Here is a 62271-nt window from a genome sequence, read left to right as displayed (position 1 = left end):
ATGAAGGCATAACAGCGGCCCGTATCCGGAAGTCATGCATGGCGATGAAAGGCGCAGCAGGTCCCTCTGGCCTTGATTCAGCTGCCTGGCGACGCATGGTCTCCATGTTCAAGCCTCCGTCCAATGCTTTATGCTCGGCTCTGGCTCGTGCTGCCAAGTGTTTATGTACTGAGGTTCTTGAGTCAAAACATCTCCGGGTGTTTTTGGCCGCTCGTCTTATCCCTCTGGATAAGCAGCCAGGTGTGAGGCCAATCGCCATTGGCGAGGTGTTTCGGCGCATAATCGGGAAAGCGATCATGTCCGTCATTGAGAGTGATGTGACAGCTGTCACTGCTCCTCTCCAACTCTGTGTGGGAGTTCCTTCTGCGTGCGAGGTGGGAATTCAGGCTTTGTCCAGTACGTACGGCCGGGAGAGCACTGACGCCGTTCTACTTGTTGATGCCTCAAACGCATTCAACGCAGTGAACAGGGCTGTGGCATTGCACAATATTCCCCGGATATGTCCTGCTGCCGGACGTGTGTTCATCAACACGTACCAAAGCGACATCACACTTCTCCTGGACGGTGGTGAAGTGATCCAGTCGAGAGAGGGTACTTGTCAAGGCGACCCATTAGCGATGTCCTTTTATGCTTTGGCCCTGATTCCCCTTGTTCGGCATCTGCAGGAGGTCTGCCCCTCTGCGGGACAAGTGTGGTACGCCGATGATGACGCTGCTGCAGACAAGGTGCCGGCGTTGCTGTCGTACTGGCAGACGATATCCGATGTCGGTCCAAAGTATGGGTATTATCCTAACCCGAAGAAGACCATTCTCCTGGCAAAGCCCAATCTAGCTCTTCGTGCCGAGGAGGCATTTGCCGGGACCGGTGTTTCGGTTCACACAGACGGTGTTCGATATCTTGGAGGAGCTGTCGGCACTCAAGACTTTTGTGACAATTTTGTTCGTGAGCGTGTGGTGAATTGGGCTGGCCTCATTCAGCGCTTGTCCACGGTTGCCATGACGCAGCCCCAGGCTGCTTATCACCTGTTCATCTCATCCCTGCAGTCAAGTTGGACCTTCCTCCAGAGAGTCATTGCTGCCGACCCCCAATTGTTTGGGCCCCTGGAGACAGTCATTGTCCAGAGTCTTCTCCCTGCTTTGACGGGTCACACTCTGATGCTGAGGGTGATCTATTTGAAGGAGAGAACAAGTGTGCTGGAGAAACATTGCGAAGTCCTTAGGCCTGATGTAGTACCAGCTCTTGTTGAAGTCTCACTTGTTCCGATATGAACATTTTCTCAGCCCTGAATCAGAGCAACTGTACCTAGACTGGACTCAGCCCAGAGACATGGTATTGTAGACCTTAGGCCATGGTAGGCCATGGTCGTAGTGGTCATACCTCATGTGACGCCCCTGCATTCCTTCACTTGCTATTCGCTCCTTATCTACGTAAACTCAGGAGCTCTCAATGGGCGAAACAGGTGTCTGGAGGGTGTGGCACATCTATGCAAGAGAATTGCCTCGATATGGTGTGTTGAAATGGGCAAAGATTGCAGTGTGGAGAGATGGACAGTTCGAGCTCTACATCATTTGCTATATTTGCGATGTGATATAGTTTTTTTAAAATTAATCATGGCATTATTGCAACTATTGTCGCCAAATCACCTGTTCACATCTTCAGATATTTACTGTGCCAATGATGAAGTAAAACAAAAAAGCGAACTGGCCAACAAACAAAGACAAAGTGAAAGAAATGACTTACGGAACGGCTCCCGAAATTCACAGAAGTAGGAAAATTTCGAGTTTGCGCCATACCACTTTTCGTCAGATGCCCTCCTATTGGCACCTGTGGGCAAGCTCTTCACCCAGAGAGGTGGACGGGTAGTTCGGCTGATTTTTGCAACATGCGTCACCGTGCAATTGGAGTATAGCGTGCTGAGGCTTAAAATATCAGAATCGGTGGCAGAAACCGGCGCCAGGTGCTGACAATCCTGTACTGCTGCTTCGTACGTGGTATAAATGGGTTGTGCCCGGCTAGCAATCCATGAACAAGTGCTCGGACAATACGTTTCCAAAATGCCTGAAAAAGAAAAAGTAGAAATCCAATACTCCGAGGTTGAGCCGATATTTCTTATTTAAGGAGAAAAGGACCTATAAGTTACTAGTTATGACTAACAGTCCACCAAAGTAACGAGATATTATTATAATTATGGGCCACAACCAGCTAAAACATGTCTCATAGGCTAATTTTTCAAATTTTGTTTTCCTCCAGATAACAGTTTTGGACCTCTTGACGGTGGTGCAGGGCACGAAAGTAGTCTAAAAGTAGCCCAAACACCTATTTCAAAATAAACTTTGAAATAGAAAATGACAGTTTTCGTACATTCTGACACACAGACAAACTTCGTTGCTTTTGTGGAGAAGCACAATACAGAGGAACTAGATATGATGACACAGACTTGAGCATTAGCGACATCAGTTCCGAGTCATGGACCAAGTTCTTCCTGGAAAGCATCACGATGCCCTGGGCGGAGTTGCAGTTGCATACTCTTTCGATTCTGGCAGTGACACTGATTCAGCTTCGCTGTCGACATCAACATCACTGAGATCCCAAAGATTGTCATCGTCGCTCTGCAGACCCGCCGTCACGGAAATGCTGATACCCGACCAAACCTGCGCTGTACACAGCGATCGTCTGGCCCTGCAAGCCGCTCTAGTGTCACTAGATACGAACATTGTCAGTCTTTTCTCGCCAACTACTTGAACTACACCGCCAAACTAGTGTTTGAACAAATTTTGAGAAGATGATCGCCACCGGGCCATGCATGAGGCGCAGCGTGAACGAGCTCGACAAACATGTTTTCATTCCGCCATTTCTCAACTTTTTTTTTTACGAAACCCCAAAGACATGGTTTAGTTGATCGCGGCCCATATAGTAAGATAATGCAACAAGGCACTGTTCCAAAAAAAATTGCTTTATTTTGGTGCGGGAGGGCCCGGGAATTTGTCCGAGAATACACGACTGATGTTAGGAGAAGTCTATTATAAAACAAAAAAAGGATAAAAAGGGTCAGAACCAAAACCGGGAACATGTGTCAATGATTTTTCCTGATGATCTGAAATATAGTTCCCTTTGGGCTTTCCTACTTCATTGATTTTGCTGCCAAGGCTGTGCGAGGGCTACGGATATCCCTGCGGGCTGATATTTCCAGCCATGCCAGGCATGGTTTTTGAATGTGTGTTCAGCAGATTGGTATCAATGTAGGACATGTTTGTGAAGGGTTAAGGTGGTTCACATTCAAATCTAAAGTAAATCACAGAGAAACTAGTTATATTGCAGCCACAGTAATGTCAAAAACAGTAGTTTACAAAAAAATGAGGTCATCCTATTTCACCCACTTACGGCCAAAGACGTATATTTTTCAATTCCAAATAAGGAGTGCAACATACAAATGCCTCACCGATGCATTGTGAGCCATTTTCTCTATATCCAGTATTGCATGGACACGAGTAACTGCCGTCGCTGTTTAAACAGTTCGAATTCTGGGGGCAAACAAATCCTGGTGTGATACATTCATTGACATCTGAGACAAACCAAGTTGGCAAGAAAGTGTGAGTGTGAGCAAACAAATTTCAAACACAGTAGCCATTTCCCTCTAAATCAATTCACTGTTTAGGGTGCAATGGCCAACAAGTATGAATTATGATGATAATATACAGTTGACATTCAGCCCAGTATAGGCATCACCCATCAGGTTAACGCCTCTGACGGTAAAAGAGAAAAAGAATCGAAACGTATTATTATGGCATGGTTGGAAGGGCAATAATGAATTTTCAATGCCCGAGAGGTGAGCCCGAAGGCCGTGGGCATACAGAGTCAGTGGCGGTTCTGGGAACATTAGGCGTACAGATGATCGTGGCTCGTTGCTGAGCAGACTGAATGGGATATTTTGCCGAAATTGAACTGGTGATTGAAAATCGTGTAACATTGATGGGAGGCCATTGAAATAATGGAGAGATTTATACAGAGGGGGCAGTTGGAAAATAGCAAGTCTGAGCGATCCGCAAACTGTGGCCTGTATTAATTAAAAGAGTCGATTTCTCAACGTACCTATCATTCTTCATTCTTATACAGTACAATAACTCACCAGAACATGAAGGTTGGGCCAGATTGCCATATGCTGTGCAGCTTGATGTCTTTGTGCCAATCAGATTGTAGCCCTTGTTGCAGGTAAAGGTCACAGAGTCTGGATATTGGATCTTCCCAATTTGGCTTGAGGCCCCGTTCTTCAATGGTTGCACTGAACACGTCACAGCTGGAAAACAGGTAAAGAAATGATATACCTTCATCAAAAACTTGCACCCTAGCGTTTGGTGTCTCTCACTTAATTAAAATTTTAACCTAACAGTAAATTCTGCTGGTCCTGTACAAACCCTCTAAAAATTTTCCTTAGCAACATTTTTCGTCGACAACTCACTCTATTTACCGGTAGTTGCAATTCACTTCTTGGCGCATGCGCTGGATGAATTTTTTTATATTCGTGATGTCGAAAATGATTGACGTTTCGGGCCACTGAGGCCAGTCACCCATCGTCAGAACAATTAACAAGGGGCGAACCTGGCCTTTTATAACGAAAGCAAGCGAGAGCGTATGTATGTCCATGCACAAAACAAACGAAACACACAATAGCCGTATGAATTTGCATGTACAAGAGAAAAGGGGAAGTGCGCTGAAAGAGTGGGTATGTAGCAACTTGGGGAGCTCCCTCTGAACCTCAGCATTGTGAAAGCGGATCATGCCAAGTGCTGGTGGGTTGTGTTGCTTGGCTCTTGGAAGGCTGGATGGGTCAATGTCATTGTCTCCAAGACTGCATTTCTGTGAGAAGAAATTCCCAAAACATTCCAACTTGTCCTTCGCGGTGCGGTGCTCTCTGCTGTTCTCATCAATGAGTGTGGGAATATCAGACTGGTGTCCAAAACCACCTGCACGCTTAATGGTACTCCACCATTCCTTGTCTTTGAGACCGCCAGTTGTAAGCTTAGTGCGAAGTGTAATCTGTTCGCCAGCTTGTGCTCTTGCCATTGTGCGAATATTCTGTGTCACGGCATCGGAATACATACGTTGTGACTATTGTTAGCCTGGATAACGCTACCACGCCTTCCAAGCTTGTTGCTTTGCGGCGACAACAGCATTGCATTCAGGTGTCCACCAAGTCGGATTCAATGGGCGTGTGATAAGTTGCTCACATTGTACCCCATCGTAACCCCACCCCCCCCTGCAATGTGTTGGTTTCCTTACTTGCTAGACTGATTTTTTTATGATTCTGGACTGATTTGAATCACATTATCTTCCTTATTGGCCATGGGCCATTGTGGAAATAAAGAATAATTAATGCTGGATGAGCTGATGCCGAGCAGTCACCTCTTCCATGCACTACAAGAAGTACTCGCCGGCTGAAGTTGTCTCCATGTGTACAAGCCACCTGGCATTGAGCACATTGAAGTCCCCTGCGAGGATGGTGTGAGCAGCGCTGTGTCGCACAAGGTCGATTGTGGTGTCCAGGTACTCTATGAGGGAGACGTCTAAGTCGCTACTGGTCCCAGGGCGGTAGACAGCTCCAATAACCGTTTTCAGGTTCTGTGTGTTCAAAACAGTAAGCCAGATTTTTTTTCTTTTATTTTCCATCGGAAGCCTCAACAGTGATGAACACAACTCTTAAGAGGGCCGATAACAGAGTAGAGGGGTGTGGGGTGAGAAAAAATAATAATAATAATAAGAGATATTTAAACTAAACTAAACTGATACTTGGAACAATAAAGCAGCAGTAAGCAGTAAGCAGTAAACACAGGCATACAATACAAGCGATGCAGATCAATGAGGCCGTTTGCTGAAAAGAAGATCAAAATACTTCTGAAAAGACGCTGCGTCTTTAAGCATGGTCATAATGGGATAATGCAAGAATTAAAGAGATGTTTTTTAAAACGAATTTAAACTAGGAACGCAGTAAACACAGTTATACAATACATGCGGTGCTGATCAATGAGGGAGTTTGCTGAAAAGAAGATCAAAATACTTCTGAAAAGACGCTGCGTCTTTGTCTCCAGATGACCTCATGAGCGTCGGATTGGTATCTCTCCAAGTGCTGATAAACGAGCCCCTGCTTCAGCCAGACAGCAATTCCGCCACCATTGGCATGCGTTCTTTTTCGTTCCTGGCGGCAGACAGATGGAATGCTCTTCCCATTGACTGCGGTCCGGCCCCGTCTCTTACCCTGTATGTAAACATGGTAAAAATTCACCTAGGGTTTCCAGGAAAAAGGCAACGCCTGTTGGGACTCCCCTAGTAAAATAATAAAATATACTACTACTCCTACTACTCGCAATTCTGTCCCGGCAGATAGGTCAGGAGTAGCCTGGGATGGCTGCCTCCACTTGTGTGAATTTGTCTGAGGTGAGCTTCGACGCTGTAACGATGGAAATATCCACCGCTTGCTGGAGGAGTGGATGACGAAGTTCGCCAAACTTGGAGTAAACTCCACACGCATTGTGGAGTTGTGTGCCCGACCTGCTCGCAGAGGTTCACACGTCTGCAGTACCTGGCTCAACACAAATGCAAGAAGTAACTCTGCCCTCCTTGCCTCTTTGAGGCACTGCATCACCTTTAGGTGGCAGTTTCAAGGTTCAAGGTTCAAGGTGTGTGTGTGTGTCTGGGTGTGTATACAGTCCAGAAGTCGTCCGTTCTACTCCATTGTTTCCTCTGTTTTGCCAGTTCTGCTAGCTGATTCTCTTTATTTGCCATTGCCCCTCATAGTGCTCATGCTTGGGTTGAGGGCGACGTGACCCGTTTAATGTAGCTGTATCATAGTAATGTGTGTGTGTGTTTGTGTGTGTGTGTGTTTGTGTGTATGTGTGTGTGTGTAAAAATTCGCGGAGAGGAAGCAGATTTGTTAGCTCCTGGTTTTCTCTTTGTTGGCCTCCTCCACGGGGCGGCCTTGGCCTTCTGGTCAGGGTCGTCCCTGGGTATTGACTGGCAGTAGGCTTTTCATGCCTTGCAGCCGGTTTCGCTCGCGCGGAAGGACATTCAGTGAGCTGACGACCAGGGCGGGTAATTTGTTGCCGTCACCGTCTTCTTGCGTCCTTTCGGCTTCCTCCGCAGTGGCGTGGCGAGCCCTCGGATCAATCCCCAGCCTGTAACAATGCAGTGGCGTTCGGCAAAACAAGTGGATTCCTGAATGAAAAAGGATACAGGTCACACTCGCAACAATTTATTCCTGAGCGGTGATAGCTGGAATTGTGAATTTGTCGTGTTGTTTGGACCTGAGTGGCGAGTCGTCGTGCGGCGATGGTGTAGTGATGTTAGCTCTGCGATGTTTGCCAGCGTACTTTCGCCCACCAGAAATACAAGAATCGCCACAAGTGCCTGGCCGAGAGGGGGAGGCCCATATCTGAGCAGTCCGGCAGCCGACTATGTAATGCGTGCGGGAGATGGTTCTTGAGCGCTGGCGGGCTAGCTTCGCAGAAGTGTCTCTCCAACTCGGCTGCTGAAGTAGCGTCGGTCTCGGCTGTGGCATCGGCAGACTCGGTCCGGAAACAGCGGGTTGCTCTGCCCTGCTGCAGAGCGCATTGTCTCGGCTGCGGTCGCTGCTGCAAGTCATCCCGTGGTTTCGACCTGCATAGCTGTGCTAATTTCCTGTCCAGGAAGTAGAGCGGCGTTTCTGGGTCCAATGCTGAACTCAGTGCTGTTGACCCCTGCACAGGGGACACGTGACCATTTGATGGCAGTGTTACCAAGGACCAAGGTGTGCGTGTGTGTGTGAGTGTGTGTGTGTGTGTGTTTGTGTGTTTCTGTGTGTGTTTGTGTGTGTGTGTGTGTGTGTGTGTGTGTGTGTGTGTGTGTGTGTAGGTGTGTGTGTGTGTGTAGGTGTGTGTGTGTGTGTGTGTGCGTGCGTGCGTGCGTGCGTGCGTGCGTGCGTGCGTGTGTGTGTGTGTGTGCTGTAAGTCACGATGGATGGAGTTATAAAATTAATCATTCCATCCTTCCAAGAAAACGTCTGCTGACTGTCGGCCGAAGACTGGACAAGTGCCGGTCAAAGGCCGAACTAGCAGCTAGGAGTGAGTTTCTTCGGTATTCGCCTCCGTCCTGTGTTTCTGGCGTCTACTTCTGGCGTCTACTTCGAATGACTCGAAAGGAACAGCTAGATCTGAAAGTTAGACTCAGGTGGAGAGACAAGGATTAATTTATAAGAAGAAATGTTGCTATGCGTCCATGAATTGTGGTTGGACGGTTTGGTCTCGTGGTCTTGCCAGTATCATATTGGCGGATTGCCAGGTAGGTGTAGAATGTCAGTACCGTTGGTCAGCGTTGTGCAATGTTATTGCATGAGCTGGCTGTAAAATAACTGGTGTTAGCCTCCATCATAGCGTAACTTGAAGTTCATTAATCCTTATTTCTTTTTAAAACTTCACTTCCAAACTCCAAAAACGATCTCTTCCCTGCGATTTCAATAAAAATTAAGATTAACATTAAACCAAATTTTCGGGACTGGCCCATCATTAGGGTTATGAATGACAAAAAATCATCCATTGCATAGGTACTTATTGAACTACATGTATGAAGACAACAACGAATGACACTGACAAAGTTAACTTGAATTTGAATCGCAGTGAAGAGACCGTTTTGGAATTGAGAAATGAAGTTTAAAATGTGTTAGTGGCTGTGCTGGAGTTTGCGGACAATAGATGACTTGCACAAAGATTGTCTGGGTTCGAGATGGGGCAAGTGGACCTTCTGCTCTGAGTGACTTTCCGACCTTTTGAGTTTGAAAGTATCGCTTTTCGCCTCAGGCTGATGACACTGAGCTAGCTTTTTGGCTATAGAGTTGTTTTGCTTTGGCTTGTATTGTCATGCCGAGGCGCTGCTGCGCTCCTGAGTGCACAATCCAACGAGAGATGGAACTGAGGGCAGAGGCTCCCATTCCATGTGTTACGAGATCCCTCCAATAGGCGTCAGCCTTTGGGTAATCCTGAAATATAGATTATTATATTAATATTAATATCTCAGTACTCTTGTCAGTTTTGTGCCTAGTTATTGCACTTTCTGACTGTATTATAATATCCAGTTACAGTGATGGAGAGTTACTCTTAACTCGTATCCTTATGTCTTTTTCCTTTCTACATTTATTTATGGCTCACCCTCCAAATTTCATATTCGTATCATTATTCTTTTCCGAACCGTAACGCAGAAAAATTCATTCATACCATAGCGAGATGAGCTTGAATGAGGGAATTTTTAGTATCATTGGAAATAGTGTAGCCACAGGGTGCAGCAAGCAATTCCTGGTCCTGAAATTTGACTACATGTACTTTCCCACAATGGAAGCGGAGTCAAGCACAACCGAAGTTGGTCGACGTCTGAGAAAGAACTCGATTCAGTTTTATTTCTGCACTACCTCCAGAGCGACCCTCTCGCGAGGACAGACTGCGGAGAGGCCAGAAACCTGCCGAGTCGCGAGCGGAGGTCCAAACTACGGAAATGAAGAGTAGAGGGACCTCACGTGAGAGGCAGATGATCTTTTCTCTTAGTAGTGCTGTATCCTATTTGAAGGAGAGAACAAGTAAGCTGGAGAAACATTGCGAAGTCCTTAGGCCTGAATTAGTGCCAGCTCTTGTTGAAGTCTCACTTGTTCCGATATGTACATTTTCTCAGCCCTGAATCCGAGCAACTGTACCTAGACTGGACTTAGCCCAGAGACATGGTATTGTAGACCTTAGGCCATGGTAGGCCATGGTCGTAGTGGTCATACCTCATGTTACGCCCCTGCATTCCTTCACTTGCTATTCGTTCCTTATCTACCCAAACTCAGGAGCTCTCAATTGGCGAAACAGGTGTCTGGAGGATGTGGAACATCTATCCAACAGAATTTCCTCGATATGGTGTGTTGAAATGGGCAAAGATTGCAGTGTGGAGAGAGGGACAGTTCGAGCTCTACATCATTTGCTCTATTTGTGATGTGAGTGAGCATATAGTTTTTAATTAATCTTGGCATTATTGCAACTATTGTCGCCAAATCACCTGTTCACATCTTGAGATATTAACTGCACCAATGATGAAGTAAAACAAAGTAAAGCGAACTGGCAAACAAACAAAGACAAAGCGAAAGAAATGACTTACGGCACGGCTCCCGAAATTCACAGAAGTAGGAAAATTTCGAGTTTGCGCCATACCACTTTTCGTCAGATGCCCTCCTATTGGTACCTGTGGGCAAGCTCTTCACCCAGAGAGGTGGACGGGTAGTTCGGCTGATTTTTGCAACATGCGTCACCGTGCAATTGGAGTATAGCGTGCTGAGGCTTAAAATATCAGAATCGGTGGCAGAAACCGGCGCCAGGTGCTGACAATCCTGTTCTGCTGCTTCGTACGTGGTATAAATGGGTTGTGCCCGGCTAGCAATCCATGAACAAGTGCTCGGACAATACGTTTCCAAAATGCCTGAAAAAGAAAAAATAGAAATCCAATACTCCGAGGTTGAGCCAATATTTCTTATTTAAGGAGAAAAGGACATATAAGTTACTAGTTATGACTAACAGTCCACCAAAGTAACGAGATATTATTATAATTATGGGCCACAACCAGCTAAAACATGTCTCATAGGCAAATTTTTCAAATTTTGTTTTCCTCCAGATAACAGTTTTGGACCTCTTGACGGTGGTGCAGGGCACGAAAGTAGTCTAAAAGTAGCCCAAACACCTATTTCAAAATATACTTTGAAATAGAAAATGACAGTTTTCGTACATTCTGACACACAGACAAACTTCGTTGCTTTTGTGGAGAAGCACAATACAGAGGAACTAGATATGATGACACAGACTTGAGCATTAGCGACATCAGTTCCGAGTCATGGACCAAGTTCTTCCTGGAAAGCATCACGATGCCCTGGGCGGAGTTGCAGTTGCATACTCTTTCGATTCTGGCAGTGACACTGATTCAGCTTCGCTGTCGACATCAACATCACTGAGATCCCAAAGATTGTCATCGTCGCTCTGCAGACCCGCCGTCACGGAAATGCTGATACCCGACCAAACCTGCGCTGTACACAGCGATCGTCTGGCCCTGCAAGCCGCTCTAGTGTCACTAGATACGAACATTGTCAGTCTTTTCTCGCCAACTACTTGAACTACACCGCCAAACTAGTGTTTGAACAAATTTTGAGAAGATGATCGCCACCGGGCCATGCATGAGGCGCAGCGTGAACGAGCTCGACAAACATGTTTTCATTCCGCCATTTCTCAACTTTTTTTTTACGAAACCCCAAAGACATGGTTTAGTTGATCGCGGCCCATATAGTAAGATAATGCAACAAGGCACTGTTCCAAAAAAAATTGCTTTATTTTGGTGCGGGAGGGCCCGGGAATTTGTCCGAGAATACACGACTGATGTTAGGAGAAGTCTATTATAAAACAAAAAAAGGATAAAAAGGGTCAGAACCAAAACCGGGAACATGTGTCAATGATTTTTCTTGATGATCTGAAATATAGTTCCCTTTGGGCTTTCCTACTTCATTGATTTTGCTGCCAAGGCTGTGCGAGGGCTACGGACATCCCTGCGGGCTGATATTTCCAGCCATGCCAGGCATGGTTTTTGAATGTGTGTTCAGCAGATTGGTATCAATGTAGGACATGTTTGTGAAGGGTTAAGGTGGTTCACATTCAAATCTAAAGTAAATCACAGAGAAACTAGTTATATTGCAGCCACAGTAATGTCAAAAACAGTAGTTTACAAAAAAAATGAGGTCATCCTATTTCACCCACTTAGGGCCAAAGACGTATATTTTTCAATTCCAAATAAGGAGTGCAACATACAAATGCCTCACCGATGCATTGTGAGCCATTTTCTCTATATCCAGTATTGCATGGACACGAGTAACTGCCGTCGCTGTTTAAACAGTTCGAATTCTGGGGGCAAACAAATCCTGGTGTGATACATTCATTGACATCTGAGACAAACCAAGTTGGCAAGAAAGTGTGAGTGTGAGCAAACAAATTTCAAACACAGTAGCCATTTCCCTCTAAATCAATTCACTGTTTAGGGTGCAATGGCCAACAAGTATGAATTATGATAATAATATACAGTTGACATTCAGCCCAGTATTGGCATCACCCATCAGGTTAACGCCTCTGACGGTAAAAGAGAAAAAGAATCGAAACGTATTATTATGGCATGGTTGGAAGGGCAATAATGAATTTTCAATGCCCGAGAGGTGAGCCCGAAGGCCGTGGGCATACAGAGTCAGTGGCGGTTCTGGGAACATTAGGCGTACAGATGATCGTGGCTCGTTGCTGAGCAGACTGAATGGGATATTTTGCCGAAATTGAACTGGTGATTGAAAATCGTGTAACATTGATGGGAGGCGATTGAAATAATGGAGAGATTTATACAGAGGGGGCAGTTGGAAAATAGCAAGTCTGAGCGATCCGCAAACTGTGGCCTGTATTAACTAAAAGAGTCGATTTCTCAACGTACCTATCATTCTTCATTCTTATACAGTACAATAACTCACCAGAACATGAAGGTTGGGCCAGATTGCCATATGCTGTGCAGCTTGATGTCTTTGTGCCAATCAGATTGTAGCCCTTGTTGCAGGTAAAGGTCACAGAGTCTGGATATTGGATCTTCCCAAGTTGGCTTGAGGCCCCGTTCTTCAATGGTTGCACTGAACACGTCACAGCTGGAAAACCTGGTAAAGAAATGATATACCTTCATCAAAAACTTGCACCCTAGCGTTTGGTGTCTCTCACTTAATTAAAATTTTAACCTAACAGTAAATTCTGCTGGTCCTGTACAAACCCTCTAAAAATTTTCCTTAGCAACATTTTTCGTCAACAACTCACTCTATTTACCGGTAATTGCAATTCACTTCTTGGCGCATGCGCTGGATGAATTTTTTTATATTCGTGATGTCGAAAATGATTGACGTTTCGGGCCACTGAGGCCAGTCACCCATCGTCAGAACAATTAACAAGGGGCGAACCTGGCCTTTTATAACGAAAGCAAGCGAGAGCGTATGTATGTCCATGCACAAAACAAACGAAACGCACAATAGCCGTATGAATTTGCATGTACAAGAGAAAAGGGGAAGTGCGCTGAAAGAGTGGGTATGTAGCAACTTGGGGAGCTCCCTCTGAACCTCAGCATTGCGAAAGCGGATCATGCCAAGTGCTGGTGGGTTGTGTTGCTTGGCTCTTGGAAGGCTGGATGGGTCAATGTCATTGTCTCCAAGACTGAATTTCTGTGAGAAGAAATTCCCAAAACATTTCAACTTGTCCTTCGCGTTGCGGTGCTCTCTGCTGTTCTCATCAATGAGTGTGGGAATATCAGACTGGTGTCCAAAACCACCTGCACGCTTAATGGTACTCCACCATTCCTTGTCTTTGAGACCGCCAGTTGTAAGCTTAGTGCGAAGTGTAATCTGTTCGCCAGCTTGTGCTCTTGCCATTGTGCGAATATTCTGTGTCACGGCATCGGAATACATACGTTGTGACTATTGTTAGCCTGGATAACGCTACCACGCCTTCCAAGCTTGTTGCTTTGCGGCGACAACAGCATTGCATTCAGGTGTCCACCAAGTCGGATTCAATGGGCGTGTGATAAGTTGCTCACATTGTACCCCATCGTAACCCCACCCCCCCCCCTGCAATGTATTGGTTTCCTTACTTGCTAGACTGATTTTTTTATGATTCTGGACTGATTTGAATCACATTATCTTCCTTATTGGCCATGGGCCATTGTGGAAATAAAGAATAATTAATGCTGGATGAGCTGATGCCGAGCAGTCACCTCTTCCATGCACCACAAGAAGTACTCGCCGGCTGAAGTTGTCTCCATGTGTACAAGCCACCTGGCATTGAGCACATTGAAGTCCCCTGCGAGGATGGTGTGAGCAGCGCTGTGTCGCACAAGGTCGATTGTGGTGTCCAGGTACTCTATGAGGGAGACGTCTAAGTCGCTACTGGACCCAGGGCGGTAGACAGCTCCAATAACCGTTTTCAGGTCTGTGTGTTCAAAACAGTAAGCCAGATTTTTTTTCTTTTATTTTCCATCGGAAGCCTCAACAGTGATGAACACAACTCTTAAGAGGGCCGATAACAGAGTAGAGGGGTGTGGGGTGAGAAAAAATAATAATAATAATAAGAGATATTTAAACTAAACTAAACTGATACTTGGAACAATAAAGCAGCAGTAAGCAGTAAGCAGTAAACACAGGTATACAATACAAGCGATGCAGATCAATGAGGCCGTTTGCTGAAAAGAAGATCAAAATACTTCTGAAAAGACGCTGCGTCTTTAAGCATGGTCATAATGGGATAATGCAAGAATTAAAGAGATGTTTTTTAAAACGAATTTAAACTAGGAACGCAGTAAACACAGTTATACAATACAGGCGGTGCAGATCAATGAGGGAGTTTGCTGAAAAGAAGATCAAAATACTTCTGAAAAGACGCTGCGTCTTTGTCTCCAGATGACCTCATGAGCGTCGGATTGGTATCTCTCCAAGTGCTGATAAACGAGCCCCTGCTTCAGCCAGACAGCAATTCCGCCACCATTGGCATGCGTTCTTTTTCGTTCCTGGCGGCAGACAGATGGAATGCTCTTCCCATTGACTGCCGTCCGGCCCCGTCTCTTACCCTGTATGTAAACATGGTAAAAATTCACCTAGGGTTTCCAGGAAAAAGGCAACGCCTGTTGGGACTCCCCTAGTAAAATAATAAAATATACTACTACTCCTACTACTCGCAATTCTGTCCCGGCAGATAGGTCAGGAGTAGCCTGGGATGGCTGCCTCCACTTGTGTGCATTTGTCTGAGGTAAGCTTCGACGCTGTAACGATGGAAATATCCACCGCTCGCTGGAGGAGTGGATGACGAAGTTCGCCAAACTTGGAGTAAACTCCACACGCATTGTGGAGTTGTGTGCCCGACCTGCTCGCAGAGGTTCACACGTCTCCAGTACCTGGTTCAACACAAATGCAAGAAGTAACTCTGCCCTCCTTGCCTCTTTGAGGCACTGCATCACCTTTAGGTGGCAGTTTCAAGGTTCAAGGTTCAAGGTGTGTGTGTGTGTCTGGGTGTGTATACAGTCCAGCAGTCGTCCGCTCTACTCCATTGTTTCCTCTGTTTTGCCAGTTCTGCTAGCTGATTCTCTTTATTTGCCATTGCCCCTCATAGTGCTCATGCTTGGGTTGAGGGCGACGTGACCCGTTTAATGTAGCTGTATCATAGTAATGTGTGTGTGTGTTTGTGTGTGTGTGTGTTTGTGTGTGTGTGTGTGTGTGTGTAAAAATTCGCGGAGAGGAAGCAGATTTGTTAGCTCCTGGTTTTCTCTTTGTTGGCCTCCTCCACGGGGCGGCCTTGGCCTTCTGGTCAGGGTCGTCCCTGGGTATTGACTGGCAGTAGGCTTTTCATGCCTTGCAGCCGGTTTCGCTCGCGCGGAAGGACATTCAGTGAGCTGACGACCAGGGCGGGTAATTTGTTGCCGTCATCGTCTTCTTGCGTCCTTTCGGCTTCCTCCGCAGTGGCGTGGCGAGCCCTCGGATCAATCCCCAGCCTGTAACAATGCAGTGGCGTTCGGCAAAACAAGTGGATTCCTGGATGAAAAAGGATACAGGTCACACTCGCAACAATTTATTCCTGAGCGGTGATAGCTGGAATTGTGAATTTGTCGTGTTGTTTGGACCTGAGTGGCGAGTCGTCGTGCGGCGATGGTGTAGTGATGTTAGCTTGCTGCGCATACTCCTTGTCGTTTCGTGAAAGTACGTCTTGTGGAGCCCTTCAGGGACGTTTGATGCCCACCCTCCAGCTCAAGATTGGGCTTTCCTGGTGCATGAAGGCCGAAGCAGTACGCGTACGGACGTTATTGTTGAACAGAACATCATGTTCACATTTATTTTGTTCCTTTTTCAGTCGTTGCATGTTATACTTATAGTGGACCTACATCAGACTGTTCATCTGGTTTGTGATATTTCCTTCCTCTGTTTGTGAGTCCCTTTCCATCACTATGGCAGCTTGTTTTGATTTCCTTTTTTCAATTCATTTTGCTGTACTTCCTGTTTTGTTTGCGCCACTGCCCCTCACCTTGCGCTCAGTTCTCTGAGTGGAGGGCGGTGTGACCCCAAGGGGTAGCTGATTGATAGTAGTAGTAGTAGCAGTAGTAGTAGTAGTAGTAGTAGTAGTAGTAGTAGTAGTAGTAGTAGTAGTAGTAGTAGTAGTAGTAGTAGTAGTAGTAGTAGTAGTAGTAGTAGTAGTAGTAGTAGTAGTAGTAGTAGTAGTAGTAGTAGTAGTAGTAGTAGTAGTAGTAGTAGTAGTAGTAGTAGTAGTAGTAGTAGTAGTAGTAGTAGTAGTAGTAGTAGTAGTAGTAGTAGTAGTAGTAGTAGTAGTAGTAGTAGTAGTAGTAGTAGTAGTAGTAGTAGTAGTAGTAGTAGTAGTAGTAGTAGTAGTAGTAGTAGTAGTAGTAGTAGTAGTAGTAGTAGTAGTAGTAGTAGTAGTAGTAGTAGTAGTAGTAGTAGTAGTAGTAGTAGTAGTAGTAGTAGTAGTAGTAGTAGTAGTAGTAGTAGTAGTAGTAGTAGTAGTAGTAGTAGTAGTAGTAGTAGTAGTAGTAGTAGTAGTAGTAGTAGTAGTAGTAGTAGTAGTAGTAGTAGTAGTAGTAGTAGTAGTAGTAGTAGTAGTAGTAGTAGTAGTAGTAGTAGTAGTAGTAGTAGTAGTAGTAGTAGTAGTAGTAGTAGTAGTAGTAGTAGTAGTAGTAGTAGTAGTAGTAGTAGTAGTAGTAGTAGTAGTAGTAGTAGTAGTAGTAGTAGTAGTAGTAGTAGTAGTAGTAGTAGTAGTAGTAGTAGTAGTAGTAGTAGTAGTAGTAGTAGTAGTAGTAGTAGTAGTAGTAGTAGTAGTAGTAGTAGTAGTAGTAGTAGTAGTAGTAGTAGTAGTAGTAGTAGTAGTAGTAGTAGTAGTAGTAGTAGTAGTAGTAGTAGTAGTAGTAGTAGTAGTAGTAGTAGTAGTAGTAGTAGTAGTAGTAGTAGTAGTAGTAGTAGTAGTAGTAGTAGTAGTAGTAGTAGTAGTAGTAGTAGTAGTAGTAGTAGTAGTAGTAGTAGTAGTAGTAGTAGTAGTAGTAGTAGTAGTAGTAGTAGTAGTAGTAGTAGTAGTAGTAGTAGTAGTAGTAGTAGTAGTAGTAGTAGTAGTAGTAGTAGTAGTAGTAGTAGTAGTAGTAGTAGTAGTAGTAGTAGTAGTAGTAGTAGTAGTAGTAGTAGTAGTAGTAGTAGTAGTAGTAGTAGTAGTAGTAGTAGTAGTAGTAGTAGTAGTAGTAGTAGTAGTAGTAGTAGTAGTAGTAGTAGTAGTAGTAGTAGTAGTAGTAGTAGTAGTAGTAGTAGTAGTAGTAGTAGTAGTAGTAGTAGTAGTAGTAGTAGTAGTAGTAGTAGTAGTAGTAGTAGTAGTAGTAGTAGTAGTAGTAGTAGTAGTAGTAGTAGTAGTAGTAGTAGTAGTAGTAGTAGTAGTAGTAGTAGTAGTAGTAGTAGTAGTAGTAGTAGTAGTAGTAGTAGTAGTAGTAGTAGTAGTAGTAGTAGTAGTAGTAGTAGTAGTAGTAGTAGTAGTAGTAGTAGTAGTAGTAGTAGTAGTAGTAGTAGTAGTAGTAGTAGTAGTAGTAGTAGTAGTAGTAGTAGTAGTAGTAGTAGTAGTAGTAGTAGTAGTAGTAGTAGTAGTAGTAGTAGTAGTAGTAGTAGTAGTAGTAGTAGTAGTAGTAGTAGTAGTAGTAGTAGTAGTAGTAGTAGTAGTAGTAGTAGTAGTAGTAGTAGTAGTAGTAGTAGTAGTAGTAGTAGTAGTAGTAGTAGTAGTAGTAGTAGTAGTAGTAGTAGTAGTAGTAGTAGTAGTAGTAGTAGTAGTAGTAGTAGTAGTAGTAGTAGTAGTAGTAGTAGTAGTAGTAGTAGTAGTAGTAGTAGTAGTAGTAGTAGTAGTAGTAGTAGTAGTAGTAGTAGTAGTAGTAGTAGTAGTAGTAGTAGTAGTAGTAGTAGTAGTAGTAGTAGTAGTAGTAGTAGTAGTAGTAGTAGTAGTAGTAGTAGTAGTAGTAGTAGTAGTAGTAGTAGTAGTAGTAGTAGTAGTAGTAGTAGTAGTAGTAGTAGTAGTAGTAGTAGTAGTAGTAGTAGTAGTAGTAGTAGTAGTCACATCCTTTATTGCTGAACCCACAAATAATTGTGATACAAATTGTAAACTATCCGAGGAAGAAGAGAAAGCCATTAAAAATAAAAAATAAAACAAAAAAGGTTATTGTACCATGCCAAACGGCTATTACTAAGTCATGTACCAATTGTAATACATGACGTAGTATAGTAGTCAAGCACCTACAAAATACTTTGCAGGATAATATTTAAATTGCCTAGCATGCCTACAAATCCGCAGAGCATGCCAATGTTAAATAGGCCAACATATGAATGAATACCGAAGGCGGTTACCTGGACAGAAGGCGACATTGGTCGAGAAAAGATGGGCCTATTCTCTTCCTCAAGTAAGACGCTCTGCAACCACGGAGGCACGTGATTGACCATCTCTGCAAAACAAATGCAAACAAAAGTAGTAGTAGTAGTAGTAGTAGTAGTAGTAGTAGTAGTAGTAGTAGTAGTAGTAGTAGTAGTAGTAGTAGTAGTAGTAGTAGTAGTAGTAGTAGTAGTAGTAGTAGTAGTAGTAGTAGTAGTAGTAGTAGTAGTAGTAGTAGTAGTAGTAGTAGTAGTAGTAGTAGTAGTAGTAGTAGTAGTAGTAGTAGTAGTAGTAGTAGTAGTAGTAGTAGTAGTAGTAGTAGTAGTAGTAGTAGTAGTAGTAGTAGTAGTAGTAGTAGTAGTAGTAGTAGTAGTAGTAGTAGTAGTAGTAGTAGTAGTAGTAGTAGTAGTAGTAGTAGTAGTAGTAGTAGTAGTAGTAGTAGTAGTAGTAGTAGTAGTAGTAGTAGTAGTAGTAGTAGTAGTAGTAGTAGTAGTAGTAGTAGTAGTAGTAGTAGTAGTAGTAGTAGTAGTAGTAGTAGTAGTAGTAGTAGTAGTAGTAGTAGTAGTAGTAGTAGTAGTAGTAGTAGGCTTACTTAGGTCCCTGTGGCAGAGAACTTGATCTGGGCACACTAGGAATATGGCATTGAATATGGACATCGACCTCGCCTTGCTGACTTTCGAAGAGCTGCGGCATCTTGCCAAACAACATCCTATTGACGGAGCCGAGTCAAAGAGCCGAGTTGATCTTGTGGTTTCCCTAAGACAAGCTGGGGTGGGTGTAACCCCGATCAAGGCAAATGAGGTCAGTACTAGTAGTAGTCTGAAATCTCTAAACGAGCTTGTATGTGTGGTGATAGAGCTAAGAGAGCAACTTGAGCAAGCGAAGCATGATAATGCCATTGTTTCTTCACTTCGGGATGAGGTTTCCAGCCTAAAATTGGAAGTACTAGAGCTGAGGAACTTCACTACAGGCGCACTTTCTCAAACTGCCAATGACACCCACAACCGTCGCACCAGTGCTAACGAAGTTACCGTAGAGCCCTCCCTGTATGAAACTGACACATCCATCACCACTGCACCGCAATCACAGCACACCAGAAAGCAATCGTATGCAGCTACTGCCCGCCCATCAACCTGCACCCAACCACAATGTACGCACACAGCAGACACACGCTCACCAAATGCACATGTTGCACCGTACAGCACTATGGACCCTTACGCACATTCAACCAGAAAGGTCATGGGTGCACCGGATCAGCAGCAGACCATGCCTACGCGACCAAACCCCCAGCTTGATTCAGACTGGCAACAACAAGAAACCAGGCGCGAACGTCGTGCCCGTACTCAACAGGAACGCGACAGACAGGGCCCACTTTCACATGGCGCCAGCACCCCTGCAGAGATAGGGGAAGATCCAAAGAGTACGGAACCCGCACTTAGGCGCACTATCACCTCCAGCTACAAAAAACCCCGCCCCCCTGCTCCAGGGAAGTCGCAGCTCTGTGGCGTCCAGCCCGTCAAATATGCAGCTCTATATGTGGGAGGGATTAATCCTGGCTGCCACGCAGATGGAATCGTACATTGGTGCAGGGATCGGGACGTTGAGGTCGTATCATGCAACAGGGATCGGGACGTTGAGGTCGTATCATGCAACATTTCAGAATCCAAATACTTTGGCACCGCTTTTGCACATGTGCTGATAGACGCAAAGGACATGGATACAGTCAGCAAACCCGACTTCTGGCCGTCAAACGTCTCTGCCCGACCCTGGAGATTCAAATCCGATGATGATCGCACTTCAGGCAGAGAAGACCAGCGTCGCTACTCAACGGACGAGAAACAATGACTGAAGTCAGATCAAATCTAAATCCTCTTGCCCAACCCTTTGTGCCCCACGCAAGTTCTTCACACCCTTCCCCTCATTGCATTACATATTCTTCTATATCTATTGGTCATATTAATATTTGTAGTTTGCGAAATAAGCTTTTCGTGTTGTCCAAGCTTGTCCGGGTCCATAACTTAGACATTTTAGCAGTATCAGAAACATGGCTCGACAACAGCATCTCGGACTCAGAAGTCGACATCCGGGGGTTCTCAATGCACCGTCTCGACAGAAAGTGCAATTACAACTGCTCCTGTACAAATGGAACACCTTGCCAAAAGCGCGGCGGTGTAGTGATTTACAGCAGGTTGCAACTTGGGTTTAAGCGGATGTTGATTCAGCACATCGACCTGGAAATGGTTTGGTTGCGTTCCAAAAAACGAGAAGCAGGTGAATCATTCCTCATTGGCTGTCTCTACAGGCCACCGTCCGCACCGGCGGCTTTTTGGCAATCTTTACAGCAAGTCATGTATGACATTCAGGGCGAAGATCTCATTCTGATGGGCGACTTAAATGTTGATTTCTTGTCCCCTCAAACGCATCATTTTGACAATTTGAACACATACCTGCTACTTCCCCTTGATCTGAAGAATATGATTACGCACCCTACACGGATCACACCTACATCTAAAACACTTCTCGACTGTGTACTAACGAACATGGATTGTGTTGAGCACGGAAGCGTTCACTCCTGTGAGTTCACCGATCATGAGTTTGTTCACACCAGTATTATTTTTCCGAAGTCAATTCCAACACAAGGACAAATATATCGATCCCGCCGCCGTGATTACAGTAAGGCCTCTGCCTCTGATCTCTCTCATTTATTGTCAATTTCTGATCTCGGATCCTTCTCGTCCCCGTCGGTCAATGTAATGCTAGAAGAGTGGCAAGGAAAATTTGAAGACGCCTTGGATGTGGTTGCACCCTACATAATATCACGGAGACAATCCCCTGGAAAAAGGAAGAAGTGCCCATTCATGACACCGGAATTACTAGCTCTCATTAGGCGACGTAAAACCGTCTACAGAAAGTACCGCTCGTCTGACTGCAGTAGTACGGTTCTACAGAAGGAGTTCAAAGTTTTGCGCAGCAAATGCAATAACCTTTATCGCCAACTCCGAAATGCCCACTTCCGCTCCATCTGTGACGATTACCGGCGAGATCCTAGGCGTCTTTGGAGCACCATCAACTCAGTCACCCGGCGCACAAACCCTAGAACTGAGCCTCTCGTCCAGGCAGATACCTTGAACAGGTATTTCCATAGTATTGTGTCAGATCCGAACCCGGCTTATGTTGTTCCAAGTGGTACCTCAAGACCGTGTGACTTGCACGAGTTTCGCCCTATTTCTGAGGATGAGGTACTTCGGCACCTTCAGAAACTCGACGGTACGAAAGCGCCTGGGCCAGATGGTCTCCTCCCGAGCATCCTGAAGGCCGTTGCACCAGTTATCGCCTTCTCCCTCACCCTAATATTTAATACCTCTTTGTGCACTGCTGTGTTCCCGACACAATTCAAGTTGGCTAATGTCACGCCGATATTGAAATCCCGTATGGGCGATCCTACTTCTCCTTCGAACTATCGTCCTGTGTCACTCACGTCGATTCTGGCTAAGACTCTGGAACGCCTGGTTCTAAATCAGGTATGTGACAGTTTGACCATCGAAAATCACCTCCACGATCACCAATTTGGGTTCCGACCAGCTCGTTCCACGACACAACTGCTCACACTTGCTGTAAATGATTGGAAACTGGCCCAGGACCGCGGAGAGACTACCAGTGTAGCCTTTGTCGACCTCAGCAAGGCGTTTGATCGCGTCCAGCATCAACAGTTACTCATTGCGCTCCATGGCATGGGTGTTCATGCAAGCGCCCTGCGTTGGTTTGCGTCGTACCTCGCCGGGAGATCTCAGCGTGTCGTCACGCCAGCCAGCCAGTCCTCAAGTCTTGCAGTGTCTCGAGGAGTTCCTCAGGGAAGTATTTTAGGCCCTACCCTCTTTAATGTCTACCTGAGGGACCTTCCCCGGCTTGCGGAGACAGCGGGTTCAAAATTACTGATGTTCGCAGATGACAAGACAGTCTACTCTAGTGATCCGTCGAAGGCGCGTTCCGAAGCCAAGTTGTCATCGGCACTGGAGATACTAAACAACCACCTTGGCTCCATTGGTATGCAGATAAATACCGACAAAACCGTTGTCATGCAAATCCATCCCAAACGTGCCACAGGGAGTCAGCAACAACAACAAAGGCAACAACTGCAAATCACCTTGTCAAATGTTACGCTAGGGGAAGTGGAAAGCACCAGATGCTTAGGAGTCGTTGTTGACAATAAGCTATCTTTTGACCAACACATTAACAATGTCGTCCGGAAAGCCTCACGGAAGATCGGTGTACTGCGTCGTGCCCGCCGTACTTTCGTTGTCGGTGTTATTCAGCCTGATCTAGAATATGCTCTCCCTGTATACCTTTCGTTTATATCCGCTAAAAATAGAAACAAGCTAGCCTCACTCCACCGGCGCGCTGTACGAGTTGCTTGTGGTGCATCACCCCAAGCTAATATCACGCCACTTCTTCACCACCTCAATGTTTCCTCTTTCCAATATCGATCAGTATTTTTGTTCCTTGTATTCATTTTCCACTGTTACTGTATTAAGCCGGCTGTTTGCTTGCAGTCCCTCTTTCCCATCTGTACGTCTACCCGAACTACTCGCGGCTCTACAACTCATAACATGAGTATCAATCGCTATAGATCTATGTCTGGCTTTCTGTCCTTTTCAAGTAAATCGGCTCTTGTTTGGAATTATTTACCAGACGACCTGAAGTCCTGCACTACTATCGCAGATTTCCGCGTCAAATTGGCTATTTGGCTAAAAGACAGCTTAACTCTTAATCATTGTTGTGATTTGCTTTCAAGCAATGTGCATAATCAGTAACTTGATGTTGCTGTTTTTGTTTTTTTTTTGGTTTTTTTTTGGTTTCCCGTTCTCGGGGCCTTCTATTCGGTACTCTTTGTAGTTGTACTTCTGTACTGTTGAGCTATCCGAATTCAAATAAACATTAAAAAAAAAAAAAAAAAAAAAAAGTAGTAGTAGTAGTAGTAGTAGTAGTAGTAGTAGTAGTAGTAGTAGTAGTAGTAGTAGTAGTAGTAGTAGTAGTAGTAGTAGTAGTAGTAGTAGTAGTAGTAGTAGTAGTAGTAGTAGTAGTAGTAGTAGTAGTAGTAGTAGTAGTAGTAGTAGTAGTAGTAGTAGTAGTAGTAGTAGTAGTAGTAGTAGTAGTAGTAGTAGTAGTAGTAGTAGTAGTAGTAGTAGTAGTAGTAGTAGTAGTAGTAGTAGTAGTAGTAGTAGTAGTAGTAGTAGTAGTAGTAGTAGTAGTAGTAGTAGTAGTAGTAGTAGTAGTAGTAGTAGTAGTAGTAGTAGTAGTAGTAGTAGTAGTAGTAGTAGTAGTAGTAGTAGTAGTAGTAGTAGTAGTAGTAGTAGTAGTAGTAGTAGTAGTAGTAGTAGTAGTAGTAGTAGTAGTAGTAGTAGTAGTAGTAGTAGTAGTAGTAGTAGTAGTAGTAGTAGTAGTAGTAGTAGTAGTAGTAGTAGTAGTAGTAGTAGTAGTAGTAGTAGTAGTAGTAGTAGTAGTAGTAGTAGTAGTAGTAGTAGTAGTAGTAGTAGTAGTAGTAGTAGTAGTAGTAGTAGTAGTAGTAGTAGTAGTAGTAGTAGTAGTAGTAGTAGTAGTAGTAGTAGTAGTAGTAGTAGTAGTAGTAGTAGTAGTAGTAGTAGTAGTAGTAGTAGTAGTAGTAGTAGTAGTAGTAGTAGTAGTAGTAGTAGTAGTAGTAGTAGTAGTAGTAGTAGTAGTAGTAGTAGTAGTAGTAGTAGTAGTAGTAGTAGTAGTAGTAGTAGTAGTAGTAGTAGTAGTAGTAGTAGTAGTAGTAGTAGTAGTAGTAGTAGTAGTAGTAGTAGTAGTAGTAGTAGTAGTAGTAGTAGTAGTAGTAGTAGTAGTAGTAGTAGTAGTAGTAGTAGTAGTAGTAGTAGTAGTAGTAGTAGTAGTAGTAGTAGTAGTAGTAGTAGTAGTAGTAGTAGTAGTAGTAGTAGTAGTAGTAGTAGTAGTAGTAGTAGTAGTAGTAGTAGTAGTAGTAGTAGTAGTAGTAGTAGTAGTAGTAGTAGTAGTAGTAGTAGTAGTAGTAGTAGTAGTAGTAGTAGTAGTAGTAGTAGTAGTAGTAGTAGTAGTAGTAGTAGTAGTAGTAGTAGTAGTAGTAGTAGTAGTAGTAGTAGTAGTAGTAGTAGTAGTAGTAGTAGTAGTAGTAGTAGTAGTAGTAGTAGTAGTAGTAGTAGTAGTAGTAGTAGTAGTAGTAGTAGTAGTAGTAGTAGTAGTAGTAGTAGTAGTAGTAGTAGTAGTAGTAGTAGTAGTAGTAGTAGTAGTAGTAGTAGTAGTAGTAGTAGTAGTAGTAGTAGTAGTAGTAGTAGTAGTAGTAGTAGTAGTAGTAGTAGTAGTAGTTGTGGTTGGACGGTTTGGTCTCGTGGTCTTGCCAGTATCATATTGGCGGATTGCCAGGTAGGTGTAGAATGTCAGTACCGTTGGTCAGCGTTGTGCAATGTTATTGCATGAGCTGGTTGTAAAATAACTGGTGTTAGCCTCCATCATAGCGTAACTTGTAGTTCATTAATCCTTATTTCTTTTTAAAACTTCACTTCCAAACTCCAAAAACGATCTCTTCCCTGCGATTACAATAAAAATTAAGATTAACATTACACCAAATTTTCGGGTCTGGCCCATCATTAGGGTATTAAATGACAACAAAATCATCCATTTGCATAGGTACTTATTGAACTACATGTATGAAGTCAACAACGAATGACACTGACAAAGTTAACTTGAATTTGAATCGCAGTGAAGAGACCGTTTTGGAATTGAGAAGTGAAGTTTAAAATGTGTTAGTGGCTGTGCTGGAGTTTGCGGACAATAGAAGACTTGCACAAAGATTGTCTGGGTTTGAGATGGGGCAAGTGGACCTTCCGCTCTGAGTGACTTTCCGACCTTTTGAGTTTGAAAGTTTCGCTTTTCGCCTCAGGCTGACGAGTTGTTTTGCTTACGAGATCTCTCCCATAGGCGTCAGCCTTTGGGTAATCCTGAAATATAGATTATTATATTAATATTAATATCTCAGTACTCTTGTCAGTTTTGTGCCTAGTTATTGCACTTTCTGACTGTATATAGTATCCAGTTACCGTGATGGAGAGTTACTGTTAACTAGTATCCTTATGTCTTTTTCCTTTCTACATTTATTTATGGCTCACCATCCGAGTTTCATATTCATATCATTATTCTTTTCCAAACCGGAACGCAGAAAAATTGATTCATACCATAGCGAGATGAGCTTGAATGAGGGAATTTTTAGTATCATTGTAAATAGTATAGCCACAGGGTGCAGCAAGCAATTCCTGGTCCTGAAATTTGACTACATGTACTTTCCCACAATGGAAGCGGAGTCAAGCACAACCGAAGTTGGTCGACGTCTGAGAAAGAACTCGATTCAGTTTTATTTCTGCACTACCTCCAGAGCGACCCTCTCGCGAGGACAGACTGCGGAGAGGCCAGAAACCTGCCGAGTCGCAAGCGGAAGTCCAAACTACGGAAATGAAGAGTAGAGGGACCTCACGTGAGAGGCAGATGATCTTTTCTCTTAGTAGTGCTGTATCCTATTTGAAGGAGAGAACAAGTAAGCTGGAGAAACATTGTGAAGTCCTTAGGCCTGATGTAGTACCAGCTCTTGTTGAAGTCTCACTTGTTCCGATATGTACATTTTCTCAGCCCTGAATCCGAGCAACTGTACCTAGACTGGACTTAGCCCAGAGACATGGTATTGTAGACCTTAGGCCATGGTAGGCCATGGTCGTAGTGGTCATACCTCATGTGACGCCCCTGCATTCCTTCACTTGCTATTCGTTCCTTATCTACCCAAACTCAGGAGCTCTCAATGGGCGAAACAGGTGTCTGGAGGATGTGGAACATCTATCCAAGAGAACTTCCTCGATATGGTGTGTTGAAATGGGCCAAGAGTGCAGTGTGGAGAGATGGACAGTTCGAGCTCTACATCATTTGCTATATTTGTGATGTGAGTGAGCATATAGTTTTTAATTAATCTTGGCATTATTGCAACTATTGTCGCCAAATCACCTGTTCACATCCTCAGATATTTACTGTGCCAATGATGAAGTAAAACAAAAGAGCGAACTGGCAAACAGACAAAGACGAAGTGAAAGAAATGACTTACGGCATGGCTCCCGAAATTCACAGAAGAAGGAAAATTTCGAGTTTGCGCCATACCACTTTTCGTCAGATGCCCTCCTATTGGTACCTGTGGGCAAGCTCTTCACCCAGAGAGGTGGACGGGTAGTTCGGCTGATTTTTGCAACATGCGTCACCGTGCAATTGGAGTATAGCGTGCTGAGGCTTAAAATATCAGAATCGGTGGCAGAAACCGGCGCCAGGTGCTGACAATCCTGGACTGCTGCTTCGTATGTGGTATAAATGGGTTGTGCCCGGCTAGCAATCCATGAACAAGTGCTTGGACAATACGTTTCCAAAATGCCTGAAAAAGAAAAAATAGAAATCCAATACTCCGAGGTTGAGCCAATAATTCTTATTTAACCCTTTGGAGTCCATGGTTCGATTTCGAACCATGGGCATTTTGCATGCATGTGGGCCCAGTCAAACTTTCGGTGCTCGGCCAAATCTTGACCAAATTCACCGATCGAAGGGTGTAAATGGTAGCGAAAACTCTCAGCTTTCGCCTCGAAGAGGTCCGAAGTCGCTCCAATGAAGTTTGAGTGAGCGGCGAGCGATCAAACATTTCGAATTTTCTGCACTGCGTGCTGCGAGTCAGCAGTGCGTGAAAAAAAGGGATTTTCCCAGCTTCATGACAGGCGGCACGTGCCAGGACCGGCGCGGCGCGAAGTCACGGCAAGGTAAGCTTCTACTCGGAAAAATTTGAACCGTTCCGAGCTTGATTCAGTGCTATGGCTACAGGAGACCGATTTCGTCTCAGATCTGGAGCTGGACTCGCGTTTGGGGCGCGTTGTGGCGGACAATGAAAAGTGCTCTAGGCGAGTTTGGGCTCATTGTATTTCTCTCATCAAGAGCTTTCCAACGAGCCCAAGATCTTCAAAATCGGTGAAGTAGAACCAAAGTTATGTTAGAAATGGAGGGCGCATTTTTCGTGACCGCCACAAATTCTGCGGAAGCAAAAAAGTTACGGACTCCAAAGGGTTAAGGAGAAAAGGACCTATAAGTTATTAATTATGACTAACAGTCCACCAAGGTAACGAGATATTATTATAATTATGGGCCACAACCAGCTAAAACATGTCTCATAGGCTAATTTTTCAAATTTTGTTTTCCTCCAGAAAACAGTTTTTGGAACTTAATGGACCTCTTGACGGTGGTGCAGGGCACAAAACACGGCTGTTATGCATGCATAATCCAGCGACATTATGTACGGTACGACATTTTCCCGTCGCCCCAGTGATCCATGATGCTGTCGTACGCGACCTTGCTGCCTTTTTCAAATCTCTGGAAATATTCGGCAAGGTTTCGCCTATGTTTCTGTCGATTCCAGCCGTTTTCTACGTTGGATTCGCGAAGTCTAAGCGAATTCACCTTCCTGCCTTCAAGCTGCGCAAGCAGATATTTTGATCGTCAAAATGCGCAATGGGAAAGTGAAGTTACGATCTTTTTCGTTTCGTTCTTCCTCGTCATGCCGGCCATTGGCGTTTATCAGAATTGGCTCACATTCGAGGCTTCCTCCTAAGGGGTGCAGAATTTTTGGCAGCCTTCACGCCAATTTTCATTGAAAGGTTTGTCCTTTTCTTACGTCGTAGTTATATTTTCATTGCCGCCCAGATTATCGTTTTCGTGCCCAAGTCGATTTGCGTGGCGTACTTGGACGTCAATTGCAAGTGTTTGCTGATAATGCAGGACGAGTGGAAGAGTGTTCTCCTGCCTTAATGTCTAACGAAGACCCCGGTTTCGTCCGCCATAGGAGGGATCCGTGCATGAATCGTTCTGGATGTTAGCAAGTACAAATCAGACATGCATCCAATGAACATTTTTTGAAATCCATGCTTTCGAAATGTATGTAGAAACAGGACATTGTGTAGAGATTTTAAATGTCAGAGATGCAAGATTCCCCATCTGTCTGAGGCCTTACGTGTAGACACATAGGCATGGGTTTTTTGTATTACTAGTGTTACTGCAGATTTAGGCCACGCACAATGTAGTCTTTCGACGATCCTGCTGAAAAGCACACACTTGCATGCGTAAAGACCATACTGAAATACTTCAAGTAATTGAACCACAACAAACGACAACCATGATGCAGCTTATATATCTTGCACTACATCAGCACTAAGCACAGCATGGCACTCAGGACAGGGCCGCTGGTGATGGCCGTACCCGGTTTTACCACTCTCGGCGTTCATGATAATTACATGTAACATGTTCAATATGCAAATGATTATGTAGAACACTAATAGGCTATCCTCGTACACTCCTCACTAGAGTCCCTCCTAAACTGCTTTCTACTTTAGTGAGGACTACTGTACAAGCTGCATTATGCAGAGTATCTGTTGCTACCGGAGTGTGTAGCCGAAACAACCAGGTTATTATTCTGATGCGAATAAGATACACAGCATCACGCATCTTCATGACCGTGCCATTCCTATGGAGCTTGCTCAGGGCTTGATGGCAATGCAGTTCACCTGCTGAATTGACAGATGTCCATGAATTCATTTTTAAAATAACAAGTCGGTCAAGTGAGAATTCAAGTCGGCAGGAATAGCGCAAGCTCCTACGTAGGGAGCAACACACAATTCCCCAAGTATCGCCGAAGTCGCATCAACCTCTTCTTCACATTAATTACAATACGGCGAATTAAATCAAAGCTGTACTGAGAAGCTAAATAATTCTGTGACTTGAAACAAGCATTGATAGAAGAATAACACCTATAGCAGGTCCATGTGCTTTAAAAGTTGGAGACTGGAAGATATCCTCTATTTGTACACTAACAACACCAACATGGAAGCGTTGCGGGCAACCAACTCCGCCAAGCTATGACCCTTGATGATGTATTGTGGTACTTTGCTTATCACTGCAAGCCCACTGGTTGACTTGATCATCATCCATTGCTACTTTCATGACGAAGATCAGCAGTGCAACTGTGGCAATAAATATCACCGCCTCCAATGCCGCACTTATTGGAGGAGCACATTCTACTGGAAATGAAACACTTCAATGTTCAGTTGGTGCTGATCTGGAATAGTATGGAGAGTAGGGTGGTGAAGGGTTACACGCAAATTCAACATCCTTGCCGATGAGCACTGTGGAGCATGTGCAATGCAGAAACTGCTGTCCAATAGTATACAGAATCTGATTTCCAGCAATCCTAATATCCTCACATTGATCCCAAAGTGAAGAGCACACGGATGAAGAGACGTACATGTAGCTGCTATGTCATCAACTTTGCGTTGAGAGAGTAGCAGACGATCGAATTCTATCCTTCTCCAAGATGAATTGCAATCAGTCTAACGATTTATTTGTGCTCTTGTCTTATGCACGGAAATCTGGCTGTAAGCTGTCCTCAGGGGAGAACATGTTCTAGAATAAGAGCAGTGGGGTTCCATCTGTTCACGTCATGATGGTAGTGAGTCAAGCAAACGTGCCCTCTTCTTGTTCCGAAGTTTCAAACACACCTAATTCCATGATGCACTACATTACTAGAATTTATTACACTGCATAGTCTTGAAAACAATTCCTGTATTGACTCCAGGACATACTAACTTCAGTACTTCGCCGAAGGGAGGCTTCCAGGTCTTGGCGGTAGACTTATTCTCCTCCAGCATGGCCTCATACGACCTCTCCAAGGCACGAATCCATCGCCCCAAAAACAAAAACTCTCTTCGATAAATTTGAAAAATGTGCAGAAAGACTGCACGCGTCGGCACGCTGTGCGTACGCGAGCTGTTGCGATGCTGGTTGCTACGGTACGCCGCCATATTGATAAATGTCGCACTCAGAACAGCCGTGAAAAGTAGTCTAAAAGTAGTCCAAACACCTATTTCAAAATATACTTTGAAGTAGAAAATGACAGTTTTCGTACATTCTGACACACAGACAAATTTAGTTGCTTTTGTGGAGAAGCACAATACAGAGGAACTAGAGATGATGACACAGACTTGAGCATTAACGACATCAGTTCCGAGCCATGGACCAAGTTCTTCCTGGAAAGCATCACGATGCCCTGGGCGGAGTTGCAGTTGCATACTCTTTTGATTCTGGCAGTGACACTGATCGTCACATGCGCTTCCGAGCCTGCGTCAGACGGCTCATGAGCGCTGAACGGCACGTGACAACGAAAGGCAGTTCTTCGCCTAATGTGCTCGCCCACAACTTGTGCCTCTTGGCTCCAGGGGACAACGGGGCGATTCAGCTTCGCTGTCGACATCAACATCACTGAGATCCCGAAGATTGTCGTCGTCGCTCTGCAGACCCGCCGTCACCGACTTGCTGAAACCCGACCAAACCTGCGCTGTACACAGCGATCGTCTGGCTCTGCAAGCTGCTCTAGTGTCCCTAGATACGAACATTGCCAGTCTTTTCTCGCCAACTACTTGAACTACACCGCCAAAGAAGTGTTTGAACAAATTTCGAGAAGATGATCGCCACCGGGCCATGCATGAAGCGCAGCGTGAACGAGCTCGACAAACATGTTTTCATTCCGTCATTTCTCAACTTTTTTTTACGAAACTCCAAAGACATGGTTTAGTTGATCGCGGCCCATATAGTAAGATAATGCAACAACAAGGCACTGTTCCAAAAAAATGGCTTTGGCTTGATTTTGGTGGGGGAGGGCCCGGGAATTTCTCCGAGAATACACGACTGATGTTAGGAGAAGTATGTTAAAAAAAACTACTTCCTCCGTTAACAAAAACTTCGTGATGGATTTGGATGGATATGAAAACGCTTAGAACAGGTCAAGAACAGTTTGTATCGACTGCAAATCACTGGACGAAGGTGATTAAGTTAAGCCTATGTACAGCGTCGTTACAAGAGAAACTGTTGGCGGAATGAGCAGAGAGTTCAGTTTGCGTCGCTTTCGCTCGATTAATTTTTTGACGTGCGTCGCTGTCGTCATCTGCTGCACGCGAGTCGTCATCTGCGGTAAGCGAGTTGTCATCTCTCTCGAATCGTTGTTCAGCTCGTTTCAGCCTTGCCTCGGCTTTTTTGATCACACTCCGCTTGATGTCGCCGTCGTTCAAGTAAGTTTGCTTTCAAGCTGCGTGATCCGCCGCGATGGCGATTACTCGTTTCCACCAGGGAGTCGTGAAAAATATTTTACGACTCCTGGTTTCATCTTCGCTCTCCAGAACTCCGCAAAATGAGGAGTAAAGGCACAGCCTAACTGATTCTATTTTCTCTAATGGATACCAGCACTGAACGGCAGCGGATAGCAAGTCCAGTCGACTTTCTTTAGCCACGAGACTCGCATCGGACTGGAGACTTCTGAAAGAATGCATGGTCATCAGTATTCGAATCTGGGCTTTGCGCAGGTTGAACAAAAACTTGAATTCAGAATTATTTTCATTGAGCCGTGCGATCGGAGCAGCTCCTGCTCCTTGTTCACTCGCTCATTGTGTGGGCTCGCTGCTCCGTTGTATCGCTCTCTATCACTCTCCAACGTACTCAGTGCTAAAGTGTTAGAGAGGCCAAGCAGCGCAATATCCCCTCGGAGAAGTGGTATTTCAGTTTCGCTCGCCATGACTGTCATCACCTATGTTTCCACAGCGCAACCATCGATTCCGCTCGGCTTGTTTTGAAAGGTCGCTTTCCTTGCATCGTACCTCTGTCATGGCATGCCTAGGGAAGGCCAAGAAAGTGATTGCGACTCATTTCACGGCAGTTTGTGCCCAAATCAGCCCCTCAAAATTCCATCACGAAGTTTTTGTTAACGGAGGAAGTAGGATAAAAACGGTCGGAACCGAAACCGGGAACATGTGTCAATGATTTTTCCTGATGATCGGGAATAAAGTCGTTTTGGGCTTTCTTTTTTTCATTGATTTTGCTGCCAAGGCTGTGCGAGGGCTACGGATTATTTCCAGCCATGCCAGGCATGGTTTTTGAATGTGTGTTCAGCAGATTGGTATCAATGTAGAACATGTTTGTGAAGGGTTAAGGTGGTTCACATTCAAATCTAAAGTAAATCACAGAGAAACTAGTTATATTGCAGCCACAGTAATGTCAAAAACAGTAGTTTACCAAAAAGTGAGGTCATCCTATTTCACCCACTTAGGGCCAAAGACGTATATATTTCAATTCCAAATAAGGAGTGCAGTATACAAATGCCTCACCGATGCATCGTGAGCCATTTTTTCTATATCCACTATTGCATGGACACGAGTAACTGCCGTCGCTGTTTAAACAGTTCGAATTCTGGGGGCAAACAAATCCTGGTGTGATACATTCATTGACATCTGAGACAAACCAAGCGGGCAAGAAAGTGTGAGTGTGAGCAAACAAATTTCAAACACAGTAGCCATTTCCCTCTAAATCAATTTACTGTTTAGGGTGCAATGGCCAACAAGACAGTATGAATTATGATCATAATATACAGTTCACATTCAGCCCAGTATTGGCATCACCCATCAGGTTAACGCCTCTGACGGTAAAAGAGAAAAAGAATCGAAACGTATTATTATGGCATGGTTGGGAGGGCAATAATGAATTTTCAATGCCCGAGTGGTGAGCCCGAAGGCCGTGGGCATACAGAGTCAGTGGCGGTTCTGGGAAAATTAGGAGTACAGATGATCGTGGCTCGTTGCTGAACAGACTGGATGGGATATTTTGCCGAAATTGAACTGGTGATTGAAAATCGTGTAACATTGATGGGAGGCCATTGAAATGATGGAGAGATTTATACAGAAGGGGCAGTTGGAAAATAGCAATCTGAGCGATCCGCAAACTGTGGCCTGTATTCATAATTAAAAGAGTCGATTTCTCAACGTACCTATCATTCTTCATTCTTATACAGTACAATAACTCACCAGAACATGAAGGCTGGGCCAGATTTCCATATGCTGTGCAGGATGATGTCTTTGTGCCAATCAGATTGTAGCCCTTGTTGCAGGTAAAGGTCACAGAGTCTGGATATTGTATCTTCCCACTTTGGCTTGAGGCCCCGTTCTTCAATGGTTGCACTGAACACGTCACAGCTGGAAAACAGGTAAAGAAATGATATACCTTCATCAAAAACTTGCACCCTAGCGTTTGGTGTCTCTCACTTAATTAAAATTGTAACATAACAGTCCATATTCTTCGTGTTCCGTTGCATCCACAATATCTGCAGTTCACTCCTCTCTGACATGTTCTCCCTTCGCCGTGACTGCGCTCACACAGACAGAGTAACCCGCGGCCAAGTCAATTATTCCCTTTCCTTACCCATTGTGCAAGCTCAAGCTGGATACAGATCTATTTCATTTCTTGGTGCTGACCGCTTTAATGCGCTTCCCGAATCCCTTCGCACAAATCATATCCCCAATTCATTTCGCCAGGAACTTAACAATTTCATTCATCTTGGGCACCCTGTACGAAGACCTTAGGGTCAGTGTTGGGAATGCCCAAGTAAAATAATTAAATACAATACAATACAAAAAATTCTGCTGGTCCTGTACAAACAGTCTAATAATTGTCCTTAGCAACATTTTTCGTCAACAAATTTTGAAGAGTTCGTTCAGAAAGTTCAAAGTGGTGGACATCACGCAACTGCAGGGTGGATAAAAGGGGGTTTGTCAACTGACAACCACTCTATTTACCGGTAGCTGCAATTCACTTCTTAGCGCATGCGCTGAATGAATTTTTTTATATTTGTGATGTCGAAACTGATTGACGTTTCGGGCCACTGAGGCCAGTCACCCATCGTCAGAACAATTAACAAGGGGCGAACCTGGCCTTTTATAACGAAAGCAAGCGAGAGCGTATGTATGTCCATGCACAAAACAAACGAAACACACAATAGGCGTATGAATTTGCATGTACAAGAGAAAAGGGGAAGTGCGCTGAAAGAGTGGGTATGTAGCAACTTGTGGAGCTCCCTCTGAACCTCAGCATTGCGAAAGCGTATCATGCCAAATGCTGGTGGGTTGTGTTGCTTCGTTCTTGGAAGGCTGGACGGGTCAATGTCATTGTCTCCAAGACTGAATTTCTGTGAGAAGAAATTCCCAAAACATTCCAACTTGTCCTTCGCGGTGCGGTGCTCTCTGCTGTTCTCATCAATGAGTGTGGGAATATCAGACTGGTGTCCAAAACCACCTGCACGCTTAATGGTACTCCACCATTCCTTGTCTTTGAGACCGCCAGTTGTAAGCTTAGTGCGAAGTGTAATCTGTTGGACAGCTTGTGCTCTTGCCATTGTGCGAATATTCTGTGCCACGACATCGGAATACATACGTTGTGACTGTTGTTAGCCTGGATAACGCTGCCACGCCTTCCAAGCTTGTTGCTTTGCGGCGACAGCAGCATTGCATTCAGGTGTGCACCAAGTCGGATTCGATGGGCGTTTGATAAGTTGTTTGCTAGGGATGAACATTGCCATGCCCTGCTGAATTTGCTGAGTCAGGCGAGTGCAGGCCTCCCCTGGGTCATCCTGTAGAAGGGAACCCCAGTCTGAGGTGCGCAGGAATGCTCGCAGGCGGCTCCAGTCAGCAAGGTTGTAGCACCACACACGCCTAGACGTGGGAGGCTCCCTAGCGCGGGCACTGCTGAGACAAAGGAACATAGTACTTGAGTGCAATCTGGTGGTCAGACTTTCCGAGGGGAGGTAACAGGGAGGTACAGGTTTCCGGATAATCGGAGAGAATTAGATCGAGAGTATTGAGCCTCAAGTTGGAGCAGATAAATGCCCCCTTTCAAACCCCCCAACCTGCGTGAAACAAATAGCAAGCATGCGTTTAAATCAATGGCGTCTAGCCTCATTCTATCATCCATGTGTTCCTGTAGTAGCTCACACTGTACCCCATCGTAACCCCATCCCCCTGCAATGTGTTGGTTTCCTTACTTGCTAGACTGATTTTATATGATTCTGGACTGATTTGAATCACATGATCTTCCTTATTGGCCATGGGTCATCGTGGAAATAAAGAATAATTTAAAATGCTGGATGAGCTGATGCCGAGCAGTCACCTCTTCCATGTACTACAAGAAGTACTCGCCGGCTGAAGTTGTCTCCATGTGTACAAGCCACCTGGCATTGAGCACATTGAAGTCCCCTGCGAGGATGGTGTGAGCAGCGCTGTGTCGCACAAGGTCGATTGTGGTGTCCAGGTACTCTATGAGGGAGACGTCTGAGTCGCTACTGGACCCAGGGCGGTAGACAGCTCCAATAACCGTTTTCAGGTTCTGTGTGTTCAAAACAGTAAGCCAGATGACCTCATGAGCGTCGGATTGGTATCTCTCCAAGTGCTGATAAACGAGCCCTTGCTTCAGCCAGACAGCAATTCCGCCACCATTGGCATGCGTTCTATTTCGTTCCTGTCGGCAGACAGATGGAATGCTCTTCCCATTGACTGCCGTCTGGCCCCGTCTCTTACTCTGTATGTAAACATGGTAAAAATTCACCTAGGGTTTCCAGTAAAAAGGCAACGCCTGCTGGGATTCCCCTAGTAAAATAATAAAATATTCTACTACTACTACTACTCGCAATTCTGTCTCGGCAGATAGGTCAGGAGTAGCCTGGGGTGGCTGCCTCCACTTGTGAGCATTTGTCTGAGGTAAGCTTCGACTCTGTAACGATGGACATATCCACCGCTTGCTGGAGGAGTGGATGACGAAGTTCGCCAAACTTGGAGTAAACTCCACACGCATTGTGGAGTTGTGTGCCCGACCTGCTCGCAGAGGTTCACACGTCTCCAGTACCTGGCTCAACACAAATGCAAGAAGTAACTCTGCCCTCCTTGCCTCTTTGAGGCACTGCATCACCTTTAGGTGGCAGTTTCAAGGTTCAAGGTTCAAGGTGTGTGTGTGTGTGTCTGGGTGTGTATACAGCCCAGCAGTAGCCCGTTCTACTCCATTGTTTCATCTGTTTTGCCAGTTCTGCTAGCTGATTCTCTTTATTTTCCATTGCCCCTCATAGTGCTCATGCTTGGGTTGAGGGCGACTTGACCCGTTTTTAATGTAGCTGTATCATAGTAATGTGTGTGTGTGTTTGTGTGTATGTGTGTGTGTATGTGTGTGTCTGTATGTGTGTGTGTGTGTGTGTGTGTGTGTGTGTGTGTGTGTGTGTGTGTGTGTGTGTGTGTGTGTGTGTTGGAGATGTGAGGTGACTCTGATACCATCTGCGTGAAGGTCGCACAGCGTCGCCAAAAGTGGCTGGGCCATGTTGCCCGAATGGACAGTAGCCGGATGCCGAGACAGATCCTGTTTGGCTCACTTCTCACACGTCGCCCAGCACATGGCCCTCGCAAGCACTGGAAGGATTGCGTCGTCTCCGACCTAAGAGTTCGTGGCCTCACCAAGGAATGGTACCCTATCGCCTGTGAGTCCCGCGCTGACTGGCGGACTATGTATGCCGAGCCTGTGGAGAATGTGCCTCAGCCTGACCCAGTGGTATGTGCGGATTGCAATCGGTCATTCTCGCGCCCTGGAGATCGTGCTCGCCACAAATGTGTGGTTGAGCGGGCAAAGCCGATTGCTGAGCAGCGAGGGGCTTGCCACTGTGGAGATTGTGGGCGTTGGTTTCGCAGCAAGGGTGGTCTAGCTGTTCACCGCTGTTCCGCACCTCAGCCTCAGCCTCCCGAGCCCCGGCAAGACTACGTGCAGGATACCTGCTGTGCTGCGCACTGTGCTGTGTGTGCCCGCTGCTTTCGGTCTGTGCAAGGCCGCGGTCGTCACCGGTGCTCGAGGACTGGCCCGCGCCCGACTGCCCAGCAGCGTAATTCGTTCAGCCATGTATGCGTGTGTTCTCGCCGGTTCCGTTTGCCCCACCATCTCTGGCGTCATCAGGCTGCGTGCTCCATCTTCCTCTCTGATGCCCCTCCGGGGCCCACATGACCCCTGTGGCAGTGGCTCTACAGGACAGGACAGGACAGGTGTGTGTGTGTGTGTGTGTGTGTGTGCTGACTTGAAGGAGGCAGAGATCTCGGATAGGGGCTGGTATGACGCAGCTCAGAACCGCGCAGATTGGAGGCAACTTACACAGCATCGTCGCGCTCCTGTGCAGAGGGTGGACACATTCCCCTGCCCCTGTGGTCGCGTTTTTGGTCGGTCAGGAGACCTCAAACGCCATGCAAGATATTGCTCAGCTCGCTAGCTATCATCGCCTTACGGCGATGGGCGTCCAAGGTCCAAGGTCCAAGGTGTGTTGGAGTAGGAAGCACTTTTTTGAGCTCTGCTGGTTCACAAGTTTGCTCAGCTATAATATCCCCAGGGGTGGCCTAGGGCCACCCCTGGCTAGGTTGTGAGTATGGTGCGTGGAGACCTGGGAAGCAATGACGGGGCAACGCCTGATGTTGCCACTTGCAACCCGCCACGTACCCACAACACCTGCGATGGTTTTGGAAACCTCCAGGTAGACCCTCTTGCACGAAGTAGGAGACGGAGAAACGAAGCGTTTGTGTTGAAGTTTTGTACCTGGAACGTCAACAGCTTAGTGGAGAATGATGGAAGCATCGAGACAGCTCGTCACGAAAGAAGCTTGCCCGTCGCGGAAGACAAAAAAATTCAAATTGTTCTTCACCAAATTCAAAATTTGAATTTCTCAGTCGCAGGTCTTCAGGAGACGAAATGGTTCGGCGATCATGAGTATGTGATCAGTGGAGCGTCTGTTCTAAATGCAGGACGCCCCGTCCCAACAGAGCGAGGAATGCCCGCATATCGCGGCGAGGGAGTTGCAATCGTTCTTTTAGGTTTGGCCCAATGAGCGTGGAAAAACGGCGGGTGTCAGTGGCGAGCTGTCAGCTCGCGAGATGTGGCGAAACTGTTGTTTGGCGATCAGTGGCTGCATGTCATTTCCTGCTACACTCCAACATTCGCGAGGCCTCGCCATGAAAAGGAGAAATTTTATTTTATTTATTCGTGATTGTCTGTTATCCATCCCGGAGCGCGATTTGTACGTCGTACTTGGTGACTTCAACGCCCGTGTTGGCAGCAGCCCAGGTCATGAAGAGGACGCATGGAGGCAAGTGCGTGGTCCTTATGGCGTTGGTACCATGAATGAAGCTGTTGAGGAACTGTTGAGCTTTCTATCCATGTTCAACTCTCGACTCTGTAATACATACTTCAAGAAAAAGGACATTCATAAAGTTACCTGGCAGCACCCACGTTCACAGCATTGGCACTGTATTGATTATGTGATCACCCGGCAGCGGGATTTTCAGCGCTGTACAGATTGTCGTGTGTACCGGTCTGCTGAGTGTGGGACCGATCACAAACTTGTTGGGCTAACGTTGTCACTTGGTTGCCGCCGGCGTTTCTACCCGCCAAAGAGCAAGGCCCCTGATCGCCGTCGCTTTGATGTATCCCAGCTCGGACCTGCTGACCCAACCGCATCAGAGGATGATGATTTAGTTAGGCAAGCAACTGTGGCGGAGTGGTACCATACCTCATCCGACTGTCTGCAAGACGCTGCACCAGGGACCTCAGTTCAGGATCAATGGAGTTCACTACGGGACGCCACAGTTAAAGCAGCTACCTCTGTCCTAGGCAAGAGTCGCCGTTGTCAGCCAGATTGGTTCTCAGCCAGTTCTGCCACTCTCGAGCCTCTCCTTGCACATCGTAACACTCTATTCCAGAAATCTTTAGCAGATCCATCACCTCTGGTCCGGCGAGAGTTTGTCCGCGCGCGCTCAGCTGCAAGGGATGCTGTACGCAGTGCTAAGGAGGACTGGTTCCGTAAGACTGCGTCTGATGCCGAATCTAGGAAGTTTGGGTGTAAGGCTGTGTGGAACAGCATCCGGGATCTACAGACTGCCCGGCGCGGATTGATTCCCACTAAGTCGTGCCTGATCAAACAGACTGATGGATCACCATGCTCGTCCGTTGAGGCACAGCAGAACCGCTGGTCTGAACATTTCGAAAAGCTGCTGAACCTTCCAAGCGGCTTTGTCCGATCTGAAATTGACTTGGTCCAGCAGCGCAACATCATGGAACACCAGGCCACCCCACCCACTGCTGAAGAGGCCCAGCGCTGCCTTCGCTATCTTACGAACGGGAAAGCTGCTGGAAGCTCCGGCATTCTACCGGAAATGGTCAAATACAACTGCGACCTATTCTATGCCAATCTGTTTAAGCTCATTACCGCGGTTTGGGAGGAGGGCGTAGTACCGCAAGATTGGGTGAATGCTGAGATAAAACCGATACCCAAGAAGGGTGACCTCACTAGCTGCGACAACTGGCGTGGCATCGCACTCCTCGACGTCATTGGCAAGCTGTTCGGACGCCTGCTGCAAAACCGATTGCAGAAAGTCGCCGAAAGTGTGCTGCCTGAATCACAGTGTGGTTTCCGGAAAGGTCGCTCCTGCACGGACATGACGTTTGTTGTTCGCCAGGTTGTGGAGAAGTGTCACGAGCACCAATCCAAGGGATTCCTGGTGTTTGTCGATTTGAGGAAGGCATACGATTCTGTTCCGCGTGCTGCACTGTGGATTGTCCTGCTGAAGCTGGGAGTCCCGGAGCAACTGGTCAGCCTTCTGAAGTCTTTTCACGACAACATGACAGCCACGATCATCGTTAATGGTTCCCCCACTAAAGGCTTCCCAGTGTGCAACGGATTGCGCCAAGGGTGTACAATGGCACCAGTCCTTTTCAACTTGTTTGCTGGTGTTAGCTGCTCCCGGCTAATGATGCCCCTCACACCGGAACACAGGGGTTTATATGATTGGATAGGTTATAGAAGTATTCGATAAGAGTGTAGACAGAAGGAGAACAGGACAACGACAACTCAAGACTAGACTACAACAGAACTGGAGCATGCGCTCTTCTATGTGAGTGCTCATTGCCAAGGGGAACGAGCGGGAAATACAAATAGTGAGTATTCAGGTCGTAGCATACATACACCTATTACACTGTGCCCCCCTAGCTAAAATTCACGTCCACGGGAATGAACGAAATACCTAGGAAACAACAAAAGAAAACAAACCAAATAATAAACTCAGTCCAGGACATAGTCAGCTAGTCGAGCAGGTGCAGTGCGAACACGGCCAGAACGACGAGAAACAGGAGAAGAAGTACGGACCGGAGCAGACGACGGCGGCTGTAGCGGCGGAACGCAGCGTGGCAAATCATCATCGGACAGCGTAATCGGGTCAGGACGAGAAGCAGTAACGGCAGGCGGGTGACAGTCGGGAGGACGGGAAACGGCTTCAGGCGGACGAACAAACTTGCCACTGGCAGCATCATATCGGGTGAAACACTCAGACAGAGCAGGATCAGCATACGGAGCAAGAAGACTCTGAGGCTTGAAACAATCAGGTGACGACGGTCCAGCGGCAGAGGAACCAGGAGGACGAACAAAAACGGCCGGAGGAATAATCTCGGCAGCCGGAGGAACATCAGCAGCAAGTGGCATTTCATCAGCAGCTGACAACGGAACATCACGGGCAAGAGGCGGCGGACTCGGCGGAGGAGACGGTGCAGCATCTTGCGGCGGCGTTGGTGCCAGTGGCGGAGACTCACTGTGCACATGTGCTTCAGGTTCGGCTAGCAAGCGCGACAGACCATCAGCATTCAGATGTTGGCGACCTGGACGGTGGACGACTCGGAATTCATATTCGGATAAACAGTCAAGCCAACGTGCTTTCCGTCCGCGGGGTTCCTTCAGGTTCCGGAGTGCAGTCAACGCAGTATTGTCCGTCCTGGCAACAAATGGTCGTGCCAACAAGTAGTGCCTGAAATACTCCGCAAAATAGACCAGAGCAAGGGCCTCACGATCGCTAGCATCGTAGTTGCGCTCAGCTTTCGTCAGTACACGACTGCCGTACCCAATTGGTCGCTCAGTTCCATCCTGGATCTGACTGAGGACTGCACCAATCGACACATTGCTCGCATCGGTGTCCAGAATGAATGCACCTGCTGAATCTTCAAACTGGGGGTACGCCATCACCGGCGCACTGGCAAGCGAACGCTTCAGAGCCTGGAACGCCGCTTCGCAAGCTTTCGACCATGCAAAGCGAGCATTCTTGCCTGTCAGAGCAGTCAGCGGAGCAGCACGCTGGGCGAACCCACGGATGAAGCGGCGATAATATCCAGCGAAGCCAAGGAACTCGCGGACAGCTGTGACAGATTTCGGAGTCTTCCAGTTCCTGACCGCGACGAGTTTGGCTTCATTCGGGGAGATGCCCTCCGCTGACACGCGGTGTCCTAGGAAAGTGACCTCCTCCTGGAAGAAGGAGCATTTCTTCAGATTGAACCGCAGTCCAGCGGACCGAACTCGCGCGAACACGGGCAGCAGAATCTGGAGTTGGCCAGACAGTGTTTCGCTGGCATTCAGGACATCATCAAAGAACACACGGCAGAATGGCTGGGCCGGTGTGTTACATAAGCCACTCAGGACTGCTTCCATTACGCGCTGAAATGTCGCTGGGCCATTCCTGCAGCCCATCGGCAGAACATTAAACTCAAACAAGCCCAGTGGCGTGGTAAATGCCGTCTTAGCCTTGTCGCTTCCTTCCATTGCTATTTGCCAGTACCCGGACGCTAAGTCAAGGGACGTGAAATACCGACAGCCAGACAGGGAATCAAGCATGTCATCCGCCCGGGGAATCGGGTAAGCATCAGGCTCGGTGACAGAGTTCAACTTCCTGTAGTCGATACAGAGTCGAAGAGAGCCATCCTTCTTTGGCACCAATACTATGGGTGATGCCCACGGACTAATCGATTCTTGTATTATGCCTTGCTTTAACAGCGTATTCAGTAGATCTTGCAGAGCCTTCCGGCGGTGATATGGAATCCGCCTGGTAGGTTGTTTTATAGGGTTATTTTGTCCTGTGTTAATTTTATGAGGGAATATGTCACAGTAGCCATAGTCATCATCATGCAAGATAAATAAATCGTGGTTATCATGAAGTAGTTCAGTGAGCGTGCGAGACTGTTCTGTGGAGAGATGATTTTGTGCGTTGATATATTCATCGATGACTTTCTTGCGTTGCTCAGTTAGCGGGATCGGGTCGGGTGAAACTGAGGAAACCATAGCTTCAGTGTCGTCAATATGTTCACAATCTGTAGGAATTTGATGAAGTTCGGCAACATTGGTATTTTTATGAATGAGTATAGGATGATTTGCATGATTTTCAACAGCCACAACCACACGTGTTTGGTTAGGGCCAACAGTTACAAGACTAGGAGTCACTGCCACATCTGGATGCTTCGCCATAAAGGACTCCAATGGATCTGCCACGCAATCCATCGCAACCGTGCACACATCAACAGCTGCACAAGGCACCAAGACAACATGTCCTGCAGGTACCGACAACTCCATCTCAAACACCACACGAGATGAGTATACCACAGGGTCGGCCACACTTTCGGGCGCACACGCCGGGACAACGCCAGGTTGAGCCATGGGTTCAACAACCCGTGCAGACAATGAATCGTCAAGGGCAACACGAGAAGAATACGACGAAACAGGTACATCGTCGGAGCATGCATCAGAATGAGGAGTACTATGAGTATTACATGAGGGGGAAGTATTACGCGGAACAATACGATCATAGGGCGTACGTGACGGAGGACACCCAGAACCAGAAACATGCAACGGAACAGACACATCGCCAAACATCACAACACCACGAGCAATATCTAATACACCACCATGCTGCAACAAAAAATCGGAACCAAGAATCATGTCGCAGTGAATACCAGGTGAGACTACAACTGTGTGCTGGAAAGACAAATTTCCTAGCGATATACACAGATCCATGGATCCAGGAAGTTGTGCGCCATTGACTGCACACAACCGCGGAGCAGACTCTAGAGGAGGTCGCTCTGTCAAATTAGGCAACAATTTAGAATGCACTAACGACACACTTGAACCAGAATCAACAAGAGCAACAACAGGAGACGAAGACGAAAGACAAACATCAACGTGCACAATAATGGGTGCGATCGCACCACATACCTCCTCGAGGGGCTCCACTCGGACGACTGACGGCGGCCCCGTGTCACCAGTCCAACCTAGTTTTTTGCGTGCGGGCAAGATGCAATGAAGTGGCCCTCTTCACCACATCCATGGCACACTCCACGGACAGGCCTCGCAAAACTCTGGCCACGACCACGACTAGGCGCACCAGCACCAGCACCACGAGCAACAAAACGTACATGGTCTTGCTGGGGTCGGGTGGGGCGATACAGACTCACGCTCTCCATTTTCGCCTCCAAAGCAGAGAGACGCGAATCAAAACTCGACAAAAGCGAAGCCAACTGGTCTCGCTCAGATTCCGACTTCAGTGGACCGACTGCTGTGTAGGGGTCACCATGGTCACGACCATGACGGGGCTTCACTTCCGGAGCAGCAGCAAATACGGGCTGTGCGTACTGGTGAGGTACGGTGCGGGCCTGCTCGCGAGCATAAATAGCACCTACCTCGATGGCCTTTTGGACCGCCGCATCCAAATCAGTGGGCCGAGGTGACGCCAACGCCAAGCGCAAATCCTTCGATGCCTGGCCATCAATAAAAAGTTGCAAAAGCATTGAATCAAGCAGTGCACCTTGTTGTCCTGGGTAGGCTCGACGAGCGAGCCGACGAAGTTCCGTGGCATACCCGTGCTGAGTTTCACTCGCCAGCTTCACTCGCTGGCGAAGACTGGCCTCGTGCATCAATGCTTGCTGGGGCGGCTCAAGACGGACATGCAGAGCCTCGACTGCGTCGGAAAAGTTTATGTCACGCGTGTGAGTTAGAATTTCGGTGAACATCTCATGAGCTGTACCAACAAGGCGAGCAGGTAGTAGCCGTAGCTTTTGGTCGTCGTCGTACCCACTCAGCTCGCATGTGTGGACGAAATGCCTCATGTACGTGGTGAAATCTTGGCCTGGCTGATTTCCGAATGTCTCAGGAAGCAAGACTGGCTTCGGCAGTGGACGTGCATGTGGTGTGTCTGTGTCCGGCAAACGAAAACGATGGGACAACCCTTGTACCGGCGAACTCTCGCGCTCTTCAGCAATGCTCATGTCACAGCCAGCTTCCGCGAAGCTACGCTCTAGCTTTTCTTGTCTCTTGGATTTCGCTGTACGGCCCATTGTGAAAAAAAAAAAAATTGTTTTTGTATTTTTGAGTTTTCGAAAAAAAATATCTGCAAAAATTTCCCGTGGACTCGATCAACTATCGATCTCAATCTATTACGTAACCTATCGTGCGTAGCGGCAAACAACTAATTACTTAATTTGGCAGAGACAATTCCAAATAGGCAACTACTAGTACTCTACGGACACAGTGTAGACTCTACTACCCAGCCAGCAGTTATCCTAACAAGACACTAGACAGCAGCCAGTATGCACAAAACACGGACACAGAAAATGTTACGAAAATGTTTGGCCAGACAGGTTGGCGCCAATGCTTGACCTATGGACTGTAAACCATGGTAAACAATGCATGCAACAAGAAAACGACGAGCAGAAAGAAACACAATGCAGATAGGAAAATATTGACGAAGAGAGTGGATGAGGATATGGTTTCACTTGCGTGGGCCTTCGTGGTACTTCATAGTCGGCGATCTCCGAAGGCGTACATACTCCGCCAGCGATGTAGTGGTGGACGTTTTCCGCTGCCACCAGTGTTAGCTGCTCCCGGCTAATGATGCCCCTCACACCGGAACACAGGGGTTTATATGATTGGATAGGTTATAGAAGTATTCGATAAGAGTGTAGACAGAAGGAGAACAGGACAACGACAACTCAAGACTAGACTACAACAGAACTGGAGCATGCGCTCTTCTATGTGAGTGCTCATTGCCAAGGGGAACGAGCGGGAAATACAAATAGTGAGTATTCAGGTCGTAGCATACATACACCTATTACACTGGTGCAGTGATGGAACGTTGGTTTGCACTCGTCCAAGAGTGTGGAGTGTCTGGTTTTCCACTCCGTACCTGTGCCGATGGTCAGCTTTTCAAGAGATCTAAGCGTGGTAAATGTTATAGTTAGACATTTCAATAATTCTCGAGCATACTTCAAATATTCACGATAGTAATATGTTGTGCAAATACATAAATCACGTACCTGACTTCTCCAGGTCTAGGTCACTCCGAGACACCTTTCTTGCAAGGTATGATAATACTTCATGTTTACAAACATTAGTTATCTTCTTGCTGCAAGCGAAGGCTGTTGTTTACAAAGTCTTCGCCCATAATTTATTTGCATGTTGCTCACACGCAACCTTCCCCAAACTGAATTTGACGCATGCGCTCTGTGTACATCTCTAGAATAAAATTCTGCTCGCTGCTCTAAAACTGCACGCCACTCTGTAGCGTACATCTAGAGATCTAAAGTCCGCATGCGCTGTACGCTAACTTTGCATCCGGTTGCACCAAACGCTTGGAGCGCATATAACCTGAGCTTGCTATCATTTTCATTCATTCCGCTCGAGTCTAAGGACTCTCCAGTCTTCTACTATACTATGGTAAAGTAATGGATAAACCTAGTACCCGTTGTGTTTTGTGAGTGCCTTAGTTCCTATCGTGTGCAGAACGTTGAATAACAACAGTAATGATATGGCCATCACAGATGGTGAGTTTGCTGATGATGCAGCCTTGTTTGCACCCAGCCACTCGGATGCTCAGCGTATGCTTGAGATATTTGCGGAGGTCAGTGGAGCATTCGGGCTGTCTCTCAACATGGCAAAGACAGTGTTCATGGCTGTTGGACATCAGATCAACGACAGTGACCGTACCCCGCTAAGCGTACAAGGCAACGCCATCCAGCATGTCAGCCAGTTCACATATCTCGGCTCAGTGGTAACACCAGACGGACGATGCCACACCGATGTGTCCAACCGCATAGCTGCTGCATCTAAGGCCTTTGGCAGCCTCTACTCGTCAGTTTTTCGGAACACTCCACTAACACCCAAGACGAAACAACACACGTACACATGCTGTGTGTTGTCGGTGCTGTTGTACGGGGCTGAGAACTGGACACTGTTGCGTGCCGACATACGTCGCCTTGAACAATTCCACAACCGCTGCGTTCATGTCATTCTCGGCATCTCGCGTTCCAGACAGTGGGAGGACCACCTGTCATCTGCCTCGCTGCATAGAATGTGCGCTACAGAGCCAGTTGCTGACATGGTTGCCCGTCGACGGCTGCAGTGGCTTGGCCACATTGCCAGGATGGACGACCACCGGCTTCCAAAGGCAGTGTTGTTCTCGTGGCTCCATACTCCACGCCCTGCTCATGGCCCCAGGCGTCGATGGCGTGATGTGGTACGCGATGACCTCAAGGCGTTCGGTCTATACACCGGTTGGTACGACCTCGCAGCTGAACGTGGCGAGTGGATCCAGTCCATCTCGGATGCTATTGTTGCACGGCGCTTACGCCTTGAAACGACAGCCAAGTCAGTGTGTTGTGCGATCTGTGAGCGACTCTTCGCCAGTGAAAGCGGACTTCGGCGGCACAAATGCAGGGAAGAGCGACTGAAGCCGATCCATGAACAGGCCGGTGCTGTGTTGTGCGAAACGTGCCATCGTTGGTTTGCTAGCCGAGGTGGATTTGCTGTGCAAAGCTGCTCTCCCAGTCTTGGTGACGTTCCAGTTCCAGAGATTGTTGCACCTTGCCCACCTGATTGCAGCCAATGTCATTACCACCGCCACACCTGTGACCGCTGTTTCCGGAGCAAAGCTGGGCACCGCCGGCACATCTCCAACTCCAACCGCAGAACATGCAGCTCTGGCTCCGAGCGCCGCACCATCCCATGCCCGACCTGCTCTCGGAAGTTCACACGTCTCCAGTACCTGGCTCAACACAAATGCAAGAAGTAACTCTGCCCTCCTTGCCTCTTTGAGGCACTGCATCACCTTTAGGTGGCAGTTTCAAGGTTTCAAGGTGTGTGTGTGTGTGTGTGTGCTGATGATGCCGTTCTCGTGTCTGAATGCCGTAGTGATGCTGAGTTTGGTGTGGAGCTCTTCTGTAGTGTTGCCCGAGAATTTGAACTAACTGTGAGCATCGCCAAGACGAAGATCATGACGGCGGGCCATGGGGTCACTGCTGAAGACTCGGCTGACATCGTTCTCCCCCTTGGCACTATCGAAGCCGTGCCGAGGTTCACTTACCTAGGACCCATAGTGACCCCTGACAGTCGTTCTTCATCCGACATCAAGCGCCGTATTGCCGAAGCCTCAAAGGCCTTCGGAGCCCTCCAGAAGGTATTCACTGACAGATCTCTGTCCCTCTCTAGTAAACGCCACCTGTACATGGCCTGCGTTTCCTCAATAGTACTGTATGGCGGAGAGTGTTGGACCCCACTCCAACGGGATATCAGAAGTTTGGAGAAATTCCACCATCAATGCATCCGGAGTGTCCTGAGCATCACCAAGCCTCGTCAGTGCCGGGTCCGAGCGGCTGTCATCCACAGACCTGCGGAACCGTTGGGGAGACCCAGTATTGATGTCTACACGCCTCCGCAATCGGCGTCTGGAATGGACTGGGCACGTTGCGCGTATGGATGAGGATCGCACCCCCTCCAACTCCTCTTTGGGTGGCTACCTGTGCCTCGGCCGTTTTGTGGTCCCCGGCGACGGTGGAAAGACACGGCGATGACCGACCTCAAGTTTGCACTGCAACAGCCATCTCAGTGGTTCATCCTTGCTCAGGACGGCCAACAGTGGAGGGAAGTACGGGTTGCCCCTCAGTCGAGCTCCACCATGCCCAAGTCTGTGCATTGCGCAGCGTGTGACCGGAACTTCTCACGGGTCTCCGATAGAACGCGGCACAAGTGCACCACTCAGAGACGGCTTCCCATCCAGCTCCAGCGTGGATCAGTGCAATGCCAGAACTGCCAGAGGTGGTTCCGCAGCACAGGGGGGTTACTCTGTTCATCGATGCCAGCCTGTCACGAGTTCTCCTACACCAACAGTCAGTCTGTCTGTGCCACTTTCAGCTTGTTGCCAGCAGCACTGCCCAACATGTCAGCGATGCTTCCGTTCTGCGGCCGGGTTCAAGCGTCACAACTGCAATCGTGGTGCGAGTACATCTGCTGCTGAGAGAGCAGCTCTGCCCATCAGCTGCCCACATTTTAAACGCAATTTCCGCCGGCAGCAGGACCTAGCCAGACATTCGTGGTCCTGCTTGTGATCCGTGTCCCGTTTTCTGGTCCCCTTTTCATAGGGGTGACACTTGCCGCTCTGGGCAGTCATGCTGTTAGTAGTAGTAGTAGTAGTGTGTGTGTGCGTGTGTGTGTGTGTGTGTGTGTGAGTTGTAGTTGAAGAGGTCGGTTGAACTTTTCTGGGCTCTGACCGAAATGGAAGGATAGCTGCGTTTGCAGCCATGGCTGTGTGGTGTAGACCAGGCCATGGTTGCTGCAGCATGTCCCAGTGGATTTGCGCTCTGCTGGGAGTAGGTACACAAGCACAAGCGAGACGAGGCAGTGTTTCTTGTTTGAAAATTTTTCAAATTTTCGAATAGTTGTGGACGAGGATGAGGACGATGAGGAAGTCGAGGAAGGAGCGAGAGACTCTCTTTATGGCGAGCTGGAATGTCCAGTCCCTTGTAGAGGACACAGGTGATGCCAGGATATGTAGGAAAAACAAGTCTGCGATGTTTGCCAGCGTACTTTCGCCCACCAGAAATACAAGAATCGCCACAAGTGCCTGGCCGAGAGGAGGAAGCCCATATCTGAGCAGTCCGGCAGCCGACTATGTAATGCGTGCGGGAGATGGTTCTTGAGTGCTGGCGGGCTAGCTTCGCATAAGTGTCTCTCCAACTCGGCTGCTGAAGTGGCGTCGGCCTCGGCTGTGGCATCGGCAGACTCGGTCCGGAAACAGCGGGTTGCCCTGCCCTGCTGCAGAGCGCATTGTCTCGGCTGCGGTCGCTGCTGCAAGTCATCTCGTGGTTTCGACCTGCATAGCTGTGCTAATTTCCTGTCCAGGAAGTAGAGCGGCGTTTCTGGGTCCAATGCTGAACTCAGTGCTGTCGACCCCTGCACAGGGGACACGTGACCATTTGATGGCAGTGTTACCAAGGACCAAGGTGTGTGTGTGAGTGTGTGTGTGTGTGTGTGTGTGTGCGTGCGTGTGTGTGTGTGTGTGTGTGTGTGTGTGTGTGTATGTGTGTGAGTGTGTGAGTGTGTGTGTGTGTGTGTGAGTGTGAGAGTGTGTGAGTGTGTGTGTGAGTGTGTGTGTGTGTATGTGTGTGTGTGTATGTGTGTGTGTGTGTGTGTGCGTGTGTGTGCATGTATGAGTGTGTGTGTGTGTGTTTGTGTGTTTCTGTGTGTGTTTGTGTGTGTGTGTGTTTGTGTGTGTGTGTGTTTGTGTGTGTGTTTGTGTGTGTGTGTGTGTGTAGGTGTGTGTGTGTGTGTGTGTGTGCGCGTGCGTGCGCGCGTGCGTGCGTGCGCTTTCGTGCGTGCATGCGTGCGTGTGTGCGTGCGTGCGTGCGCTTTCGTGCGTGCATGCGTGCGTGCGTGCGCTTTCGTGCGTGCATGCGTGCATGCGTGCGTGCGTGTGTGGGTGTGTGTGTGTGTGTGTGTGCTGTAAGTGACGATGGATGGAGTTATAAAATTAATCATTCCATCCTTCCAAGAAAATGTCTGCTGACTGTCGGCCGAAGACTGGACAAGTGCCGGTCAAAGGCCGAACTAGCAGCTAGGAGTGAGTTTCTTCGGTATTTGCCTCCGTCCTGTGTTTCTGGCGTCTGCTTAGAATGACTCGAAAGGAACGGCTAGATCTGAAAGTTAGACTCAGGTGTAGATCCAAGGATTAATTTATAAGAAGAAATGTTGCTATGCGTCCATGAATTGTGGTTGGACGGTTTGGTCTCGTGGTCTTGCCAGTATCAAATTGGCGGATTGCCAGTTAGGTCTAGAATGTCAGTACCGTTGGTCAGTGTTGTGCAATGTTAGCTCATGAGCTGGTTGTAAAATAACTGGTGTTAGCCTCCATCATAGCGTAACTTGAAGTTCATTAATCCTTATTTCTTTTTAAAACTTCACTTCCAAACTCCAAAAACGATCTCTTCACTGCGATTACAATAAAAATTAAGATTAACATTACACCAAATTTTCGGGCCTGGCCCATCATTAGGGTATTAAATGACAAAAAAATCATCCATTTGCATAGGTACTTATTGAACTACATGTATGAAGTCAACAACGAATGACACTGACAAAGTTAACTTGAATTTGAATCGCAGTGAAGAGACCGTTTTTGGAATTGAGAAGTGAAGTTTAAAATGTGTTAGTGGCTGTGCTGGAGTTTGCGGACAATAGATGACTTGCACAAAGATTGTCTGGGTTCAAGATGGGGCAAGTGGGCCTTCCGCTCTGAGTGACTTTCCGACCTTTTGAGTTTGAAAGTTTCGCTTTTCGCCTCAGGCTGACGAACACTGACCTAGCTTTTTGGCTAGAGTTGTTTTGCTTTGGCTTGTGTTGTCATGCCGAGGCGCTGCTGCGCTCCTGAGTGCACAATCCGACGAGAGATGGAACTGAGGGCAGAGGCTCCCATTCCATGTGTTACGAGATCCCTGCGATAGGGGTCAGCCTTTGGGTAATCCTGAAATAAAGATTATTATATTATTTGATAACCGCAATCAATAAAACCAGCTGAACCGACATTTGTGTACTTTATTCATGCAATGTAAAAACGGTGGAGACGATGTGCAATAAAACGATGAAAATATGAAGCAATGGTGTAGGGAAAAAATATATGGATTCAAACAAGTTTTCGTACAACACTCATCAGGAATCGTCGTTGTACTAAAGGACACTGAAACAAAAATTGAACTATTATAGAAAATCTAAGTTACAGAAATAACACTAAGAGCAACAACAGTGAAATTTACAAGTGTGAATTTTAACAATCAAAGCGAGAAATGAACAAAGGAGAAAGGAAGGAAAGACAACGTGATAACACATAACAGCAGTACATTACACCTAGAACATTAACGGCCAAGCTTGGCCGCACTAAACACGACACGTTACTTAAACAATTTCAACCCAATTATACTATCTTTCTGTACACACAAATTAGGCTTGTACAGACGCTGATAGATAGCTTCCAACACTTTTAACTGTAGTCCATAACCATGACGACCACGGCACAATACAGTGAACGAAGAGTCGGAATACGAATTGCAACAATCAGGACTAGCTAGCAGATGATTGTACACTGAAGACTTGCTACCACGAAACCTACGCACAACACTAACACTCTCACCGGCATTCTCACCATCACTCCCATCACTGCTCTCCGACTCACTGCTCCTTCCGCCGTCCGCTCCATCCTCCGCTTCCTCTGTACTCTCTCTGTCTCGTCCATCCCGCCTGACCGGGTCCATTGAAGTCAACTCGGCCGTCACCCTGCTATCACATCCCTCCTTTCGCCCTTGTCCGCTGAGTGCGTAGCTTCTGTTGTAGTTGGCTGTTGATCGTCTTGGTCTTTCAATTGTGGGCTTGGATGGTGGATTAGTTGTGGTTGCTGTATATTGCGTTGTTGGTGTTGGTGTGGGAGCTACTGATATGCAAGGTGGGTCTTTTTGAGTCGGCATTTGTAGTGTTAATGCAGCTGTCAGTGTTGCTCGCGGTCTCCCACTGGCAAGCTCCACCGCCGCAAGAACCGATGGTGGAGGATCAGGAGGAGGCAGTGGGACCGGGACCGCAAGCGGCACCACCCCAGCCAAAGCCGCCGGGGGCACTGACGAGGGAACCACCGACGGCCGGAGCAAAGGCGGCGACTCAAGCCGACCCGATGAGCCACCACGCCCATTCTCCTCCCCCACCGCCACCAGCGACGGCGGAGCAAGCACAGTCTGTGAGCCAGGGTCCGCGGGTTGTGTAGGCAACGGCTGTGTGGTTATTGGTTGTTTTCTAGGTCGCCCTCGCTTCGGTCTTTGTTGTTGTGCGCAAGGTGGAAGTATGTGACGTGGTGTGTGTTGTTTGATGCGTGCGTTCAGGTGCTGAACAGTCCTACCAACATACCGACTAGCGCATTGTCGGCATTCAAAGTTGTAAATAAGATGACTTAGGTGATGGGCTGGTAGGACATCCTTCCGCACCGTAAACGCACGCATCGTCGTAAAGACGGGCACAAAGTGTACTGCGTAGTATGTTCGACGAACAACAGACTTGACTGCACTACAAACTTTAGTCGACTCCTGCCCTTTCCACGGCAAACATAAATAAACGGGACAACGAGCAGGACCAATCATAGGAGCCTTCGTAGTTTGTTCGTAGCCTTTGTTCGAGCCTTCGTAGTTTGTAGATTTTCTATAATAGTTCAATTTTTGTTTCAGTGTCCTTTAGTACAACGACGATTCCTGATGAGTGTTGTACGAAAACTTGTTTGAATCCATATATTTTTTCCCTACACCATTGCTTCATATTTTCATCGTTTTATTGCACATCGTCTCCACCGTTTTTACATTGCATGAATAAAGTACACAAATGTCGGTTCAGCTGGTTTTATTGATTGCGGTTATCAAATTATTGTCTCCTCGCCGTGTGTTTAAATATTATATTATTATTATTCCTTTCCAAACTGGAACGCAGAAAAATTGATTCATACCATAGCGAGATGTGAGAATTGTTAGTATCATTGAGAACAAGTGTGCTGGAGAAACGTTGCGAAGTCCTTAAGCCTGATGTAGTACCAGCTCTTGTTGAAGTCTCACTTGTTCAGATAATGAACATTTTATCAGCCCCGACTCTGAGCAACTGTACCTACACTGGACTTAGCCCAGAGACATGGTATTGTAGACCTTAGGTAGGCCATGGTCGTAGTGGTCATACCTTATGTGACGCCCCTGCATTCCTTCACTTGCTATTCGTTCCTCATCTACCTAAACTCAGGAGCTCTCAATGGGCGAAACAGGTGTCTGGAGGATGTGGAACATCTATCCAAGAACGAACTTCCTCGATATGGTGTGGTAAAATGGGCCAAGAGTGCAGTGTAGAGAGATGGACAGTTCGAGCTCTACATCATTTGCTATATTTGTGATGTGAGTGAGCATATAGTTTTTAATTAATCATGGCATTATTGCAACTATTGTCGCCAAATCACCTGTTCACATCTTCAGATATGTCCTGCGCATCACTGATATCCCAAAGATTGTCGTCGTCGCTCTGCAGACCCACCATCACAGACTTGCTCATACCCGACCAAACCTGCGCTGTGCACAGCGATCGTCTGGCTCTGCAAGCTGCCCTAGTGTCACTAGATACGAACACTGTCAGTCTTTTCTCGCCAACTACTTGAACTACACCGCCAAACAAGTGTTTGAACAAATTTTGGGAAGATGTTCGCCACCGGGCCCTGCATGAAGCGCAGCGTGAACGAGCTCGACAAACATGTTTTCATTCCGTCATTTCTCAACTTTTTTTACGAAACCCCAAAGACATGGCAAAAGCCGGGCGTCATTTTTGAGATACTATAAGGGATCATATCGGTAGACAGAGCGGACCACGGGCAAGGGTAGGTGGAACGACATTTATTACCGGAGACGAAGGGAAACGACTACATTATGGAAGAGAGACTGAGAGAGAACGTGAGTCACGGCGGCAAGATAACTAAACGGGCCTGCATAGCTACGGCAAAAATGGATGTGCAAGTAGCTACCCAAGCCAGCGGAACAAAAGATGACAAAAGGAGACAAAATGTGAGTACGATGGTGCCTGCAGGCCAGCTTGGAAAAAGGTTGTAGAACGTACGGGAGGAGGTACCCAACATAGCTTTACACGAACAACTGTGAAAAGTGGCATTACCTGTATCATCTTGGCCTGGTTGTCCTTGACCACCTTGGCTGCTGTCGGAACTGTGCTTTCCTGAACCAAACGGGTTTGTTGGCACAACAGTAGATGATTGCATGTCTGGTTCTGTGGTACCACTAGCACCATTTGTTGGTGGCGGACTTACATCAGTTTGAGTTGTCAATGGCTGAGTGTTTGGCAGCTGGATTCCGGAAAGAGTTGTAGCAGCTGTTGGAAGAAAACAACAGAAGCATAATACAGTGCGTATCGGTTATAGTGTGGTCATTTACAAGAATATACTGCCTACAAGAATGAACACTCATTTTTCATAATCATAACACATATTTTATGTGTAGGTATACTTTTTCTTACAAGCAGTATTATCGCATAGTAGAATATATCGGCCCTAAGGATGGATTTTGTGTAGCAAAATATGCCAGATTAGTGCAAAGTGTATCGCCTGTACTAATAACAGCTGTGCTCTGTGCATACTCAATACAATAATATTCAACACAAAAAGAGAGTTATGTCTAAGGGAGCATAGGAGAATCACTTTTTCTGTCCAGTCGGACTCCTTCTTCCGACTTCTCTTGTATCCGCTGCTTCGCAGTGGGGTGAGTCGCCTAGCACGACCGCGAGTCTGATTGATCCGTGATTATCATGTGTACGTGTCCACATGCCAAACGTGCGCGCATATGATATGTCACACGTGATTTATCGCGTGTAAGAAATATCGGCAATAAGAATCAAATGTCGTTTTTCAAACACCCACACAAAAAGAGAGTTATGTCTAAAGGAGCATAGGAGAATCACTTTTTCTGTCCAGTCGGACTCCTTCTTCCGACTTCTCTTGTATCCGCTGCTTCGCAGTGGGGTGAGTCGCCTAGCACGACCGCGAGTCTGATTGATCCGTGTTTATCATGTGTACGTGTCCACATGCCAAACGTGCGCGCATATGATATGTCACACGTGATTTATCGCGTGTAAGAAATATCGGCAATAAGAATCAAATGTCGTTTTTCAAACACCCACGCTATAACCGATACCTACTGTATAACAACAAGTTTGTGTGTGTCTGTGTGTGTGTGTGTGTGTGCGTGCGTGCGTGCGTGCGTGCGTGCGTGCGTGCGTGCGTGTGTGTGGTTGTGTGTGTGTGTGTGTGTGTGTGTGGTTGTGCGTGTGTGTGTTTGTGTGTGTGTGTGTGTGTGTGTGTGTGTGTGTGTGTGTGTGTTTGCTGCTAGTTCGGTTGGTGGGTACACTTATGCCTGGTTGTGTAGTGTCTGTTGCCAACGGGCTCGGCTACTTGAAGGTGTAATGTTGTACCTACCACCTTTGTTGGTTACAGGGTTCATATACCTTCTAGTTGAAGTATACATACCTGTTAACCATGGACTGCTTCTGGCTAGATTAACTCTTGTGTGATCAATGGTGCTAGTGAAGCTTATATGGCCCAGAATCTGCGAAAACCAGGCTTAGGGTGAAATTTCACAAAATGACTTTTTCCCATTTTCAGCTTCTACTGGGCATGGGAGGTCAGGAGACAAAATATTACAGGTGTGGGTCGACTCATAGTGGTATTAAAAGTATCTCAAACACACCAGGGTATTGTGTTAAAAAAATCCCAAAAAAACACAAAATTGTTATCACAGGAAAAAAATGAAGAGAGATGCACCAGACTGAAGGAAGAGATATGGATGATTTTTGTTTAGGTTACGTGACAAGGTAGGCATGTGGGGGCAGGCTTGTTGTGGCCCCTTGGTGCTGCAGGCTATAGTGACCATGCACAGTTCTGCATGAATTAATTTGTTTGCTCCTCACTCAGCACATTCTGGGGCTGAATACATGTGCTGGCATGCTCTGGCGCTACACACCACAAGGAAACCCGACTCCAGTTGAGATGGCACCTTTTGAAGGGTGAATCTAGTACAACTGTTCAGAAACAAGCAAAAACACAGCATTTCAAACTGTTCCACTGTTCATAGTAAGCGCATAGTGTGCTGGCGTGCTGCAGTATCTGCTTGGTGCTGACCAGCAAGTGAAATATCGGCACGCTGTGCAATCCCTTGCAGCTAGCTGTTCAGCGAGGAAAGTCTCAAGTGGGGGTCTCTCGATCTGCTCGATCATTCGCCTGGCCTTCAGTAGCACTTCATCGCCAAGGACTTCAATTCAAAACAGTTTTCACACTGCGCTTCAAGCCTTTTTCCTCGTGAACTTGCTGCAAACGTATGTGACTATGAGCTCTGCTGCGCGTGTTCCTTTTGCGTGAGGCCCAGAAACAGCTAGTATCTCCGTACTTCGATTGGTTGCATCGATGTCGTCCAGGTTCTCCTCGCTATCGCCATCATTACTCTAACTGGAGACGATTTCTTCACCATTTTCCGCAAGCAGCAGCTAGCGCAGAAATTTCGCCATCCCTGAGTGTAGGAGATGGAATCCCGTTCGATCAGTTCAAAAACTCTTCGTTGTGACTAGAGGAGTAGCAGGGAATATTCTACCGGAAGCCCTTTGACTTCCCTGACTGCTGAAACCCTTCCTGCCATGACTTCTACTTCTTCAAACAAGCGAGATTCTCTTTGGTTCCACTTCACTGCTCTCGATCGTCCACGCGACACAACCTTTTTACAAAACATCAATTTTCTCAAAAAAAATGATTTTCACCCTAAGCCTGGTTTTCGCAGATTCTGGGCCATATCAGATCCAGATCTTCTCTAGCACCAAATTTCTGTTCTCTCCCCATGGTCGGTGATGAGCGCCCTGATCCCGATACCATTGATCGGGCCTTTTGCTGTCCACTATGTTCTTTTGTTGTGGTTTCTCCCCCATTTAATGTACCACTTTAATCAAAAACAAAGGAGTTAGAGAGCTAATTGGATACTCACTCGAAGTCGGTGTTGTAGTTGACTCTGTTTGTGTTTGTGCCTTCCTAAGAACTGCGAAGTGCACACAGGACAAAGGAGAATTAAAGTAATCAAGCCATACAATTGCGTAAGGATGTCTGCAGCACAAAGGAAGTTATGTAAAAACACTTCAGCAAGCACATAGAGGGAAACTTCATGACATGAATTGAACGTGGTGAATTCACAATATTAGAATGCACTTGAGTATTTTGACAAATTTGTTCAACAGTGCTGATGCACTTGGCAGGGAAAAACAGGTTAGCGCCCATCCTAATCTATCCCTGCATCGATGCGTCACATTCATATCAGGCATGTAAGACTGAATTTAGTCACATTATTATAAGATAATGTGAAATCTCTCTAGTTGAAGAAGGACACGTGATGTGCTTGACACTACGATGGTAGGCAGCAACTTTCGGCCTGTTCATCAATGAAGTAGTTCCAAGCGATGTGCATAAAGAGAGCTGCTTGCTTTGGGATTCGGTGCCAGGGCTTGAAATCAGATTCTTTGCATGGAAGTATAAAGCAAAGATGAGGCCTGATGCATGCCGTTGGCTTTATTCAATAAAATGAAACTCCAAAACAGGCCTAAGCGGTTAACAATGATCCCACTGTCAGGGATTCGTGATCGGTTCCTTACAAAAAATACAGATATAGTAAGCCGTGGTGCCAGTTCCAGGTGAATTGTATTCTATACGCTCAGTTGCCACGTTCATTCTGGCCTCCTTCAGGTGATCTCGGTACTTTATCCACATCACACCCGATCCTTCATCCAATACGGTTCTTGTCACATTCTGGACGAGATGAAGAAGGAGAGCAGATTCAGAAAAAGCAGGGTGTTATTTTTTAGTTCCAGGAGAGGATCTGCCGAGCGGCCACACCAGTCCACCATGCAAATATGGAATGTTGGAATATCCATGTGAACAAGCGAGCCCGCGAGGTTTCCGAGTGTGCTGTTCATCAAAGAGAATATTCGGTGCAGCCCACGTGAAAAGGGTTCTTCGCAGCACTTGACAAAGGGAGAAAATTGTATTTTAATTAAATTAGAACTTGCCAACGATTTTGGCTTAAGAGTCAGAGGGGCTAGTTACTACAAAGGCATGATAATTATCTCAACACCAAATTTCGAATCTTGATCATGAAAAACGCCCCAGACTCGATAAGACGCAAACCGAACTACTCGAACAAAACAAGACGTGTTCAGTGTAATAATATTAATGGAGTTTTCAGTGTAAACACGTCTTGTTTTGTTGGAGTACTTCTGCTCGCGTTTTATCGAATCTGGGGAGTTTTTCATGATCAGGATTCCAAATAATAAATTAATTATTTTTACCTTGTAACACATGCTATTGGTCAGTTTCTCGTGTTGTGTAAATCGTATCAGCTTCAGGCCACCCCGCCTGCAGTCCTCGTTTGCATCTCCAAAGGTGGCAGGAAACCGTCGCAAGTGTAGTTCAAACCCGCCACACTCTACGCCAACACCAAAGCTAGTTTCTGCAGAGGGGAACACCAATACGAAGTGCAGGTAACTTACATCTTGGGCATCCGCCAAACTAACATAAGCATCACCCATGGCCTTCGGAGAACCTCAGCTCAATTCAGTGATAGATCAAAAGACAATTTGGCATTTGGCATTTGGCATGTGGCCTCTGGTTTCCTAATAGATTAAAAGACGACACTAATATGACTTTGAGAGTAATAGGTACCCAGGGGATGTAAATATCATCTCATACATCCTCAAACAACACCTATTGGACAACTAATGAACACCCATCGACTTTGATGAGCCTCACTTCTACTCAGTGGTAGCTTATACACGGCATTGAAATGCTTGCTAGAGTCGCCAACTTATAAAGATTTCTATCTGTGAACTCATTTAGCTGCCCTGGATTCCGCTATCACGGCATCCGCCTTTTACAGGAGCAACCCCCCGACATGAACACCATAGCATTACCACAGCACAATCATTGTAATCACCATTAGTAGAATCGATCATGTTCTTATCAAGGATAATATCTACTTTTTATTTTTATTTTTTATGAAAGTGCACATGCCTACATAGAATGGAAGAGAACAACAACAACAACCACAACAACAACAACAACAACAACAACAACAACAACAACAACAATTCAAAAAAACAACAACAACAACAACACACGTTCTTGGGCCGCTTCTATTCCTCGTCTACACCATAGACCTTCCACATGCATGTGAGAATCCCGGCACCACCTGTAGCCAGTTTGCAGATGACACCGCTCTGGTTTCCATAGCGAGAACTCTTCAAGACTGCACCCGAAACCTACAACAGAGTGTCACAGCAGCTGGAGACTGGCTTCAAAGATGGCACCTGCTGGTTAACACAAAGAAAACAGTCATCCTCCCGTTCTACCACAATAACCGCCCCCCTGAACAGCTACCCCAGATCACCCTCAGGAATAGTCCGCTTACCGTAGCACAAAAACACAAACACCTCGGAATAATCTTTCAGCATGACCTCCGTTGGACGGAGCATGTTGAATACATAGTCAAAAAATCACTCAAGTCTTTCAATATTCTTTTTAGACTAAGGTCTACACTCACCAGTGATTCTTTATCTCACATCTATCAGACATACATACTACCTATATTCTCATATGCGAGCACTGCTCTCACACCGTTGTCCCACACTTCCCTTGACAGGCTAGAACGACTCCAGCGGAAAGCCGCCAGAATATGTCTCCACCTTCCCCTTTACACACACTTAGAACACTCCCACCTTTTGCATCGCATCAAATGGCCAACATTATTTTCACGTTTTAAAGTTAAACATATACTCTTCGCGCATTCTCTGCGCCACAATTATGCCCCACCACATATACTCTCGCTGCATACTGCTAGCAACGTGCAACCTTCGTATAATTTACGTCGCTCTCGTACTTGGCACTTGCCAACTCCGCGGACTGACCGCTGTCTCCATTCTCCCCTGTACAAGGCCCTTCATTACTTTAATTGCCTGCCCACCCAGCTTCGCGAAATCCCTTCTCGTACTCCCTTCAAATCCGAGATATCCCTGCTGTTGCACAACTCTGTATGCTCGTGTAGCGACCACCCCTGCCCGTACACTTAAGTACGCAACTCTGTATGCTCGTGTGGCGACCACCCCTGCCCGTACACTTAAGTAGTCATTAACCCCTAGGCCCTGCCCACCCAATTCTTCCTCACTCTTTCTCCTTTCTTACACTATTATCTCTTATTGGCCACTGGCTATCGTGAGAATAAAGATTTGAAACATCACCTTCTCGTCAACTTATCTCTTATTGGCGATGGTGCCATCGTGAGAATAAAGAATTCAACAACAACAACAACAACTTAAGTAGTCATTAACCCCTAGGCGCCCTGCCCACCCAATTCTTCCTCACTCTTTCTCCTTTCTTACACTATTATCTCTTATTGGCCACTGGCTATCGTGAGAATAAAGATTTGAAACAACAACAACATCAAGAGAACATAGGGGACTACAAAGGGCGTGTAGGTGCTATTGAGCTGTGCCTCAGATGGGGAATACAGCTGAGCGCTTGGATATTGTATAATGATGTTCATATTTGTGGTTTGATAAGGATTGTTGGTCACTTAGGCTGCGTTCGTTTTAGCTACCTGGTAGAGTAGAGTAGAGTAGAGTAACTCTACTGATAGAGGTAAGTGCACGAATGCTGTTCTACCGGATTTAGTAGTTTTCACGACATGCACGTGAAATGTTTCTCTTCTGTATGGAGTTGTGCACAACTCCTTGATCTTGCTGGAAATCCCGTACCTCTACTACTTCGAAGTTGTTGTTGTTGATTTTTATTTTACTTCGCAAGGCCAAACGGGCAATGGTGCCCAACTCTATGGAAGCGAATTTCAAAAGGGAGAGAGCTACGGGGAGAGAGAGAGAGAGAGAGAGAGAGAGAGAGAGAGAGAGAGAGTGAGAGGGGGGGGGGAGGGAGGGAGATGATAAGCAATTTTGCAGCGTCAACAGAGCGATTTTGCAGTGTCAATAGAGCGATTTTGAAGCGTCAATAGAGGGAACATAAAGAGTTCATAAGCGCACAAGCACGCAGAGAAGAGTAAATGACGTGGTGTGTGGACGGGAAAAGTCAGACAGAGCATTCATTGCAAGGTGTAGGGGATGGAGGTAAGCTTAAATTGCTGGGCAGCCTTGATCTCCCTTACACTCCTTGGGAGAGCGTTCCAGGCCAAGGCTGCCTGAAAGGCCAGGCGAGATCTGCCGGCTTCTGACTGTGCCGAGGGGACAGTGAGGCCCCTGGAAACCTGGTGCCGGGTGGTGCTGCCAGCTGATGGTGAGAATAGGTCCTGGAGGACACTGCTGGCTTTCCCATTGACACAGCGCCACACCAGGACGAGCCGCTTCTGGGCGTAGCACTCGCGAACTCTGTACAGGGACATCCGTTCGAGCAGAGGCTGAGCCGATGTGTGAGGCGGCAAACCGTATACCGCTCTCGCCGCTCGGTTCTGCAGGACCTGAAGGCGATCAAGCTGCGAAACCTTGAGGGAGGAAGAGAAGGCGTTAGACCCATATAGGAGGTCAGGCATGATGACTGACCTCACATACTGGATGCGACTACTGAGGCTCAGACATCTGCGGGACCGCCACAATGCTCCAATCTTCTGCACAACTTTCTTCGCCATCGCGTCAACATGGGGGTCCCACTTCACAGCGGCGTCAAGGGTCACGCCGAGGTACCTTGCTGTTGGGCTCAGGGGAAGCTCTGTCTGGTTGCAGCGGACAGCGACATGCTGACCCGCATTGCGTTGTGGTACAATTGACAGGACCTGGCTCTTCTTGTCATTTAGAAGCAGATGTCGATGCTTGAGCCAGTCAGCGACGTTGGTGACGGCCCCTGATAGGCAGGCTGATGTGGCTAGCACTGATTTTCTGTGGCAGTGCACGGCAATGTCATCGGCAAATTGCAGAGATGGAGCAGGATGGGCTATGGCTGGGACATCACGGGTGTACATGCTAAACAGGATCGGTCCTAGGACCGAGCCCTGAGGTACACCAGATGAGCACTTAGCAGCAACACTGTAGGTGGGGCCAATGCGCACTTGCTGGGTTCGATCACTT

General features: G+C 46.7%; 1 protein-coding gene and 2 long non-coding RNA genes across 3 annotated transcripts; 1 reads left to right on the top strand and 2 right to left on the bottom strand.

Moving 5' to 3' along the window:
- Window positions 1-1955: 1955 nt before the first annotated feature.
- On the bottom strand, window positions 1956-4288 carry LOC135821350 (uncharacterized). The gene is made up of 3 exons (XR_010554334.1): window positions 4127-4288; window positions 3440-3562; window positions 1956-2058 (listed from the first exon to the last, which is right to left on the bottom strand). It is a non-coding gene; the product is annotated as an uncharacterized LOC135821350 (long non-coding RNA).
- A 5882-nt stretch (window positions 4289-10170) lies between these two features.
- Window positions 10171-12706, bottom strand: LOC135820686 (uncharacterized). The gene is made up of 3 exons (XR_010554182.1): window positions 12536-12706; window positions 11849-11971; window positions 10171-10467 (listed from the first exon to the last, which is right to left on the bottom strand). It is a non-coding gene; the product is annotated as an uncharacterized LOC135820686 (long non-coding RNA).
- A 6631-nt stretch (window positions 12707-19337) lies between these two features.
- LOC135821849 (uncharacterized) lies at window positions 19338-40266 on the top strand. The gene is made up of 4 exons (XM_065334846.1): window positions 19338-20090; window positions 20124-22753; window positions 38756-40069; window positions 40216-40266. The coding sequence occupies exons 2-4, from the start codon at window positions 20327-20329 to the stop codon at window positions 40264-40266; spliced, it is 3792 nt and encodes a 1263-aa protein (XP_065190918.1). The 5' UTR covers window positions 19338-20090; window positions 20124-20326.
- Window positions 40267-62271: the final 22005 nt, after the last annotated feature.

This window comes from Sycon ciliatum, chromosome 7, assembly GCF_964019385.1.
Source record: "Sycon ciliatum chromosome 7, ocSycCili1.1, whole genome shotgun sequence".
NCBI classification, from domain to species: Eukaryota; Metazoa; Porifera; class Calcarea; order Leucosolenida; family Sycettidae; genus Sycon; species Sycon ciliatum.
This window is presented reverse-complemented; position numbering and strand designations above follow the sequence as displayed.

What these genes read in the sequence shown, in the direction of transcription:
- LOC135821849 (XM_065334846.1), top strand. Translation starts at nt 20,327, where the DNA reads ATGACTGAAGTCAGATCAAATCTAAATCCTCTTGCCCAACCCTTTGTG. An exon ending in AAGCCTCACGGAAGATCGGT is followed by an intron (nt 22,754 to 38,755) that starts GTACTGCGTCGT and finishes ATCACCCGGCAG; the next exon opens with CGGGATTTTCAGCGCTGTAC. An exon ending in TGGGAGTCCCGGAGCAACTG is followed by an intron (nt 40,070 to 40,215) that starts GTCAGCCTTCTG and finishes TGCTGGTGTTAG; the next exon opens with CTGCTCCCGGCTAATGATGC.